Genomic DNA, 72089 nt, shown 5'->3' on the forward strand with positions numbered 1-72089 from the left:
ATTTAGAGTCGGCTCCTACCCGTTTAACATTAAGGGGTTGGTTAGGAGTCGGTGTTTGGTCACACATTCGGTTAAGAGTAATCGACCCCACACCGACTTGAAAACGTTCGTACTAAGCGTACGTACAAGAAAAGTTTCCGTAGTTTGGAGACGATTTAAAGTCGGCGCCTAATCCGTTGGCCGACTTCAATTAGGTCGACTTAGAGTTGGCTCATACCCATGTAGCATTAAGGAGTCGGTTAGAGTCGGTGTTTGGTCACACATTCGGTTAAGAGTAATCGACCCACACCGACTTTAAAACGTTCGTACTAAGCGTACGTACAAGAAACGTTTCCGTAGTTTGGAGACGATTTAAAGTCGGCGCCTAATCCGTTGGCCGACTTCGATAAGGTTGATTTAGAGTCGGCTCCTACCCGTTTAACATTAAGGGGTTGGTTAGGAGTCGGTGTTTGGTCACACATTCGGTTAAGAGTAATCGACCCCACACCGACTTGAAAACGTTCGTACTAAGCGTACGTACAAGAAAAGTTTCCGTAGTTTGGAGACGATTTAAAGTCGGCGCCTAATCCGTTGGCCGACTTCGATTAGGTCGACTTAGAGTTGGCTCATACCCATGTAGCATTAAGGAGTCGGTTAGAGTCGGTGTTTGGTCACACATTCGGTTAAGAGTAATCGACCCACACCGACTTTAAAACGTTCGTACTAAGCGTACGTACAAGAAAAGTTTCCGTAGTTTGGAGACGATTTAAAGTCGGCGCCTAATCCGTTGGCCGACTTCGATTAGGTCGACTTAGAGTTGGCTCATACCCATGTAGCATTAAGGAGTCGGTTAGAGTCGGTGTTTGGTCACACATTCGGTTAAGAGTAATCGACCCACACCGACTTTAAAACGTTCGTACTAAGCGTACGTACAAGAAACGTTTCCGTAGTTTGGAGACGATTTAAAGTCGGCGCCTAATCCGTTGGCCGACTTCGATAAGGTTGATTTAGAGTCGGCTCCTACCCGTTTAACATTAAGGGGTTGGTTAGGAGTCGGTGTTTGGTCACACATTCGGTTAAGAGTAATCGACCCCACACCGACTTGAAAACGTTCGTACTAAGCGTACGTACAAGAAAAGTTTCCGTAGTTTGGAGACGATTTAAAGTCGGCGCCTAATCCGTTGGCCGACTTCGATAAGGTTGATTTAGAGTCGGCTCCTACCCGTTTAACATTAAGGGGTTGGTTAGGAGTCGGTGTTTGGTCACACATTCGGTTAAGAGTAATCGACCCCACACCGACTTGAAAACGTTCGTACTAAGCGTACGTACAAGAAAAGTTTCCGTAGTTTGGAGACGATTTAAAGTCGGCGCCTAATCCGTTGGCCGACTTCGATTAGGTCGACTTAGAGTTGGCTCATACCCATGTAGCATTAAGGAGTCGGTTAGAGTCGGTGTTTGGTCACACATTCGGTTAAGAGTAATCGACCCACACCGACTTTAAAACGTTCGTACTAAGCGTACGTACAAGAAACGTTTCCGTAGTTTGGAGACGATTTAAAGTCGGCGCCTAATCCGTTGGCCGACTTCGATAAGGTTGATTTAGAGTCGGCTCCTACCCGTTTAACATTAAGGGGTTGGTTAGGAGTCGGTGTTTGGTCACACATTCGGTTAAGAGTAATCGACCCCACACCGACTTGAAAACGTTCGTACTAAGCGTACGTACAAGAAAAGTTTCCGTAGTTTGGAGACGATTTAAAGTCGGCGCCTAATCCGTTGGCCGACTTCAATTAGGTCGACTTAGAGTTGGCTCATACCCATGTAGCATTAAGGAGTCGGTTAGAGTCGGTGTTTGGTCACACATTCGGTTAAGAGTAATCGACCCACACCGACTTTAAAACGTTCGTACTAAGCGTACGTACAAGAAACGTTTCCGTAGTTTGGAGACGATTTAAAGTCGGCGCCTAATCCGTTGGCCGACTTCGATAAGGTTGATTTAGAGTCGGCTCCTACCCGTTTAACATTAAGGGGTTGGTTAGGAGTCGGTGTTTGGTCACACATTCGGTTAAGAGTAATCGACCCCACACCGACTTGAAAACGTTCGTACTAAGCGTACGTACAAGAAAAGTTTCCGTAGTTTGGAGACGATTTAAAGTCGGCGCCTAATCCGTTGGCCGACTTCGATTAGGTCGACTTAGAGTTGGCTCATACCCATGTAGCATTAAGGAGTCGGTTAGAGTCGGTGTTTGGTCACACATTCGGTTAAGAGTAATCGACCCACACCGACTTTAAAACGTTCGTACTAAGCGTACGTACAAGAAAAGTTTCCGTAGTTTGGAGACGATTTAAAGTCGGCGCCTAATCCGTTGGCCGACTTCGATTAGGTCGACTTAGAGTTGGCTCATACCCATGTAGCATTAAGGAGTCGGTTAGAGTCGGTGTTTGGTCACACATTCGGTTAAGAGTAATCGACCCACACCGACTTTAAAACGTTCGTACTAAGCGTACGTACAAGAAACGTTTCCGTAGTTTGGAGACGATTTAAAGTCGGCGCCTAATCCGTTGGCCGACTTCGATAAGGTTGATTTAGAGTCGGCTCCTACCCGTTTAACATTAAGGGGTTGGTTAGGAGTCGGTGTTTGGTCACACATTCGGTTAAGAGTAATCGACCCCACACCGACTTGAAAACGTTCGTACTAAGCGTACGTACAAGAAAAGTTTCCGTAGTTTGGAGACGATTTAAAGTCGGCGCCTAATCCGTTGGCCGACTTCGATAAGGTTGATTTAGAGTCGGCTCCTACCCGTTTAACATTAAGGGGTTGGTTAGGAGTCGGTGTTTGGTCACACATTCGGTTAAGAGTAATCGACCCCACACCGACTTGAAAACGTTCGTACTAAGCGTACGTACAAGAAAAGTTTCCGTAGTTTGGAGACGATTTAAAATCGGCGCCTAATCCGTTGGCCGACTTCAATTAGGTCGACTTAGAGTTGGCTCATACCCATGTAGCATTAAGGAGTCGGTTAGAGTCGGTGTTTGGTCACACATTCGGTTAAGAGTAATCGACCCACACCGACTTTAAAACGTTCGTACTAAGCGTACGTACAAGAAACGTTTCCGTAGTTTGGAGACGATTTAAAGTCGGCGCCTAATCCGTTGGCCGACTTCGATAAGGTTGATTTAGAGTCGGCTCCTACCCGTTTAACATTAAGGGGTTGGTTAGGAGTCGGTGTTTGGTCACACATTCGGTTAAGAGTAATCGACCCCACACCGACTTGAAAACGTTCGTACTAAGCGTACGTACAAGAAAAGTTTCCGTAGTTTGGAGACGATTTAAAGTCGGCGCCTAATCCGTTGGCCGACTTCGATTAGGTTGACTTAGAGTTGGCTCATACCCATGTAGCATTAAGGAGTCGGTTAGAGTCGGTGTTTGGTCACACATTCGGTTAAGAGTAATCGACCCACACCGACTTTAAAACGTTCGTACTAAGCGTACGTACAAGAAACGTTTCCGTAGTTTGGAGACGATTTAAAGTCGGCGCCTAATCCGTTGGCCGACTTCGATAAGGTTGATTTAGAGTCGGCTCCTACCCGTTTAACATTAAGGGGTTGGATAGGAGTCGGTGTTTGGTCACACATTCGGTTAAGAGTAATCGACCCCACACCGACTTGAAAACGTTCGTACTAAGCGTACGTACAAGAAAAGTTTCCGTAGTTTGGAGACGATTTAAAGTCGGCGCCTAATCCGTTGGCCGACTTCGATAAGGTTGATTTAGAGTCGGCTCCTACCCGTTTAACATTAAGGGGTTGGTTAGGAGTCGGTGTTTGGTCACACATTCGGTTAAGAGTAATCGACCCCACACCGACTTGAAAACGTTCGTACTAAGCGTACGTACAAGAAAAGTTTCCGTAGTTTGGAGACGATTTAAAGTCGGCGCCTAATCCGTTGGCCGACTTCAATTAGGTCGACTTAGAGTTGGCTCATACCCATGTAGCATTAAGGAGTCGGTTAGAGTCGGTGTTTGGTCACACATTCGGTTAAGAGTAATCGACCCACACCGACTTTAAAACGTTCGTACTAAGCGTACGTACAAGAAACGTTTCCGTAGTTTGGAGACGATTTAAAGTCGGCGCCTAATCCGTTGGCCGACTTCGATAAGGTTGATTTAGAGTCGGCTCCTACCCGTTTAACATTAAGGGGTTGGTTAGGAGTCGGTGTTTGGTCACACATTCGGTTAAGAGTAATCGACCCCACACCGACTTGAAAACGTTCGTACTAAGCGTACGTACAAGAAAAGTTTCCGTAGTTTGGAGACGATTTAAAGTCGGCGCCTAATCCGTTGGCCGACTTCGATTAGGTCGACTTAGAGTTGGCTCATACCCATGTAGCATTAAGGAGTCGGTTAGAGTCGGTGTTTGGTCACACATTCGGTTAAGAGTAATCGACCCACACCGACTTTAAAACGTTCGTACTAAGCGTACGTACAAGAAAAGTTTCCGTAGTTTGGAGACGATTTAAAGTCGGCGCCTAATCCGTTGGCCGACTTCGATTAGGTCGACTTAGAGTTGGCTCATACCCATGTAGCATTAAGGAGTCGGTTAGAGTCGGTGTTTGGTCACACATTCGGTTAAGAGTAATCGACCCACACCGACTTTAAAACGTTCGTACTAAGCGTACGTACAAGAAACGTTTCCGTAGTTTGGAGACGATTTAAAGTCGGTGCCTAATCCGTTGGCCGACTTCGATAAGGTTGATTTAGAGTCGGCTCCTACCCGTTTAACATTAAGGGGTTGGTTAGGAGTCGGTGTTTGGTCACACATTCGGTTAAGAGTAATCGACCCCACACCGACTTGAAAACGTTCGTACTAAGCGTACGTACAAGAAAAGTTTCCGTAGTTTGGAGACGATTTAAAGTCGGCGCCTAATCCGTTGGCCGACTTCGATAAGGTTGATTTAGAGTCGGCTCCTACCCGTTTAACATTAAGGGGTTGGTTAGGAGTCGGTGTTTGGTCACACATTCGGTTAAGAGTAATCGACCCCACACCGACTTGAAAACGTTCGTACTAAGCGTACGTACAAGAAAAGTTTCCGTAGTTTGGAGACGATTTAAAGTCGGCGCCTAATCCGTTGGCCGACTTCAATTAGGTCGACTTAGAGTTGGCTCATACCCATGTAGCATTAAGGAGTCGGTTAGAGTCGGTGTTTGGTCACACATTCGGTTAAGAGTAATCGACCCACACCGACTTTAAAACGTTCGTACTAAGCGTACGTACAAGAAACGTTTCCGTAGTTTGGAGACGATTTAAAGTCGGCGCCTAATCCGTTGGCCGACTTCGATAAGGTTGATTTAGAGTTGGCTCCTACCCGTTTAACATTAAGGGGTTGGTTAGGAGTCGGTGTTTGGTCACACATTCGGTTAAGAGTAATCGACCCCACACCGACTTGAAAACGTTCGTACTAAGCGTACGTACAAGAAAAGTTTCCGTAGTTTGGAGACGATTTAAAGTCGGCGCCTAATCCGTTGGCCGACTTCAATTAGGTCGACTTAGAGTTGGCTCATACCCATGTAGCATTAAGGAGTCGGTTAGAGTCGGTGTTTGGTCACACATTCGGTTAAGAGTAATCGACCCACACCGACTTTAAAACGTTCGTACTAAGCGTACGTACAAGAAACGTTTCCGTAGTTTGGAGACGATTTAAAGTCGGCGCCTAATCCGTTGGCCGACTTCGATAAGGTTGATTTAGAGTTGGCTCCTACCCGTTTAACATTAAGGGGTTGGTTAGGAGTCGGTGTTTGGTCACACATTCGGTTAAGAGTAATCGACCCCACACCGACTTGAAAACGTTCGTACTAAGCGTACGTACAAGAAAAGTTTCCGTAGTTTGGAGACGATTTAAAGTCGGCGCCTAATCCGTTGGCCGACTTCGATTAGGTCGACTTAGAGTTGGCTCATACCCATGTAGCATTAAGGAGTCGGTTAGAGTCGGTGTTTGGTCACACATTCGGTTAAGAGTAATCGACCCACACCGACTTTAAAACGTTCGTACTAAGCGTACGTACAAGAAACGTTTCCGTAGTTTGGAGACGATTTAAAGTCGGCGCCTAATCCGTTGGCCGACTTCGATAAGGTTGATTTAGAGTCGGCTCCTACCCGTTTAACATTAAGGGGTTGGTTAGGAGTCGGTGTTTGGTCACACATTCGGTTAAGAGTAATCGACCCCACACCGACTTGAAAACGTTCGTACTAAGCGTACGTACAAGAAAAGTTTCCGTAGTTTGGAGACGATTTAAAGTCGGCGCCTAATCCGTTGGCCGACTTCAATAAGGTTGACTTAGAGTCGGCTCCTACCCGTTTAACATTAAGGGGTCGGTTAAGAGTCGGTGTTTGGTCACACATTCGGTTAAGAGTAATCGACTCCACACCGACTTTAAAACGTTCGTACTAAGCGTACGTACAAGAAAAGTTTCCGTAGTTTGGAGACGATTTAAAGTCGGCGCCTAATCCGTTGGCCGACTTCGATTAGGTCGACTTAGAGTTGGCTCATACCCATGTAGCAGTAAGGAGTCGGTTAGAGTCGGTGTTTGGTTGCACATTCGGTTAAGAGTAAAAGACCCCACACCGACTTTAAAACGTTCGTACTAAGCGTACGTACAAGAAAACTTTCCGTAGTTTGGAGACGATTTAAAGTCGGCGCCTAATCCGTTGGCTGACTTCGATAAGGTCAACTTAGAGTCGGCTCCTACCCGTGTAACATTAAGGGGTCGGTTAAGAGTCGGTGTTTGGTCACACATTCGGTTAAGAGTAATCGACCCCACACCGACTTTAAAACGTTCGTACTAAGCGTACGTACAAGAAAAGTTTCCGTAGTACAAAGTCCCCTCGGAGAGGTAAAAAAGAAATTGTAACGGTTCGGGATTTGATTTTAAAAAGGACTCCATTTTACGACCGGAGAAAAATAATTTTTATTTGCACTAATTTTGGACGTTAAAGTCGTATTTTATTTTAACCTTCGAGCTGTATACGTGTTTACTTGAAGCTAAGGGCAGCAACAATCTTCATTAGCAAATTCTTTATGTCAAAAATATCATCGGTTCCATGAATTGAAGCCCAACCATCCAGCGGCTACTTTCATCACATTGTATCGCCATCATTCCCATGATCCCATCAACATAAATTCTGTGTTCCGAAACGTCAACAACGTCGCTCAGATTCTTCCACGGCTCCAACCGGACTCAGCCACTACGATAAAGTTTCCGCAGTTCAACTGAACATTTCGGGATGAACTTTGTTAAGTAATGGTTGCAACCAATATTTTACATTTCGTTAATGTCGCGAGCACTGGCCAGTTGCTTAGTTTGTTAATATTTCATTTAGTTTAACTAGTATTTAGGTAGTTTTAAGTTAGCTTAAATGTTTGGTTAGGATATTGAGGTTAAATTAAATCATTTAGTGTTTGTCAATCTAACAACTGGCTTGATACGTTTAATTACGAATTTCTCCTAGACACCAATTTAATACTGAGGACCCTCGCTAACCCCACCATATAACGTTACGCGAGTAGTCCCGGGCGTATTCATTCATTATTATCTCCTTTGGTTCTTTTTTTTTAATAGTTGTAGACGGGTAAATTAGGGGTTCGCTTAAGTCGATTGTCCCTAGGTTGAGATCTCCAACATCCGACACCCGTGCTACATGGTCGCACATTCGGTTAAGAGTAATTTACCCCACACCGACTTTAAAACGTTCCTACTATAGACCGGGAAAATAAGCCCGAAAAAAGGCCGCGCTGCCAAATAAATATACACAAGCTGGAAATAATTTTATTTGACGGTAGGCATCCCAAATAAGAGTTATATGAGTTTGCGACGGTTTCTGGCTTGTGCCAAATTTGTTAGAGCCAAAAACCACGAAATATTTGGACATTTTTCAGTTTTTCGCTTAAAACTCGAAAACGATGCCTAATACAGAAAATTTTATTCTTACTAAATCAAAAGAGCATACAATATCACGTCAAATACAGTTAAAATTGGTTGAGCCGTTTATCCACAATCGATCGTCAAAGAAAATTAGCTCACTCCTATCTAGAGGTACCAATAAAAACGTGAAAGTATTCGTAGCTCTAACTTCCTGCTAAGACTGTTTTGGGAAGTCAAATTAATTTTTAAATACAAATCATACACCTTCGTCCATTTATTTTAATTTAAGGGCAATTCAGTTAGTGTACTTACCTACCTAGGTAGTTAGATCTATGTTTAATTATTATTAATTAGCATGCTAATTCAAAATGATAATAAACGGGTTTAAAAGTGAAAAAAAAACATACCAACTGAAAGGTTTTATTAATGGGAAAAAACTTCAATTGCATTATAAAATTGAAAAGAGATAAATGTTTTACGAACATTCTTTTTGTTTGGAATTTAAATTTATTTACAATTTAATTTTTTAATGTTTTTCTGCGTTTCGGGGAAGATGGTCCCTGGGAGGAAACGTCGTTGTCCAATTCTTCATCTTCTTCTGGCATTGGATCTAAATCGATTTCTTCCTCGACGATGTCAATCTCATCGTCGATTTGCGTCGAATCAAGGAAGATGTCCTCTTCTGTTAGAGAGTTAAGGCAGGAAAGCCCCTTGCAATTGCTGCATAAAGCCGAGCACTTTATTCCCGCTTTCCTGCTTGGCATCCCTTCTTGCACGTGCAGGATATTGTATTGAGCAGTTCCTGGGGCGCTGGCTGTTGGGTGGTTGCAATGGGGATCAGACCGTTTTTTTAGTTCTTCCATCCCCATTTTAGTAGATCCAGCTGACTGTTCCTCCAGATCTGAACCTGCAAGTAGACCCTGAGGGAGTGCTGGCGAGCGGCGGCTTCGCTGGGAGACAAACATGCCAAATTGTAGTTATTATTTTTCGATAAAGCTCTCTGCAACAGTTGCAGACGAATTTCATTCAAAGATTTGGAGCTACCACCCGCGTACAAACACACAATGAACTTTACTCCTGTCTCAGTGATCTTATCAGGAGTGGCGTTGGGATCCATGAAGTCTGAGGCGACATGTTGGAGGCTCGCGTTCTTTTGAAATGTTTTTAAAAATTTGATTTTGCCCTGTCGAAAAAATATAGAGGTGGTGTCACAGCCGCTGAAGGCGTGAAGAAATAACACATGTTTTTTGGCTTCTTCGGAAAGCTTAGAACTGTTGGGGGTGTAAATGGATGTGTCTTGGTTTCCCTTTCCAGGTTTCATGAGGCAGATATTCGCGACGGGTTCTTCCTGCTCACTTCTATCAGCTATGTGGTCAGTCAGCAGGACCAACAAATCAGTGTCTTCCCCGACAATGAAGACGGTGCCTCCCTGTCTCGACTTTTCTATGGCTGTTCCAACAATCAAGGAGTCTGCGTCTTCAAGGGCCTGTTTGACCTGGTACCCTTCACCACATAATTTTTCTGTCAACATTGAGATAAGACGTTTCTTATTAAGTTCGTTTAATAAGAAACGTTCTTTTGGCATAGTTGTTGACATTGTCTCATCAAATAAAACAGAAGCGGATGACATAGCGCGGGCTCTTCGGGCACGTTCAGCAGATTTTATGCTTTTCTCAGCTCCCTCCTCAGGGTATCCATCAAATACTATGGCTGGCGCAATTGGACCCAAAGTGTTTTTTGACGTAGTTCACGTACTTTTTAAGGATGGAGGAAAACACTTCACCAGTATTCCACACAACTCGGTGTAAGAGGAACCCACCTTCAAGAACGAAGCCTGCGTTGCTTGTGATTTCAACATTGACTGGATTGAACAGCTTAAAGAGGTCTGATTTTCTTGTCTTGCGCATTAATCCGTCGTCATCAAAAAGAGTTAATGGATATGGGGCTAACTCAAAGGCGAAATATGACTCGAGCTGTTGTGGCGACTTCATATGGAAAGGAATTCGACGGAAAATTGTATCAGGACTGACAGGAACTGGTTCACCATTCACCTTGACTACACTTCACGGCTCGTAGGGGCACTACTCGGTTCTTCCTCAGGAACTGTACTTCCTTAAAATTTTTCCCTTGAATATTTTCCATGCTTTTTTCCCTTTTTCATAAGCCTCTTGGCAGTTGATGTCATCACCCCCCAACACTCCAGTACTAATGCACATTATGGAAGTTCCTTGAGGGAATGGGTCATGAGAATCAAACCACTTACTGAATCTCTCCACATCAATGTTGTCCCTCTTCATACGAGAATTTGTGGTATCAACGTGTTGATCTGATGAGGTAAACGATACACCACAGAATTCCTCAACCACTGCCATCCATTATGAATCCAATGGCACCCATGAATGACATTAATAAATGGAAGCCACCAAGCCGCACGATAACACAGCTCAGCTAACTATCTAGTCCACAGGAAGCAACAATTGTTCCTGCTTTTATGTAGAGTGGATGATCCAAGGTGACAAAACAAAACTTTTGGTGTTTCTCCTTACATTTTTTGCAGCTGTTTTGAGGGCTGTATAGATGGTGTCAACGTCCGAGGGGGGAGCTCTGAAGGCGCAATATGCGTGAGGTCTGGAAAGGCTGGTTAGATGTTATCGTCTCCATAAACCCATTCCACCCAGGTAAGTTGATAACATCCTTCCATTTCCCATACATCCACAGCAGCTCTGCTAACCTCGGCAGTACTTCTTTTTCAACTCCAATAGCTATAACCTCAACGGTCACTGTGGCTAAACCTCCTTCACTAGGTTTATCGAAGTGCTCCAGGGAAATACTGCCGTACTCTTTCAAGGAGGTTGATTTTGGAGGTGACTTAACCTTGTAAATAGGGGTTCTTGGAATCAGTGAGTTTTTTGGGAGTAAAACACTGAATACCCCCCATGGCATGAAAAGTGTCATGGCCATCAATTGTATCCATGTTTATGTCTGCGTTGTCAAAAACGAATTGTGTGAATGAGTTCTTGGTTATGATTTCAAGAGGCTGCTGAAGAGTTGAAACTTCAAATTTCCTCACTTCTCCATATGAACTGCTGAAACCCATGGCTGAAAGCACGTCCACTAGGTGCCTCGATCCATACTTCCTGTACAACAAAGTTCCAACTCCTAGTAGGATTGGGGATGTGAATGATCTTGGTCGGGTCGATGATATCAGTGAATGGGCAATGGCTTGGACTTTTTTCCAAGTTTTGTCCTTCCTCTCTCCATCTTCCTTTCTTTTTTTAGCTGGACTGTTTATAGTGTCCAACATCAACTTCAAATAATCTGGGATGTCATCATTCACACTACTTAAAAACATGTCAGGAGAGGGATACTTATCCAATGAATAAACTTTTGACCTTATGTCCTCACGTATGATCTCTGCGGCTGCTTTCACCACCCGCATACGTTCTTCGTTCATGTCAGTTTTCCTGGACTCATACCAATTATTGGTCAGGATATTGTGGCCGGTGTTTCGAAAGCATATTATTGATTGCTTGAATTTATTAGTTCCGGGTACCACAATTATATCTGTTATGGAGTCATGTAAATAATCATCTTTTGTAATATACATTCAAATATTCCCGCGTAAATATAAGTAGTTCCTATTTTGGGTTAATAGATGGAGCTAGCGTCACTAGAACAAAAAATATAACAAAAACAAGAGAGATCAGAGTTAGGAGAGAAGAATGTAGATAAGTTCATTTATTCATTATTTGTTAATAAAAAGTATTTAGTTCATTTACAACCATCAGAGCTTTATTACAACCCACGACACAACAATATCATCTTTAAATCTTTCAGACAACTTTGCAGGTATATATTCCTTTCTGGGAACAATTCCTTCATATGTTTGTAGAATATCTTCTAGTGTAAATTGACACAATTCCTCATTATCTTCCATCCATTTCGCCGTAATTTCAGCACTTTCTGGCCGGCCACGAGGTTTTGAATCTGGTGAAGAAGGTGCATGGAGAAAGAAACGCATGCGACCGGAACTGTGGTACCTTCCTTCTGCTGCTACTAAATCTGTTTCAGTTCCAAGCCTCCGTAAAACACCCTCACCCCATTCATCCTCTCTAGCGACAGCAGCTGTTCTTATACTTCCTATGGTCTCCAAGTTCATTACCTCCTGCACACTATCTCGCCTGTGTTTATTTAACTTTTTTTTTGGGCCTTAAAGGATTCAGAGGCATCCTTCTCACAATAAATACATAGTTTCTTGAAGTTGAACGTGTTCACTTTACCTCTGGTCACACGTTCTGGATGTTTTTCTTCTCTTTTAGCCTTGAGAATACTTGACTCCCTTGTGTAGACACCTTTTCGACACTTTTCATGAACGATAACAGATGTTTGACGCTCTAACCAAGTATGATAGCCATAATTTCTCCTCTTAATGGCATCAATAAATGTTTTCAGTGACTTTTCCTTTATTGTACCTTGATCTTCATCATTTTTAACAGCATCACCACATATGAAACAAGTCGTGCCCGCCATATCAAGGCAACTTGCCTACCAATCACTTATGGCACAACACATACACGTCGTTGTAGAACACCGAAAACGGCAAAAGATATTAACTTAATAACAACAACTTAGTTAACTAAATTAACAAATTAATTGCCGTAAAAACTGAAGAACCTCAAATTAGAAGCCGGCAATAAACTGGGTAAAAGATTTAGAAGGGCTCAATGTGTGAGCTAGACAGGACAAGGGAAGATGGAGAGGGAACGCCAGATGATGATGTTTTTATTGGTATCTCTACATAAAAGTAAGCTAATTTTTAAATTTAGGAGCTCTTTTTACCTAGAATTTGATGCTCTAAAACCTTCATGCGTGACATTTTTCATTTGGAGTAGCCGTTATTGAGTTACAGGCGTTGGAACATGAGCATAATTCAATTTTCCTCCAAGTTGGTAAAGATTGCCGATCTTTGATGATCGATTGTAGCTAAACGGCTGTACCCAATTTAACTGTTAAGTAGAGTATTCGACGTGCAATTGTATGCTCTGTCATTATAGTAAGAGAAACATTATCTGTAGGATGCATTGCTGTCGCATTATAAGCAAAAAACTAAAAAAAGTCCAAAAATTACGTGGTTTTTTGGCTCTAAAAAATTTGCCACAAGCCCGAAACCGTTGCAAACTCATATAACTCTTATTTGGGATGCCTAACGTCAATTAAAATTATTTCCAGCTTGTGCATATTTATTGGGCAGAAAAATTCTAATTTGCCTACACTACAAGAAATGTTTCTGTAATTTGGAGACGATTTAAAGTCGGCGCCTAATCCGTCGGCCGACTTCGATTAGGCCGACTTAGAGTTGGCTCATAGTCTTTAAGCCGATTTGAACATAGCGAGGTTTCCAACTACATTATGCTGATATATTATTTACTACTGCAGTGAAATAAACGTATCGCGAATGCGTCTGCTGTAAAATAAAATAAAAAATAGCGCCTTCTCCGACCAAAGCCATCTGTGAGTCACGATATGATTTATTAATACTAGAATATTTCAGGCTCTCTAAGGCGAATTGTAAATGTAATTGCACTCGAGAATTTTACTATTTACTGAAAAATTTAAAGTGCCAAACTCTAAAGACTGTTTCAATTAAAGAAAGACTAAGTTTCCAAGGTAAGAAATTCCATAAAAATTTCTTATTTTTGTGAAATAACTATTTCAACTACAGGCATTTGTTATAGCTGTTAAGACTTTGTGGTTTACCCCAACAACTACTAAAGGAAATATTGATTTTTAAGATCAGTTTTAGCTGTTTTTTCTCTATTAAAATTAATTAAAGTTGAAAGTTATCAACCAAATGTCTTAACAGAGGTGGGCAAAAGATGTGAGTGTTCATAAATTTATAATATCGTTAAACATTAAGATATAAAATCTTATCCTTATCCCGTTTGCTTAAAAAGTAAGCAAACAAAAATATATTTTACTTACAAGGAGACGACCCGAGGTGTTACACACCGATTTTGTTCAAACTCGGGGGATTGGTAAACCTTCAGGCTTCATGTAACTTGAAAAATACTAAAGGGAATTTATTCAATGGGCAACGGTTTTACCATGGCAATGAAAAATGTTTTTGACAACATAAAATTGAAAGCCTTACTGAAAGCACGTCCACTAGGTGCCTCGATCCATACTTCCTGTACAACAAAGTTCCAACTCCTAGTAGGATTGGGGATGTGAATGATCTTAGTCGGGTCGATGATATCAGTGAATGGGCAATGGCTTGGACAAATATAACGCGCATCATCCCTTTTGCCGATTGGAAAATCGTTAGTTCAAATTCAAGCTCTGAAGTATTCTTTGTGTTATGAGTATAATTGTGATTCTATACAATATGACCTATTTGATAGTTTCAATTCTTAATCTTATCTTGTAAAGTATCATTCACACAATATAAGTTTCGTTGGTTCTCTTCTTTAGGCTTAACTAATTTAAAACTTCGATTTGTCAGTCATTTCGGAACCTCTTTCAACGCGATCTAGGAGGATTTATTCTCGATACAAGAGCAGGCCTTAGACTTCGCCATTCCCCTTTCGCCTTATCTCCTTTAAAGACATAATCAAATAATTAAATAACCTACTCTCTATCGAAATGTAGATGCAAATTAAGTACAAAAATTATATTTACTTAATTTTATTTTCTGGGGAGGTGCACGAGTGGATGTCGTTTCGGGATATGTTTCAAACAGCCATCCATAATAACCAGGATTTGTCGGATGCGCAGAAGCTTACGTACCTGAAATCAAGCCTAACGGGGAATGCCGCCAAGTTAATAACATCGCTTCCTATTTCGGACATTAACTACGGCATAGCGTGGGACACTGTTACGAAGAGGTACGAAAATAAGAGATAACTTTATTTATATATAATGAAGCGTTTCGTTTCACTCCCGGCAATTTCAAGCGGGAATTCGACGGCGCTGCGATCCATCGTGGACATGACAATGGAGTGCACGAGAGCGCTGGATACGCTCAGCATAGCGAATAAATGGGATGCCATTCTGATCTATCATTTAATGCAGAAGTTGGATCCTACTTCCAAGGAACAGTGGGAGCTAAGCTTAAAAGATACTGAGATACCTACGTCAAAGGCGCTTTTGGACTTCATCGAACAGAGAGCGCGATCGTTAGCCGCTTCGTCTTCGGGTCCAAGCCACCAACCTCGAGAGCATCTCAAGAAATCTGTCAACCTACACGCCAGAACGGGAATGACGCCGGCAGATGGAAGTTGTTCGTTCTGTTCCGGAGCGCATCGCAACTTCAAATGCCCAAAATTCAATGGTATGAAGATTGAAGACCGCCAGTCCTTGGCACAGGAAGTGAAGGTCTGTTTCAACTGTCTTCGTTCCGGTCATCGAGTAAAAGATTGTCCACTTGAAAGGGGTTGTAAGACTTGTGGACAACGACATCATTCGCTTCTCCACGGATACAATCACAATCCGAGATCTGGTAGTCGACGGTTCGGGAGAAGTCAATTGACGGGTGACCTTCAGCCTGGTATCCAACAACTGAGCCAAGGTCAACATGGATTAATGGATTTATATACCCCCGTACCGTAAAAATACATACCAAGGTCAACAGTTGGGTAACCACCAGATCAGTCAACTCCAAAACCAAAATTTCCATGTTCAAGAAGTAGTTCATTCAAAATGTGACGCCATGCTAGCCACTGCCGTGGTCAGGGTCCAGACGGTTTCCGGTGGATGTCTTCAATTCCACGCGCTCCTGGACGGCGGATCGACCGTGTCATGCATTTCCGAAGCGTGCATTGGACAACTGGGTCTAGGACGGGAGATGGTCGATACGGAGGTCGTAGGTCTAGGCTCAGCTCAACTCGGGAAGACGAGAGGCCTAGTTCAGGTACATTTCAAGTCGCATATTGATGCCAAGAAAATAGAGAAATTCCATGTAAGTGCCTACGTTCTTCAGAAGATTACTTGTCAACTTCCGGTTAGAAGATATGACGCAAGTAATTGGAGTCATCTGAAAAATCTTCAGCTAGCGGATCCAGCATTTAACGTACCAGCTGACGTGGACATACTGCTGGGCGCCGACATATTTTTTAAACTTCTACTCGACGGCAAACGAAGGTCAACTTCCAAGTCTCCGGATGCTATAAATTCCGAGCAGGTTCCGAAGAGACCAATTCTCACTCGCGCCGAGAAAGATTGTGAGGAAGATTTCCAGATGAGCCACTACAGAAATGAATCTGGAAGATTCGTGGTCCGGATGCCGATGAAGAAACCAAAAGTTCCTCTCGGGTCGTCCCGAAAAACGGGTGAGAGGAGATTGCTACAAATCGAGAAAAAGATTGAATCGAGTCCAGAGTTGAAGATTTTATATCAAGGCTTTATGGAGCTGTACGAAGTGCTGGGGCACATTATTAGAGTGGAATCCATCCATTCGTCGATCGAACGAGTATTCATTCCCCACCATTACGTCCTGAAGGATTGTAACCAGACGAACAAATTTAGAGTCGTATTCGATGCGTCGGCGAAGACAAGTTCTGGTAATTCGTTGAATGACGCACAGCTAGTCGGTCCAGTCGTTCAAGACACGCTGTACACTATCATCATGCGATTCAGAATTCATCAAGTAGCATTCAGTGCTGATATTAAGAAGATGTATCGGCAAATACTGATCGCACCCGACCAGTGCGACCTTCAATGTATTCTTTGGCGAACGTCACCAAAATTACCTATGCAAGAATATCAGCTCAGGGCGGTTACGTACGGTACGGCATCAGCACCGTTTCTCGCCACCAGAGTCCTTCGACAATTGGGTGATATCGGATCTAAAGAATACCCGTTGGGTGGTGAGATTCTCAAACGAGATTTCTACATGGATGATGTCATGAGTGGAAAAGGATCGATTGAAGATACTAGAGAGGCTATAGCTCAACTTCGCCAGCTAACAGACAGTGCTGGGCTCCCTCTCAGCAAATTCGCTTCCAACTGTCAGGAATGTCTGGTCGATGTTCCAGTTGAGTTGCGGGAGACCAAGGAAATCCTCGCTATGGATGAAGAACCTATCGTAAAAACTCTTGGGCTTTACTGCGACACCCGAAGGATCAATTCCTGTTCAAGGTTCAAGTTCCGGAGTCGGGGGAAGACGTTATGAAAAGAACGTTACGATCTAAAATTATGATGCAAGACGTTTGGAGGGAGAGAGTTGGTTGGGACGAAAAACCGACCCCATCGATTCAGCACCAATGGCAAGAGTTTCGAGATTCGATCCTAGAGATTCAGAAAATACGCATCGACCGTGGGATTCATACCTCACCAGAAATATCTGAGTTGGAATTCCATGGATTCTCAGATGCTTCGGAAAAAGCGTACGCTGGAGTAGTTTATCTGAGAACGGTAGACAAATTCGGAGAAATCAACGTTTCACTTCTTGCGTCGAAGACAAGGGTGGCTCCAGCGACCCAAGCTATGTCCATCCCGAGATTGGAGTTGTGCGGCGCTCTGCTACTCGCTGATCTCCTGGAATCAGTTAAAGAATCACTGGGACTTGATACCATTCCAGTGAAAGCATGGACAGACTCCACAATTGTCCTATGTTGGATCACGTCGTGTCCGAAACGATGGAAGACGTTTGTTGGTAATCGAGTTTCGAGAATTCAAGAAATTATCCCAGCGTCGCAATGGGACCCAGCCGACGCAGCGTTGAGAGGAATTTATGTTGCAGAACTCGTAAAGCATCACCTCTGGTGGAAAGGACCGTCATGGTTGGTAGAGAGCACGCCCGCTCCCAATACGTTGAAATGGGTGATGGACACCTCCAAGATCAATCAAGTTTATGAGGAGGAGAAGATCGTCATCGTAGCCACGAAAGCCCACGTCGTTGAAAACTCTACATTCACGAGATTTTCATCACTTTCCCGTTTACGTCGTATCACCGCATGGAGCCGAAGATTCGCTCATAACAGTATACTTCGATACCGACTGAGAACGGATCCACTGTCAACGACTGATGAATTGGGATCAGCACTATTGGCGCTAATCAAGGTTATGCAAGCCTCAGAGTTTGCAGAAGAACTTGAGTTCTTGAAGGAAGGAAACCCGTTGCCAATGAAGAGTAAATTACTCTGTTTACGTCCTGAGTTGGATTCGGACGGCATCCTTCGGATTGGAGGTCGATTGAAACATGGTGATTTTGCCGATAGCGTGAAACGACCCATTCTGCTACCACGCCACCACAAATTAACGGAACTGGTGATTCAAGAGGCACACGTCCAGCACTTGCACGCTGGAGCACAGTTGGTCCACAGCATTTTATCCCTAAAGTACTGGATTCTCCGTGGGAGAGATGCGATTCGACACCAAATTCGGAGATGCATCGTCTGCACAAGATACCGGGCAGAAACGGCAAAGCAAATTATGGGTGACTTACCTAAGTCCAGACTGCGATATTGTCGAGCCTTCACAACCACCGGCGTTGATCGATGACGCCTAGAAGTAAAACGACGTACAAGGCTTATATATCGCTTTTTGTATGCTTCGTCACTCGGGCGATACATTTGGAGGTCGTTTCATCTCTATCTACAGAAGCGTTTATCGCAGCGTTACGAAGATTAACCTCAAGGAGGGGACGGCCCCGCGACATTCATAGCGATTGTGGCACGAACTTCGTGGGCGCAGCAAAAGAATTGACGGAGTTCATGAAATTGATAAAGTCGAACAGTCATAACGAGGCAGTTGCAGATCACCTTTCGTCGCAAGGAATATCGTGGCATTTCAACCCTGCCGGCGCCCCCCACTTTGGTGGTCTATGGGAGGCAGGGGTAAAATCTGTGAAATACCACATGCGAAAAGTCATTGGCCAAACTCGACTGACATTCGAAGAATTTGCAACGGTCATCACGCAAATCGAGGGATGCCTCAATTCGCGACCCTTGACTCCGATGTCGTCTGACCCGATGGATCTGCAAGTACTAACGCCAGGTCACTTCCTCATTGGAGAGTCGTTGCAAGAGGTTCCCGACCCAGATCTCTCGCACCTTCCGATGACGAGACTCAACCGCTGGCAACTCCTCCAAAAGCTGAAACAGGACATCCACAAGCGTTGGCTTCGGGAGTATATAACAAGACTTCAGCAACGTCCGAAATGGATGACTCCTTAACGGAATATCGCAGTCCGGGACATGGTCCTCGTCAAATCAGACTCTTTATCCGCCGCCAGCTGGCCTCTTGCTCGAGCTGTCCAGATACATCCAGGTCAAGATGAACAGACGAGGGTGGTCACTTTGCGTACCAGCAGTGGAGAGCTTACGAGACCGATCGTTAAGCTCTGTCTACTTCCATTCGATCAAGAAGACACCACGTCTCATTCTTGAAGCTATCGCATCAAGGCCGGGAGTATGTTCCGACGATAAACTTACGTTATGAGGAAGAATGCTTTTTTCCCTTCCCTGTTCGATTGTTTACCTTTTATCTAATCTTCGAATGTTTTAATTATGGTTTTAAATTGATTCATTTTTTGTCGGCGATATGCTTTTATGTTGTAATCGAATGCTTTTGACCTACTCAAAAGTTAACTTCATGTTGGATAAATAAATAATTAATCAGAGTTCATCCAGATCTGTTGTCGATTACTTTGTTGCGACGTCGGCAGCCGTCGAGCTTAAGTCGCGCTAGTTCGAGGGAAGAGAGGTCTGAATTCTGCGGCTAGACATGAACATAGTAAAAACGATAGTACTGGAGAGTGTTGTTAAATTAAATTTTAAAGAAACCAATTTAACACTGTTAAACTTGATATCATAGGTCGGGGGGCTCTGGGCTTCAAAGATCGCCAATGCCCTAGGTTAGGCTAGGACTCGCGAGCGCAGTCGCTCTCTGTTGTATATTAGAATGCCAATCTCTGCTTGATATATAACGGTTTAATTGAGAGCCGTGCAATGCAATAATATTATCGCCTTCTTGGCGAACTTGTTTCATTTAGCGCTTGCCGCACCGAGAGTGGTCTATTCCGATCATTTCGACGTGGCGTTCACAAGCTACCTCTTTCGAACGGCGAGCGTATTTCGCGAACAGAGGGAAATGTTGTTCTCTCCTATTGTTCTCTCCTGTTGTTCATCTCTCCTATTGTTCTCAGAGCCGTATTATGTCGCTACGGATTAAATCGGCGTCAGATTCGCGTGCAGCTGCCGACGTCAAGGCGAACAAATTCACTTCTCACGGCTACATAGTGTAGACGAGATAAACGTTTAAACAATAGAGTAAAGCGTAACCAACTATTATAACTAACCAATTAGTGGTTAGCTTTGAATCTGCTATCCTCGCTATTTTATTTCGGTGTCCTGAAATATATATCAAACGGAAAATAGGTCATTCCTCAATCTTGTCATCTTCATACCTTAAATTACCTATTTAGTGCTCGAATTACGTTAGGAAAGATTGTGGGAGTTCTTTAATAGAATTTCAAGCTTTATTTTTTAACGGTTTCATATTGGCAGACCACAATTAATCTACTAACTACTGGTCAGCTCACTTCGGGAAACGTAACTCGTAATACCATAAGTCTATAATATTGTTCCATAAATTTGTCACTTTGGGGAATATTTTACTGAGAGTTAGTAACCGAGTGACGTCATCACAAGAAGCAAATCTTCCCCTGTCGAGGCGCTGTCAAAGGCTACGTGTGACGCGTTAGTAAGCGGACGCAAAACGGCGACGAAGCCCGTAATGCAGTCTGTCTTGCGAATAGCTCTCAGTAAAACGTTTGCTGGTGAAGAATAGGAAGTGTCACACTTATGTAACAAAGATATTATACACTTATGGTAATACCTATATCCATTTTTAGCCTCACCACTCTTGTTGAGGAGGAATTGTTAGCCTCACCCATCTTGTTATTGAGGGATTGTTAGCCTCACTTGTTATAGAGGAATTGAAGCTGTTATTTTCACTCTTATTCTTTCATCTTTTTCGCTTGTTTTTCTTTCTGCATACCACTTTTTCGTTATAATTTTATCTACAGTTCCTTTGAAACAAACGATATTGGATTGTCCAGGGATACTCGTTATTACAATACTTTCTTCGAAATAATTCTGTACTTTGTTCCTTAAATGTTTTTATAACAAGCCTTCTTTTTCCTCACCTAGGTAGGATTAAAATTGGGTATAAAGTTACTCTAATGACAGCTGACATTAATCTAAAGAGTTTGTCATAAATGAGCACAGTTTCTGAAAGGCATTTTTCTGACAGATGTTTTCGCCTTTTATCAAAAATGCATGTTTTTCCAGAAAACAGGCAATCAAAATTATGCGCTGAATCTCTAGTCGAGGTTCCTCACATCTTGTAGACTTGGCATTCAAATACTGCGCTATATACTTTGTGTTCGTATATTTCGCTCGACAGTCGCTATGGACATTTAATTTATTTCGATCTCGAATTTCTTTTCATTCTGAATTGCCACGAGTTTTACTAGCTTCAATAATACTTTTAATAAGAATTCGGACTACGTATTAATAGGGTGTAAAATACGGTACCGAATTTAGTTCGCCCGGGAGAATATTGTTCGACGACCAAAGTCCGAAAATCCCCCGTTTATGGACCTTGACATACGTGGATAAGTTATAGTTTAGGCGTTTTGTCTGTACGTGTACAGTCTGAATACTAAGCAGAGGGGAAACTAATACCAATACATACAATAAAGCGGGTTTTCTTTCGAAAAAAGTGCCAGAATTCAAACTTAAAATACCAAAAATTAAAACTTATGTTGAGACCTCAGATCCATCTACACACACCAGGTAGCGCTGGCGATATATAAACATGGAATACGCCAAATGATGGTAAATCCGAGGGGTAAGACACTCTGCGAACTCGGAGTACACTGCCGTACCTTTGACAGTGCTAAATGGAACTCGCGAACTCTTGAAAATATGTACCTTTAACAGTGCTAAATGCACGAACTCGGTGTACAGATTATATGAGACTGTCTAACCCCTCGGGGAAATCTTCTACCGAACAACTCATCCTAGCTTAAAGGCTGGTTCACACGAGCACTGTTTTCCTGATTTTCCTATTTTCTCGTTTTACCACCTTTCCCGTTGTTCTGGCGCACGGGAAAACGACTGTACACACGGACAAAATTTAACGGGTTTTTCCGCCGTCAGCGCTGCCGGTAAACGAGAAAACGGAGAAAAAAATGTTTAAATATCTCTACTTTATTTTCCCGGTTTTTGAAGCTCTTTGAGTTCGACTAATCAGCGAGCGTTTCGCTGTCACGTGATATAAGGAGCAATTTTGAAAGTCTTTAAAAGTAGGCTTAAGAATTTTTGCGTCTATCACGTGACGGCATAAGGCTCGCTGACTGGTCGAGGCCTACGCCCCTCAAAAAAAGGTTATCCGTTTCCTCGTTCCCCGGCAGCTCTCGCTGTGATAAAATCCGGCAAATTTTGTCCGTGTGTACAGTCGTGTTCCTTCGCGCCCGAAACACGGGAAAAGGCGGTAAAACTAGAAAATATAGAAAACCAGGAAAACACTGCCCGTGTGAACCAGGCTTTAGTCCTATCTCATACCGTTTACCCAAAAAATTGAAAATATACCAAATATATATAGCGGTATATATGAAAACAATACACCAAATCATAGAAAATCGTCTAACAAACAACTATCATATTGGACCGTTTACCCGTTACCGCGAAAAAAAACTAAAATAGACAAAAGGGCGGTCATTTTTAGACATGTTTCCCTACGCAGAAAGTGGTAAACTTTTTTAGCCCTATAAGTACCCCATCTAGATCCCAAAACCGTTGAGAGCTGCTTTTCGTAAATTATTTCCGAGTCAAATGCTAATTTGACTGTGCTATAAAATACGCATTATTTTACAGTTTTAATTGAGACTAAAATACACGCTATTTTTTCAGTTTAAATTGAGACTAAAATACACGTTATTTTTCAGTTTAAATTGAGATTAAAATACACTTCATTTTTTCAGTTTAAATTGAGACTAACATACGCATCATTTTTGCAGTGTAAATTAAAATATGCATTATTTTTGCAGTTTAAATTAAATATGCATAATTTTTGCAGTTCAAATTGAGACCACGATATGCATTATTTTTGCAGTTTAAATTGAGACCACGATATGCATTATTTTGCAGTTTAAATTGAGACCACGATATGCATTATTTTTGCAGTTTAAATTGAGACTAACATACGCATTATTTTTGCAGTTTAAATTGAGACTAACATACGCATTATTTTTGTAGTTTAAATTGAGACTAACATACGCATTATTTTTGCAGTTTAAATTGAGACTAACATACGCATTATTTTTGCAGTTTAAATTGAGACTAACATACGCATTATTTTTGCAGTTTAAATTAAAATATGCATTATTTTTGCAGTTTAAATTGAGACCACGATATGCATTATTTTGCAGTTTAAATTGAGACCATGATATGCATTATTTTTGCAGTTTAAATTGAGACTAACATACGCATTATTTTTGCAGTTTAAATTGAGACTAACATACGCATTATTTTTGCAGTTTAAATTAAAATATGCATTATTTTTGCAGTTTAAATTGAGACCACGATATGCATTATTTTGCAGTTTAAATTGAGACTAACATACGCATTATTTTTGCAGTTTAAATTGAGACTAACATACGCATTATTTTTGCAGTTTAAATTGAGACTAACATACGCATTATTTTTGCAGTTTAAATTGAGACTAACATACGCATTATTTTTGCAGTTTAAATTAAAATATGCATTATTTTTGCAGTTTAAATTGAGACCACAATATGCATTATTTTTGCATTTTAAATTGAGACCACGATATGCATTATTTTTGCAGTTTAAATTGAGACTAACATACGCATTATTTTTGCAGTTTAAATTAAAATATGCATTATTTTTACAGGTTAAATTGAGACCATGATATACATTATAAAATGAGAATTATATTTGCAGTTAATAATAAGTTTAATATACCCTTACCAAAATGTGAGTCTTACTTTAGTCGCTAATTAGTCTCAAAGAAGGATCAAGGATTTTTAAGTATTATGTAAGCATAACTGAGACCCGAATTTTGGGGCCTAAATAAAATCTATTTTAGTCTCACTAAAAGAGTTTTATTAATATATATTTAGATGAAACTCATTATAGTCTCATTTTGGAAGACCCAATTCTGGAGACTTGAGAGAAGCTTAATTGAGAGTTGCTTAGAGGTTACAATATTAGATTAGAATAAGGGTTATTTAAGACTTCGTTTAGTCTCATATTGGGAGACTAAATTTTGGGGACTTGAAAAAGGCTTAAATGAGAGTAGATAATGGGTTACAATATTAGATTAGAATAAGGGTTATTTAAGATTACACTTTAGTCTCATATGGGGAGATTCATTTCTGTGGACTTGAAAGAGACTTAATTGAGAGTTGCTTAGAGGTTACAATATTAGATTAGAATAAGGGTTATTTAAGACTTCACTTTAGTCTCAAAAATCGCATTAAAAAAGTCTTAGTAGAGTCTCCTACAAATAGTAAAACGCAGGTATAAATAGAGTCTCCTACAAATATTAAAACGCAGGTATAAATAGTCTCCTACAAATAGTAAAACGCAGGTATAAATAGAGTCTCCTACAAATAGTAAAATACAGATCTTAATTGAGGCTCCTACAGAAAGCGAAATTTAATGCAGTGTCTTTCAAATCGCAAAAATTATGTCTAAATTGAGTTTCCTAAAAATTAAAAAATATGGGTTTAAACCGAATCTCCTAGAAATCACGGAAATAGTGTTTAAATCAAGTCTCAAACAAATCGCAAAAACAAGTTTAAATTAAGTCTCCCACAAATAGTAAAACGCGGGACTAAATTGGGTCCCTACAAATAAAAAATCTGGCTTTAAATCAAATCTCCCAGAAATCACGGAAAAAGGGGTTTAAATCAAGTCTCAAACAAATCGCAAAAAACAAATCTAAATTAGGTCTCATAGCAAGATCTTAAATAGAGCTAAAAACGAGTCTTCTTTAAGGCTAGCTTAAAGAAACGTAAATATCTAGATTTAAGTATATTTTTAGTCTGAGTTTTGGACTGTGGGAGACTTATTCATGATTTATTATGGGCTTTGAATAAGTCTTTTTTAAGGTTTTATTTTCGAAACATAATTTTGGTAAGGGTAACCCTATCAATATACGCTTAAATTTAATCTGAAACAAGCCTTCTTTTTCGTCTTAAACAAGGCTAAATTTAGAGGAGGAATATCAGACTTAAATTAAACTTAAATTAACCGTTAAGTTAAATAAGGCTCTAGCAGAGCTGAAATAAATCTAAAATAAGGATGTATTTGAGACAGTGGCAGTTTCATAAAAGTCTTAGACAAGTTTTATTTTTGCTGACTTATTTGACACGTAAACAAACCAAAATATAACAACCTTAAATAAGTATCCATTTTCACTCCAAATAAGGATTAATTAAGTCTGAAACAAGGATGTATTTGGGATTGTGGCAGCTTAAAAAGGGTCTGTTTTTATATTAAAAAATACAGCTTCGATTTTGGTAAGGGGGAGTTTAACGTACAGGAGATTCACAATATCAAGACTTTAATACGGCACACATTTAATATTAAGGTGTGTAATACAGCACACTTGGATAATCAAGCTGTTTAATGTAGAAAGCGTAAATTTACTTTATTTTCTTTTACATTTCCACAAAAGTTGGGTGTAAACCACGATCTTCAACGCCATTGTAAGAATCACGAGCATGTACAAGTTAAAGTAAACGTTTCCCTGTAAGAACCGTGTAAAAATAACGAACACCAATTAGTGTTTTACGAGTACGGATTTGCGAAACGTGGGCTTTTACCTCAGAGTAGCCGTATTTTTCGAGAATTTCATGGCCATTAGCGTAACAGATGGCTGGATTGTTAACATCGCAAACTGAAAGCGCATTAATTAAAGTTAATTAAATAAATGTTTGAGTTTACAATTTCCACCATACTCGCGAGAGTTTTTCCAAATTGCATAAGTAATTGCGTATCAACACCAACCGATGCCTGGGCCTATTTTTCATTAGATTTAGTGGTTATTTGGCCGGAAACGTGATGAGAAAATGAGTTAGGACAATACCATAATTAAAAATGAATTTTTACTATGAAGTCATTTTCTGCAATAGTGTAGGGAGTTGTTAATTCGCGTGGCATGGAGGGCTAGCCACTATCCTCCTACACGGTTTAACCGGCCATCTGATTTAAAAGCATTAAAAATCGCTAGATAACGTGGTCTTATGGTTGTGCCTTGTGAAATAGTCTAGCTGATTATCTTGATCAAACATTCAACATAGCCCCCAAACTGTCTGTACAAGTGCCGAATTTTTAGGTTTTTATGTGTATGCAAATGATAAAAATTACTTTTGCTTATATTACTTAGGGTGTACGAAAAATCTAGTGCCCCGGACCTTATGCCGCTATCTGTATCGTTACGTTTCCGCATGCAATTATTATATAAACTCGAAATAGATTATCTTTCAGTACATTACCAAACTTTGGTTATTGGCGTTTTATTCTTACCAATTTGGCCAGCGTCTTTCCATTGGTTTCCAATTATCGATTCTGCTCCGTAATACGCGAATAGCAGGTATTTCGTCCAAGATAAGTATCCTGGAATAGAACTATTGGCGAATATGATGTTAACTTATTGGAATCTTATCAACATTGTATCAAAACATACTTAATATTGTTGAATAATCCCGTTAAAACTCTGCAATAGTTGAAAAAGAAACTGACGAAGGCTATAAAATATTTTACATTCCCTAAAATCAGTCTAAGAAACTCTCCTAAAAAGAAACTTTTGTTGGATCGTCGTCAAAAGTCGTTACCATCAGAAATAATTACCCGTGGCGCTAGCCGCCATGTTCGTTAGAAATGCCGCAGTGATGAAAACTCCGTATTTTTCAGGAGACAGTTGCATTCCTCAAGAAACCACCCACGATTAGAACGTTTCGTTTGTTTTTCTAGTTTCTAAACTTAAATTACCAGTAGACCAATACATCAGCGAACAGAAAATGAAAGTATCAATAAAGCAGTACATCGTCTCGAATATTGTCCGAACAATCATAAAAGAGTGGACCGAGTAAAGCCTCGCCTTAAAATCCAGGATCGCCTGACCTTCATTTAGGGCCTGAAATAAGTCGTTAACTGTTTCAGTTTTCAGTCATTACATATTGGGCGTATTGCCGTGACCAAGAACCGTTGCGACGTACGAAACCAGCGCTGTATAGAAACTGAATTCCAATAAATCTTTCAGCCTCGATCCATATAGCAGTCAAGTTTTCGACCCCGATTCCAGTCAACGGTTGCTTCCAAAAAGCGCACATCATCACGACTGCCAGCATCTGCGTTAAATCGATATTGTTTTAGGAGCCCAATTACTACATTAAGAATTATGTTAGGTTTTTCTGACCAAAGACCTGCTCGATTTCTTAAGGTATTGTTCTGGAAATCGGGAAATACCCAATGTTTCCTTCCAGATCAAAAGTCGTATTTGGTTCATCGTAGTTGTTAATGGTTTTCCCAGCGCAGTGTCCGCCTTTTTGCTCAAATATCTATATTCCGCTGGAATTTCCTGCGTGAATAATCGTGTATTTAGTATTTTCGATAATGAAATTGTTCGTTTACTTAGTACGTACATCGTCATTGTCCGCGGTTCCAATGATTTCCGTTCGTAGCTGTCGTATGAAAAAGTCGTAAGGATTGTAGTTCGGGGGACACTCCGAGTTCAGCCTGAAAGGTACTTGGAAAGCATTATAAATCTGGTGATTCCAGGAGTCGACGGAGCTCGGGTGTATGAACGCACCGTTCTTTGAAGAACGTCAAAGCGGAGTCAATGTCCCCTTGATAGGCCACTCTTCCGAAGGACGTCATCAGGATGACTCGGTCAAATTGTCGGAAAAGTGAAGACGAAGGCTGGTGTATCGTGCATACGCAGCAAATGTTCTGTTTTCGAACCTGCGCCTTGAGAATCGTCACGCATTCTTTGGCGGCGAAACTGTCCAAACCCGTTGTTGGCTCGTCCAGGAAGAGGAATTTAGGGCTACCAATGATCTGTGTGGACGCTCATATTACGAATAATTGAAGCCTTGATTTATCACAAACTGACGCCGATAGCTTACTTCGCAGACAAACGCCAATCGACGAATCTCTCCGCCGGAAAGTGTCTTGGCCTTCGAGGACTCTCCTATTAGCGTGTTTTGAACGTTTAATAGCCCAGCCTATAGTCACGATGAAATTCTTTGATTATCACTAATAATAATAATTATTATAGTCAAAATTGAATTAAAAACCTCTCCTAGATGCTTTTGCACAATGGAATCGATATCTTTTGAGTTTTCGCCCGTCTTGGGAACTCTAAGTGAAACCTATAACGGTATGGAAATGAAATGTCCACGTTTCAAAATCTCTAGAATTAGCTTTCGAATCTCGTACCTGATACCACAAATACTCCTTAACCGTCATCTGAGGAAGTAAGTCCTGAAATTGCCTGAGCAATACCGAATGTTTCCTCGTACACGTATCTTTCCCATTGATACTGATTTGTCCGGTGACGCTGTAAGATTTCTTGATGGTTCCGGACAGGACATCCAGAAGAGTAGACTTGCCCGATCCGCTGGCGCCGATTACGCCTACCAATTCTGCGGACTGAGCTTGACCATTTACTGATAAAGCCAATGATGAAAATAAAATATTTGCTAATAGCCCCCAAAATGAGCGAGAAATATTTTACTTTCGTGCAATACGGTTTTCCATTCAACATTTCGGCTCCAAACGCAGCTTTTTGTCGTAGGTACTGACACTTTGATATTTTTCCAGCTTAACGTCGTACGCGAATTACTTTCCATAGCTGAAAGTTTTGTCCGAATGCTGCCAGTTTTAAATTCTATGTAATCCTTTGTGAAACTAATTATATAGTTGTTTCGTAAACACGCATTAGCAGCTGTATCTGTAGGGGCTTAATGGGAAAAATCTTGTAGAAGTATAAACGATAGACAATTAAGTTACGTGCGCACGCCTATACTTTTCCCCTACTCCTTTCTTAGCGTGGTATTAAACCCTCTATTGTGTTAATGATGTTGCTGCTCTCTGAATCTACCATCACGCTATTGTCTAGTAGAATAAAGTTCGTCTGTGTTGGTTAGTATTTAAAATACTAAATTTTTAATTACTTTTAAGATATTGATGTAAATTTCATTTTAAGCCATTTTTCCAAGAATATTTTATACATATTTTAAAATATTTACTTTTGACTAAATAATGAGATTTTTTATTTCACATAATTTTATTTAAATATTGACGAGTTACACACGTTACATGACGTCATATTAGAAAATGTTACATCATGTAACATCTTTGATTCGGAGCGGCTGGCTAATTATCTCCACGGAGGGTTTGGAAAAGCGTTCTTAGTGTTTCAGGTGACGTCGCTTAGTGTTTCAGGTGACGTCGGTTAGTGTTTCAGGTGGCGTCGCTTAGTGTTTCAGGTGACGTCGCTTAGTGTTTCAGGTGACGTCGCTTAGTGTTTCAGGTGACGTCGCTTAGTGTTTCAGGTGACGTCGCTTAGTGTTTCAGGTGACGTCGCTTAGTGTTTCAGGTGACGTCGCTTAGTGTTTCAGGTGACGTCGCTTAGTGTTTCAGGTGAAGTCGCTTAGTGTTTCAGGTGAAGCCGCTTAGTGTTTCAGGTGAAGCCGCTTAGTGTTTCAGGTGACGTCGCTTAGTGTTTCAGGTAACGTCGCTTAGTGTTTCAGGTGAAGTCGCTTAGTGTTTCAGGTGAAGTCGCTTAGTGTTTCAGGTGAAGTCGCTTAGTGTTTCAGGTGACGTCGCTTAGTGTTTCAGGTGACGTCGCTTAGTGTTTCAGGTAACGTCGCTTAGTGTTTCAGGTGAAGTCGCTTAGTGTTTCAGGTGAAGTCGCTTAGTGTTTCAGGTGAAGTCGCTTAGTGTTTCAGGTGAAGTCGCTTAGTGTTTCAGGTGAAGTCGCTTAGTGTTTCAGGTGAAGTCGCTTAGTGTTTCAGGTGAAGTCGCTTAGTGTTTCAGGTGAAGTCGCTTAGTGTTTCAGGTGAAGTCGCTTAGTGTTTCAGGTGACGTCGCTTAGTGTTTCAGGTGACGTCGCTTAGTGTTTCAGGTGACGTCGCTTAGTGTTTCAGGTGAAGTCTCTTAGTATTTCAGGTGACGTCGCTTAGTGTTTCAGGTGACGTCGCTTAGTGTTTCAGGTGAAGTCGATTAGTGTTTCAGGTGAAGTCGCTTAGTGTTTCAGGTGAAGTCGCTTAGTGTTTCAGGTGAAGTCGCTGAAATGTTACGTCACATATCATAATTATATAACGAAACCTAAAATATAAATTACATAAAAGAGGTAAAATAATAATTAAATACGCTTAACTTATTTTAAATAAATTTAATAAAGTTCATGTTAATATTACTCGACTCGAATAAGAGAAATTTTCCCCTTAATTAAGTACTCGACTACTCGACTCGACTTCAATACTACTCGACTCGAATACTCGATAAAAACCAATTTGATAATCGATAACTGACTCGATTGCCTAAAACCACTAATCGCACAGCCTTAAATTCGGATATTTCTATAGAAAGTCAAGTAATTCGAATATTTCTATTGAAAGTCAAGTAATTCGAATATTTATCTAGAAAGTCAAGTAATTCGAATATTTTAAATACTTTCCTCAAAAAATACTTACCATTTTATTTTAAATACCTTTCTAAAAAAATACTTACCATTTTATTTTAAATACCTTTCTCAAAAAATACTTACTATTTTATTTTAAATACCTTTCTCAAAAAATATTTACTGTTTTATTTTAAATACCTTTCTCAAAAAATATTTAGTATTTTATTTTAAAATAATTTCTCAAAAAATATTTAGTATTTTATTATAAATACTTTTCTTAAACAATATTTAGGTTTTCATTATAAATACTTTTCTTAAACAATATTTAGGTATTTAATTTAAATACTTTTTTCCAAAAATATTTAGGTTTTTATTTCCAATACCGATAACGTAGTGTATACCGAACCAAGGATCCTATATGACCGAATACTGAAATTCGGGGAATTTCCCTCTTCAATTTTAAATTTAACAAGGCACTGTGCGCCATCTATACGCATTCTATAATTTCACGATATATTAAACTATTTAAAAAAACCACAATTTTAGTAGTTTAAAAGTGTGGAATTTATCAGAGACGTAATTTCGAGTAAGATATATTGAAAGCTTAATGAAGTAATTTCGCAATACTCTCCAAATGAGATGGCGCTATTGTCGAAGATAAATTCGAACTTGGAATCTAGTTCCAACTTTTCCTTATCATGCCTATTATTTATAAAAGATTAACAAAGAAAAACAATTTGGCGAAATTATAATTTTTTATTTAGACTAATTGTAATGACAAAAACGTACGTGACAGTACGTAAAATTAAAACACGCTGTTTTTAAAATCTGAGAACGATTGGCGCGAGAAATGGATTATATTGCAAAACGGACGGATCGCGCGTAAATCGGCTTTTAGCTCTTTCGAATAGAAGGCGCGACTGTCGTTACTGCCGCGATGAAAACAATACGGCAATCAAAGCGCGGAATGGAAGTTAAACAGCCCGCTCGAATCTTTTAATTTTAACGAATGTTATTATCCTACGAAGGGACCGCTCGCGTCGCCACTACGCACTAATGACGTCATGGTATCACAGATAATAGAAAAAGTAACTAGCCTTGAGATTAAGAGGGGGAGCAGCGAAATCGGAATGAGAGGAGTGGAGTAGAGGCGTCTTTCAGCGGATTACCTGGCCCGTGATGATGGACGTTCGGAAAAGGACGGCGCCATCCTTGACGTAACTCTGCAGTCTTTCCAGAGACACGAACACGGCAAATCCACACGCGTTCTCGTTTTGAATGTCCCGCGGTTTGTCGAAAGCGTGCGGGGGACACCTAGAATTCCGGGGGTCGATCGTCTTGACGAGATCTGAGCCAGTGTACGTTTGGTCGACAAGCGTCATGAGAATGGTGTGCGGGAAGGGCCACCTCAAAATTTGGTCAAACTTGCCTTTGAATATGGTGACGTACAGGCCGACGACGAATTCTTCCTTGTGATTGGCTAAACTGTGTAACGGAGGAGCAATCGTATTGAGAGCTAAACTAACCCGGATGGCGTAGCCTTGGTTGCTGGTGTAGAAGAGGGGGCTTTCGATCTTCATCAGTTCTTTGGCTTTGAGCAATTCAATCCGATCGAAAAGGTCGTGCACCAGCCACGCGTACTCCGCCGTTATCGCGTTTTGATGGAAATTTATAGAGGCCACTTGCGGGGACAATTCTTGCAGGAAGACGGTGATCTTGACCCGAACTCCACCGTCTTTTTTGTAGCCTCGAGTATTGAGAGTCTCGTGGCTGATCATCCTTCCTTCTCCGCAGCTCCATTCGGCCAGTTCTTGTTCCGGTTTAGTGAATGCCACTTCCGGGCAGCCGCTAGACGCCGTGGACGGATAGGTGATCCTCGAGATATCCAAGCGCGGTTTCTTTTCACTCTGGTCTACCACCGTTAATTGGTACTTGTATTTGAATGGCCATTGCAATGATTTGTCGTAAGCGCCTTTCGTAAGAACGGCGTAAAGTCCTACGTATCCGTAGCTCTTTTCCGGGTACAACCTCAACATCATACGATAGCCGTTGTTAGTGACGTAAAATTTCTCGCTGTCTATGAATTGAATTTCGCCCTTTCTAGCTCGGCCGATATGTTCGTCAACGTCGCCTAAAGTCCATTCGTAGGTGGAGACCACGTGGTCGTCCTCGGCGGTCAGGGTCCCGAAGCGGGGAGGGTTGATTTCCTCCAAGTATACGGTCACTTTAACCAACAAAGCGCCGTATCGAATATATTTTCTCGTGTAAAGAGTCTCGTAATTAATCGTCGAAGCCGAACCGCAGGCGTCGTTCCGGCCAACGGGTCTCCAAAACGAGCCCACGCAAGCGTCGTTCGTAATGTACGGGTTCCTGGGGTCGACCGAGACCGCGATGTCCTTACCGTCCCCGCCCGATTGTTGATCTATGAAGGTCAGGTCGAACTTTTTCACGAATGGCCACTCGAGTAAGGAATCGTATTCTCCTTCTAAAAGCGTGAGGTATAGGCCCAGGTTCCCGGTACTCGTGTTCTGGAACTTGAGCTGCAATTGCATTAAATATCCCTGATGATTGCTGTAAAAGCGCTCGCTGAGTAAGTTGTTTACTTTCCCGGATTTCCCCAATTGGATTTTCCTTTCGATGTTGGGTACTCTCCAGGTGTATTCTCCGACCAAGTGACCGTCTTTGGCGGCCACGGCGGCGAAATTTGGCATCTGGTCCAGAATGGCCGCGAATCTGACTAGAAGGTTGCCGTTCTTCTTGAAATTTCTCGTTTCCAGCTGATGGAAACTCAGCAAGCGTCTGAAACCGCAAGGAACGTTGGGCTGGTACTGAGGTTTGGTGAAGGAATTTAGCGAGCATATTCCGGAATTAGGATCGACCAAGCCTTTCCGGTCGAAGGTGATGTAACCCGGCGACTGGTCCGCGATGGAGAGTTCGAAGCTGTACGCGAATGGCCATTCTAGGGTATCGTCGAAATCCCCCGGCACCAGAGTGGCGAAAAGCCCCAAGTGTTCGTCTTCCGGATGAATCGCGAGTTGCAAAACCATCAAATAACTCTCGCTGTTGACGTAGAAGAGATCGCTGGTGATAGTGGAGAGAAACCCTTCTTTGGCTCGTTTTATTTTCGTGTCGATGTCTTCGATCTCCCACAAGAATTCGGAAACGAGTTGATGGCCTCTCATGTAGGCTTTGGCTCTCTTGGGAATGGCTCCTCTGTCCTCTAAGAAGACAGTCACCCGGATCAGGGCGCTTCCGTTAAGAATAAACTTCCCTTCGTTTAAGAGACGGTTGTGAGGGACGAAGAAAGCTTTCCCGCAACCGTCACCTTCTCGTTTACGCGTTTTTGGCCGCAAAAACTGCTTCAGCAACCTGCAGATGGCGGTCATAGGGTTCATAGAAAGATGAATATTGTCCGATTCCGGGGTGTTCGACTGATCCACCAGGGTGATGTTGAACTTGTATTGGAAAGGCCATTCGACGACGTCGTCGAATTTGCCCCTGACCAAAGTGAACCAAACGCCCATGTACTGCAATCCGTCGTTGGGGTTAATTCGGCCGACCGTCACTCCCATTCGCACTTTGTACCCTGGCTGACCCGTGTAGAACTCGGGTCCGGGGATGGTCTCTCCCGCCGGCGAATGGGCCGTCTCGAGGATGTGATGGATGTTGGGAATTACCCATTGGAATTCGGAGACTAGCGTTCCGTTGCTGACTTCCTTCAAGAGGGCGTAGTGATCGGTGTCTTCTGCGAAAACCAAAACAAAACCGGCCACGGTTTAAAACAGAGTGTAAAATAAATATACGCGAAACCCTTTTCTAGGTCTAGCCTACTTATTTCGGACTGGTCTACCATCGAGGAAAACCCGTTTTCTTCAAACCCGGAAATGTATTAACGACGAATTACGTATTCATTTGGCAAAATGCGAATTAACTCGGAATTTAAACGTTATTCCGCGGAAGAACGAGGGATTACTTTTAACTTTAGCTAAAACATTTAGGGATTAACTAAGACGATGTAACGATTAAATAACCGTTAATTGGGTTAATGTTCTTGGCCTACCGGTCGTTGAAAACCGAATTAAATTCCTATCAAACCGATACAATAGAAAAAATTCGTCCCCAATAAAGACATTCTGACGGTTGCGTGATTAATTTGCTCTGGCCTAATCGAAAACGGGGACTCGATTAAATACGCGGAAACTGAATTCGGCAAACTAGTCAATCTGGTCTTCTCGGCGCGAGCTTTTTCACTCTCCGTAGCCTTTCAAAACAAGCTTATTGTTGGTATACAAGAAGGAAAATCACTTTCACGAAACAATTTGTTTCTTTTTTATTCGGAGCTATAGCTACGTTGGTTACGACTGCCCCCTGCCTATGTGTTCTATGAATTCTCGCCTATTTATTTCTCCCGCACGCACTCTTTTATAGAAGGAGGCTGGACCAATTTAATTGGGACCTATTTGGCTGGGAACTGGTTTGGCAACGGAGACAGTGGTTCTGATAATAGTCTTTTACAATTAGACGTATTTCTTTTTTTGAGTGACTCTCTTATTCAGAAGTGATATATCCCCATATACCCTGACCTAGATTAGCCACATCCTCGTGATTAGATTTCAGCTGTCTGTATTCGACTGGCAGTTGGGTTACAGGCGCCCAGAGGGTAAAATCGCCGTCGTAATACCATTAATTTAGACGATGATTCGAGTTAATCAAATATTTGGCACTTTTTTCGGCTTAGTAGAGATTCCCGGACCGGTTTTGGCCGTGAGTTTAGGCAGATATTTTATCCGGAGATGGACGGAAGAAAGTTAACGTGACATGTTTTTTATAAACGCGTGGCTGTTGTTTCGAAGGCCACTATATTTTAGACTTGGAATATTTTGGAATTCTCTTATTCGTTGCCTGCCTCCCAGATTTCTTTGCCAAAAAAACTGCAACTTCGAAGGACGTGGTTTTTTACCTACGACCATCGTGGAAAGCTTGTTAAATTTTTCTAAAATCACGTTGTTTAAGTTTAAGAGCGCGCCGATTGCAACGGTTTTGGGGTGTGGTTCGTTAACAAATGTGACGGTTGCGTTCTTTGTTTTGGGGGCTCTGGTATAATTAGATGGTCGATTTTCGTTTAATTGTGTACGGGACAATAGGAAGAGATTTTTGTTTTCGATTCTATATTATTTTACTTTTTATATTCAAGTTACTATTATCATTTGTGGATGGAGGTGTTTGAATTCTGTTCTGTATAAATTTATGATAAGGTTCTACTGTTTTTACTTGGTTAATTCATTTCGTATCTTCCTTTTGACGTAAACAATACTCTAGACTAGTCTAAACTGTAAGTAATTAAAATAAAAACTATACAAAGATTACCGGTACATAGAGGTCGGCGGAACGAATAAATTAACCGGAAAAAATTCGATTAACCATAAAAAGTTTGGTTAACTGTTTTTTATGAACATTTTATACGAATAAACAACGATTTAACATGCAAAAATAATCGGTTTTTTCGTATATTTTTTGGATAATTTGCGGTTATGAATAAAAATAAATAATTGGATAATTTCTTATTCAAACGCCGATCTTTACCGGTACCGAATCTTCCTTATGTTTAGCGCTCACTGCTCTTCGTAACGTCTCCGTCCTACCTTTCTCAAAGCCTTTGATTCGTAACGGAGACAATGCCTTGTGGAAGGCAGGACGGATACGAAACGGAGAGCCAATGGGCGTCTAGCCTTATTTGAAGAATAATATTTGATATTTACCTTGCGAAACTATTCCTGTTTGGACGTAAAAGATTGGTAACTGAATGATCCAAAAGAGGGCGTGTATCCAGAGAGTTCTGGCCATGGCATCTCCCGTTGTCTGGACTGTCGGCTCTCGTTATGGTCATCTTTAGCAATGGCGAAGAGAGAAGAAGCTGGTCAAGCGGTCTTCCGATCTGCTGTGGCTTCTCTTTGAAACGCAGCTTCCCGTTAAAATCTTCAAAGAGAATCGTATAAGCGCAAATCATTAATATTTGTCGCGTTTAAATTATTCAATTCCAATTCAATTTTAATGACTTTTCAAAATGATTATTCTTAAAAATCATTAATCTTTCTTTCCAACAAAGTCGATTCGATCATAAGGCCGAATTTCATTTTGAAGTATATAATAATAATTATTATTACTATTATTATTATTATTATTATTTTTATATTTTTATTTCGGTAAAAAGTAAATTAGCCCCCAGCTAAGGACTCTGTAATTAAAGGGAATATAACCTCAGGTATTTGGTGTGGAACACCAACGCTTGCAGCTCTGGCCGCTCTTGCCTTTGGCTTTAAAAATGTTTGGCGCCACTGTACAGGGACATTTGAAAAATTGAAGGGGTCTTCCGTAAAGATTGCTTTGCAGGTTATATTCCCTTTAAAATCCTAATAGAAAAAAACCCGTTAATAATAATAATATTCAGCTAATAAAAATAATAAACTTACAAAATTCATTATTATATTATAATAATAAAATAATTATATATATTCAGCTAGGCTAATACCCGAGGCACCAACTTAGGCCCAAGTCATCTAGCGACTTTTAATGCCTTAAACAGGTGGCCGGGTTAACATTATCGATAAACGGATTAAGTTAACTTTGACGTGTAGGGATAACTTGTAGCAATGAAGATTGTACGGAATAAAGCTACGTCTACACGTTTACCTACACGTTTGGGGATGGTGGATTAACCCGTCTAATATCGGTTTGCCATTTTTTGACCATCTATGATAGTGCGAATTGAACCCCCTTTTTAAAGTAAAATTTTGAAATATTGAAGGTAATTTTAAGGTTAAACAAAATCAGGCGTTCTTATAAATTAACTTATTTCTCCATATTGACTCGAACGTCTTCTTACGAAAGCACCTCGATAACTCTCCTCGTGGAAAGAAAACCGGATAGGAAATATATCGAAAGATTGACCCGTCGTTCAAGGGACTCGTATTGTTGAATATTGCATGGATGTACCGTTATAGAGGACGTACGCCTAGATTTTTATCTCTCGCGCTAAAGAAAGAAAAAGCTATTTTCAATTTGACCCAAAACTCCTCGAGAAAGATCAAATAACACTTCACGATTCGCGAGAGAAAAACAGGTTGATCTGGTCCATCTCCGCTAAAGCGCTCCAAACAATTCGTTCAATCTTGAGTCGTTTTTAACCCCCTATAAAGAATCAATCTAACACCTTTAAACTATATACCGAAACAAGGTGCGGCAGGATACTTTAAATAGCGTTGTTTTACTTCTCACAAGGAGAGTTCCCGAGGTGTTTATTGCCGATTTTGTTCAAAGTCGGGCGTAATGTAGACCTATATGAGGTATTCAATTTCCCAAAAAGAGACGTTGCACTACCAATTCGATTTTCCATGGCAACCAAAAATGTTTATCATCACTTAAAACAAAAAATTATCCAGGGTACTTACCTACGAAAATTTAAAAAAAATTGAAAATCCCGAAATAGGTCATTTCGGCCACATTTAGGTAAATTTCATCAAGTTTGGTTAAAAAAAATAGAAAAATCACGAAATGGGTAATTTGGGTCACATTTAGGTAAATTTCATCAAGTTTGGTTAAAAAAAATAGAAAAATCACGAAATGGGTAATTTGGGTCACATTTAGGTAAATTTCATCAAGTTTGGTTAAAAAAAATGGAAAAATCACGAAATGGGTAATTTGGGTCACATTTAGGTAAATTTCATCAAGTTTGGTTAAAAAAAAAGAAAAATCACGAAATGGGTAATTTGGGTCACATTTAGGTAAATTTCATCAAGTTTGGTTAAAAAAAAAGAAAAATCACGAAATGGGTAATTTGGGTCACATTTAGGTAAATTTCATCAAGTTTGGTTAAAGAAAATAGAAAAATCACGAAATGGGTAATTTGGGTCACATTTAGGTAAATTTCATCAAGTTTGGTTAAAAAAAAAGAAAAATCACGAAATGGGTAATTTGGGTCACATTTAGGTAAATTTCATCAAGTTTGGTTAAAGAAAATAGAAAAATCACGAAATGGGTAATTTGGGTCACATTTAGGTAAATTTCATCAAGTTTGGTTAAAAAAAAAGAAAAATCACGAAATGGGTAATTTGGGTCACATTTAGGTAAATTTCATCAAGTTTGGTTAAAAAAAATAGAAAAATCACGAAATGGGTAATTTGGGTCACATTTAGGTAAATTTCATCAAGTTTGGTTAAAAAAAATAGAAAAATCACGAAATGGGTAATTTGGGTCACATTTAGGTAAATTTCATCAAGTTTGGTTAAAAAAAATAGAAAAATCACGAAATGGGTAATTTGGGTCACATTTAGGTAAATTTCATCAAGTTTGGTTAAAAAAAAAGAAAAATCACGAAATGGGTAATTTGGGTCACATTTAGGTAAATTTCATCAAGTTTGGTTAAAAAAAAAGAAAAATCACGAAATGGGTAATTTGGGTCACATTTAGGTAAATTTCATCAAGTTTGGTTAAAAAAAAAGAAAAATCACGAAATGGGTAATTTGGGTCACATTTAGGTAAATTTCATCAAGTTTGGTTAAAAAAATAGAAAAATCACGAAATGGGTAATTTGGGTCACATTTAGGTAAATTTCATCAAGTTTGGTTAAAAAAAAAGAAAAATCACGAAATGGGTAATTTGGGTCACATTTAGGTAAATTTCATCAAGTTTGGTTAAAAAAAATAGAAAAATCACGAAATAGGTAATTTGGGCCACATTTAGGTAAATTTCATCAAGTTTGGGTAAATTGTAACATTTTTGGGGTAAAATTGTAACAAATTTTGGGTAATATAAGGAAAAAATCTTATTTTTGTTTCAAGGGGTCAAAACATTTTCGGTTGCCATGGCAAATCCAATTAGTAGTGCAACGTCTCCTTTTGGGAAATTCCCTATATCATATATAGGTCTACATTTTGCCCGACTTTGAATAAAATCGCAAATAAACACCTCGGGTACTCTCCTTGTCAGTTTGCGAAATACGTTGACCAAAAACGTAGGCGTAATATTTAAAAACAGAACTAGGTGATCTAAATTTATCGAATTTCTCCGATTGGCGCTGACATTTATACAAGGCCCCCTTGGCTCTTTGAAAGTATCAATTTCGTCTAAAGCGACCGATTTTCAGCGAGGTTTTTTTTAACTTTTTACCATCCAACCGCGGAACGTTTATCTCTTTGGCCGGCGAAAAAAAACTCCGTAATAAAATGAAGAATAATAAGAGCTTTAAAGGAAGAGCGGGGTTGCGCCGAAAATAAAGCGAACGCGGCGAAGAAAGCTTCGACGTCGCCAACATTTCAACGTTTTTCCACTAGCGACGCCTACGAGTCCAGGAAATTGAAAAAGCGAGGGTAGGAGTAGAGAAAAATAAAGCAAAAAAATGGTTTAGGCAAATGAGAAGCGTTTCCCTTTTAGTCTTACTGACAAAAAACGGAGAACACGTTCGGCCATTGAAATTAAGGATAAAAGCCTTTAGATCAAAGTGCAACCGAATCTTCCCTTTATTTTCATTATTCCCCATTTGTGAGACCCGAAAACCAACCTCAAAGGCGTTATTATTAGTTACCATATTTTTTGGTCATACCTTCCTTTTTAAAACGAAATTGAGTTAGATTTTCGGAATTAGTTTAAGTAAACAGCTTTTTGATAGCCTTAGAGATATTTTTTATGTTTCTTTCCATTTTGTCGTAGTACTTAGTTTACGAAATTTGACAAAGTTCATTGAAATAGATACCATCGGGTATCCCCTGACCCCGTCCCATCTATAATCATTTTTCGGCATTTTTAAAACGCTGGAATACCAAACTTCGATATTATCTTCAGTAAAAAAATGTAAAATTCAGTATAAATTAGGCTTAAGAAAAGTCTAAAATGCTAATCACGTTACATCGCTTTCCCTTTTTTCTGGGACGGGTTTTTTTGGGAAGGATGTTCCCTCTGCTTTGAGGACGAACTTAAAGTATGAAGCATTAAATGCCCCCGGGGAATTCAATATCTTGTTGGCATTTTCTCTCTAATCTGGGAGCTTCTTTAATAGGAAGCCCATTACCGAATCTCCTCTCTCGCGTTGATTATAATCCTCTCGGGGGGTGTTTTCGATCTCCGCTGGCGCGTCTTCGCTTCGAGAGAAAAGCCTTGAAAAGGGTTATTTTTTCTTTCGGCTCTCTGTTCGAAGTTTTGGCTGAGGAATCCGACTTTTAGCGCCTTTGGCATTCGAGAGATAAACCCATTAAATGAGAGATGAGACCACGCGCCTTTTACACCGTCATAACTCTTTCGCGCGCCAATTTTGCGTAGGATTTTAATGAACGCTTGGGATCTACACTCTAGCGCCATTCCACAATCGGAATGACGGCCGAAAATATGGTTGCTCATTTTTATTTAAGCGGTACGAAAGATTAAATATCACCTTCTCCGTATAACAGCGACGTTCCGTACAAGTACCTCGTAATTTATGAGCCCATCCGTACTATTCTACTAAAGCTAATATTATCTCGCAATCTATAAACTAGAAATTTTTGCTATGAAATATTCCAATTTAGGTTGTTGGAATTTTAATTACCAACGTATAGTTTTCGGTTCATTTTGAAATATGTACGTTTGAAGGGAAATCTTAAAACTTTTGCAAAGTGCGCGTAGGCTATTGCGAAACGTAATTCGAGAGTTTCGTACTTAGGCTGTAATGGGTGTTGTTCTCTGGAGGATTGGACGATGCGAAATATAGTTGTAGACGAGCATTCCTCCTTCAAACTCGAGTCGATAAGGCAATTAACGCGGGGAAAACCGGACAATTAGGCTTACGTACGAAGTGGCTTTTATTGTTTTGAAGAAGGGAACGTTTGTAAAGATTAAACGTCCCGCTTCTGAGCGTGTTAATTAGATTTAATTTCCTCAGCTGTTGGGAGACCGGTCCTCTACTTAAGATATAACCTTGTACGGGAAAGATCTTAACAAGAGAGTGGCGCGAGTAGAAGCTGTTGGAATCAAGGTTTTTGTTTCAACGCGTTATTATTATCGAGAGTAAGAACTGGTATCTGGTCTTTTATCACGTATCCACTATTGGAATATTACCTATCGACTTTACCATATTCGTATCCTTAACTAAACTCTCAGATAGTATTAAATTAATCAAAACAATGATTTCTAATTCGCGGAAACGCTTTTGCTTTCTCCGCCTATGTGCATAATCGCCCTTCGTTGGATTCCCAGTTCGTTAGCTTGTAATTTTTAATTATCTCTTCGAGTGCGATATGATATTTAAGTTAACTTACCGTTTCCCCATTGTAAAAAAGGGAACAATTGCAGGAAACCCGGGCAGTTGTCCTCCATAACCGACGACACTTTGTGTTTTTTTTTTGCTCCCTCCAAATTAGTAATTGTTCGTTTCTTATTTGGGGATGTGGGGGACCTCGGGGGAATCAAACTTTCGGATGGTTTTCCCCCGTGGTCGGTAGCCTCAGCATTGGTCTCGACTTTTAATTCGAACAAAAACGACATGACGCCAATGGAATAAATTCAGGGCAAACTAGATTTTTTTATCAAAACTTCGTCCCACGTGACTTTGAACGCACGCGGTTTTTTTTTATTTGTCCCACCCCCTCTCGTTTAAAAAATGATTAGTTGACATTTCTCCGGATTTGGACGAAAAATGTATTTATATTTTATTTACAATGTCTGTAATATCAAAAACTGATATAAACGAAATCTTGGCGTAGCATGTGAATCAGGCCACACGTTTGTGTTTTTACCTTGAGCGAAATATTTCAACCCGGAGCGATTTTAAACGGCGGATGCCAATCTTTATACTCTGACATAATTTAATATCAGACTCGCTTTGAAAAAAACAGAGTATTTTGAATATTCTCGAAGCCACGGGCCACGCGAGTAATGTATTTTAAGACCCAACCCAAAATCTAAAAGATTGGACATGATTACCCCAATTACTGCCAATATACGGGCGTCATTACCCTGCCTTATTTTTGTTTTTGTTTCGCTCGATGCTCCTATTTTTAGGACATCTTTTCTGCAAACGAAAACGAGATGCTAATCTAAATCACGTTTATATTTCGGACCATAACATTTTTTTTTAACTGAAACGTATCGGTAAACTTTTCCTGGTCGTGCGTTGGTCATCAAGATAATATGATAATATATTATAGGTTCTATCGTAGGCGGGTAAAAGGGTAAAATATGTGTCCACTAAAACCTAGCTGGTAAGAAATTTCGCGTGAAAAAAATAAACTTAATCCTTTTGGGATCAACTTGAAAAGAGGTATTCTTTTTCTAAGCCATTGATTCCGGATGATAAATGGGGAGATCTTTATCGTAATCTTAATAACGTCGAGAGAGAGGGCTTTCGCTTTCGAAGCCGTAGAATACAGTGTAGCTTAAAGGTTCTTTCGTTGCGGCGGTTACGTGTTTATCGGTTTTTATTGGGTCACCAAATGTCTGACCTATTAACGGCGCGTTGAAAAGGGGTTAGGCCAATATTGCGCATTCTGGCGCGCGTGAACCGACGGGAAATACCTCCCTTTCTCCGGACCAAAACTTTCTTCCCAGAGCGTCAAACATCTTATTTCAGGTTCGGTAACTTTGTTTCCAGCCTTTCATTCGTTCTAATATAGAAGGAAGATCTTTTTTTTGGAAATTTCCTACTTATATATTTTCGGGGTAGGTACATTTGTTCGAATTTCAATCGTCCGAACGGTGGAACAAATGTTCGAATTTCATTCGTCCGTACCGCCGAAATAACAAATGTTTCAATTGTTCGAATTGAACAACTCGAGGGACAACTTGTTTGTTTCATTTATCCGAATCGGTAGCATCACTTGTCCGAATTCTGTCGCTAAATTAGTATTTCTTATTGCTGTTTTTTTTGGTCAGGATTTTTTTTTGTGCAAGAATTAAAAATAAAAAACTACATTGTAAATATCGTTGTTTGTTAGTAAGTGGGAATTGCGTTGAATGTTGTGGATATTTTAGGTTAGGTTAGGTTCACGTTAATGTTACTATTTTCTTATATTAACAATATTTAAAAAAAAACAACCAATTCCTAATGTTCGAAAAAACGGACAAACGATTATTCAAACAAATGAAATTCGCCAGTAAAGTTAACATAAATTGAACGACTAAATCACCAACAAAAGTTGTGATACATTTTTCGGGCAAATGAAATACGTTTTCGGACATACGATTCTGTTTTCCGGCATTCGGACAAATGATCATTCGGACATTTGTACCACCGTTCGGACGAATGAAATTCGAACCAATGTAGCCAAATAATATTTTCTTAGCGTGATATAATCGGGGTTATTAATCCAGTTTGACGTTTACGAGGGGAGGCGTACCTTCCTGGTGAATTAATTGCCTTTTTAAAATATACGCCTAAATTAAAAGCGTGTAAAACGTGAACATTATCCCCGCAGGAAGTAGCGCGTTTAATTCGATTGAAATGGAATTTACGTAAACAAATCTTTGATATACGCCTACTTCACGGTATCCTTAATGGAGCGTTTGTCGTTCTTAAGAGTTTCAAATATTAAATATTTTATATTAAATGATTTAACGAGCTAGTTAAATTGTTCGTTAATTTATTAATAATTAAGAGGGACTTTCGTGTCATTAATTTAGCCCCGCGAAATTGATAAACAATAATTTCGATTAGTCGCGGTATCATCAAACGTTATAATTCTAAAGTATGTACTTGAAATTAATGATAGTCAGCCCCTTGTTTTAAGAACGATATCAAAGACTCGAGAGCAACCTACCTCAACCACTTTCATCTTTCGCAACTTTTGAATAAACGAAGAGGCAGAACGAGAAAGCTGGCGTCGAAACAACGGCGGTTTCTTTGATAATAATTATAATCCTATTGTCTCGACGTTGTTCGAAGTCTCGAAGCCTGTCCGCTTGGGTCCGAGAGGAAACTTAATAGACGCGGCTTTCGTCGGCGTGCCTCCGCGCGTATGTATATTATTCTCGTTTTAAAAAGCGTCGGTAGCGTGAGCAACTCTTCCGTCGATGACCCAAATAGGTTCCCCCATTCCGGAGAGACGATGCCTCTTAATTCGGGTTTTCTTTGGCTTCTGGCGAATGGTCTTCTCGGGTTTAACAACAACCGAAAGCGAAGAGATCTCACTCACTCCCGGAGACGAGGGTCAATCGGGGCTTTCGATTTTGTTTTCGAGACGACCTCGGAATGTACTTAAGAAGTAGGACGTCGTAGCGCCTTAATGCTCGAGTACCGAATTCCTCCGACACGTCTCGGAACGCGACGCGCCCGTTTGACTCTTCACCTTTTTGCTCCGTGAATTACGACCACCGTTAGCCTATATCCCCGACATGATGAAACCAGCCCGAGATCTCCGTAGCCGTCCACGCTTATCCAAACCGGTATCCGCGCTGGGGGAAGTCGTCGAAGATAAATTAATCGAGGTTGGGCTATCTCCCGGGACAATTTTTCAAAGAGCCGTTAGAAACGCTCGCGACGAAATTCGTTTGTTTGGATTGTACGTCGTCGGTTCGTAGGTAATCCGACCCTAGCCTAGAGATCCCCGAACGGCCCACCGCGACGAAGAAAACGCTACCAAGTACCGAGCCAATTTTTGCACGCCGTGAGCCGAGACTAAAATGTAGGAGCTGGTTTTCTTTACGGAATTAAGACCTATCCCGTATCTCCGTTAAATTCCCGCCTGAAGGTCGCCATTTTAAAATTGAAAGTGCCTGGGACACGTTTGATTAAGCCTAACTGTCAGCCGTTTCCCGTACGAGACGGAGGCCGCCATGAAGTTGCGGAATCAATCGGTTGAGTGGGCTATATCTCGGATATGATCGTGCCTGGGATACGAAAATATATTTGTTAGCCGCAAATTTGACGCTTGATTTGGTAAGATTGTTTGGAGGGTGGCCTTTCAAGGGGGGATTGTCAGTTCCAATCGCAGGGGGGGGGGTGACGATGGCGATGGTGACTTTCACTACTTCCAAAAAACGTGGAAGAAAATAACCCTAAAATTATAGTATCTTTTTCACGTTCTAAAAATCGGAAAATATTCTAAATTTTTTTCAATAAATTTCCAAGACTGGTTTCTCAGTAAGAGTCAATGCTGGAGGAAAAGTCTGAAATGTAAAATTTGGCCCAGAGCTGCAGGGTACAGCTATTCGCGCAAACCTGTTTCGAATAAGGGAGGGGACTCGCTCCCCGGAGATTATATATTTTTTCTCTCTCCGACTCCCGGGGGTCACCATCGCGAAATGACCTCCGAATGTTTTTGAATTAGAATCGACGACGCCCGCTCTTCTCCAACCACTTCGTGCTTGTCCTTTTTTTAAAACAAAACTTCTCGTTTCTTTCCAGCTTCACCCGTACTTAAAGCTTTTCTTTATGCACTAGCGGAACGGGATTCACTCTTTTCATTTCTATCAAAAAATACTTTCTTTCGGAATGAGTTCCGCTTGTCTCAATCAGCCGGGCTCTCGCGCTTTCGAAACGAGCAATTCATAATGCAAATGTGAAAGGGTGGCGTGTCCTCCGTTGTTCGAAGAGGTTTTTAAGCAATAATATATGACGCCAATCGCGTTTATTTGATTTGGGTTAAAGTTATAGCGAGCGGCGGACAAGGCCACTTTTTTCCTCCGCCGTATGTCCGAATGATCCCCCTCCTCCCGGTGACCTCCTTTTCAACCGAACGTTGTAATAAATTGGATTGCGTATATACACGCTATTATTCCGGATATATTCGTGTCATTTAAAATATTTGACAAGTTCTTTTAAAATTTTGAAATTTAAGTAATTCAATATCTAGAGTTAAATTGGGGATTAAAAACAACCTGGTTTTTCAAACAAGGTAATCTTCAAGTCTTTTATTTCATTTTTATTTACAGGGTCAATGCGATGGTTTTGGCCTAAATTAATCGATGGTCAAGCAAATTCACCTAGGCAACTGGGTAGAACTAAATTTGGTAGTGTAAAAAAATTATTTATGCTAAGCTTAAGTATGAAGGTGAATGCAATGTTGTAATTTAAATTTATCAATGGTCAAACTAAATACGCTCGGACAACTGGTCAAAAATAAATATTGTAGTATGAAAAAGGGTTTATGCTTAGCTTGATTATGAAGGTGCATGCAATGGTGTTAATTTAAATTTATCGATGATCAAACTAAATACGCTTGGACAACTGCTCAAAAATAAACATGGAAGTAGGAAAAAGGGTTTATGCTTAGCTTGATTATGAAACTGAATGCAATGGTGTTAATTTAAATTTATCTATGGTCAAACTAAATACGCTTGGACAACTGGGAAAAAATAAATATGGTAATATGAAAAAGTGCTTATGATTAGCTGGATTATGAAGGTGAATGCAATTTTGTTGATTTTTTATCGATGGTCAAGCTAAGTACACTATACAGGTGGAAATAAATATGGTAGTTTGAAAAAGGTTTACGTTAAGTTACCTCCTTATATAATAGTAGGTGTTTGTGGTTCTACATCCGGTACAAAAATTCTTATCTCTCTCCTTTCAAAGTGGTTTCAGAAAACAAACAAATTGATGCTGGTAAGATGAAAATAATATGATTATGGCGTGGACTATTTATTTTCGTTGTGGCGTATAAGACCAAACAGGTCCGCCTTTCTCACCTACCAAGAAATAATAGGGCCTTTTATTTTTTCTTTATCATTCTTCATTCCACATAACAGCGGATGGCCATTAAAATTTTAGGTTAGCCCATTAATGGTAAGCTATTGGACCTTGGCATTTTTTTAAACAGATTCAAAAAGATCGCCTTATATCAGCTATTATACAATCTGGAAAAATACGTAATCCCCACCCTGTCCCCTCAAGCCGGCTTAAATATAAAGCGAAGTGAATTTATAATGAAGAGCTTGTAGAATTTATATACTTATATCTCTACGATCCATTGTTTTTATTTACACACGTGAAAAACCGGTTTTCGGCGCGTCTATATAATTTAGGTTTAAAAATGGCTGCGGGTACAGTTATAAGTAATAATGTGAGGGTTTGGGGGGGGATAAACCAAATGATTATTTCTTTCTAATGTTTCGGTTTCACGATCGATTGGTTTCATTATTTTCGTAGAACTTAAATCATTAACCCCTAATTTCATTTCGTAAATTGTTTCGAAAGCGTGCCGTAATTAAAACATAAAAGGGTTCACTATATGCTCTGAACCAATTAATATTAATTGATCTAATTAATGTTGCTAAATCTGGATAGCCGTGGTCAGTTTCGCTGAAGACGTCAAACTCGTTTAGTTTCACTTTCTAGTTTCTTCCGGCGAGTTCAGAAGCCGTTCTCGATTATTTAAAAAAAGGAGCGATTAGTCATTTACGATAAATCGAAAAGGCGTGTTCCCCGATGTTGCGTTATATCAATACTCTTATCGCACGTACTCGAATCTATGTCATCCATTGGCTAATATTAATTAAAACCAGTGAAATTTGAATGGTAGAAAAAACTAAACACACCCTGACGTTCGTTGATTTCTTAAGAATTTATGTCCTCTATCTTTTTGCTTCTAATCTTTAATATTCTTGATAAGGCCGTGTTTAGTAGCGTGATTTCCGTATTACGAAAAGTGGTAAAAGCAATAATGAGCTTACGCGGGACGGGTACTTTTAGTCTTTAACTCAATTTGAAAACACCACTTACCAATATTCGATAAAACCAGAAGTAAATGAACCGAAGTTATCGAAATAGCGCTCAGAATCGGAGGGCGTTTTCCTTATGAAAATTATGAGAAAATCGAGTCTAATAAAAGTTAATTTCCATCCCCGTCTTTTGATGCGATAAATTGCACTTGGGAATTGTGGGTATATCTATTTCTATGAGTAAAAAATGGTTTCTTTAAAACAAAAACTTTTTTTTTGGCCTAGGAGCCTGCCAAATTTTAAATTCGAGGTCAAAATGTAACTTCATAAAGAAAACGCCTCCAACATGGGGAGTATAGCAGTTTGATAACTTCAGTTCATTTACTTTTGATAAAACCTAATTAAAATTTTTAAATATGAAAACTAGACGTTTTAATATTTAAATAAAATATACGCATTCATACGTCAGACGTACCCGCTGAAATTCAGTTAAGATTAATTTGTGTCACGGTTTTTAAACCGAATCGAATCGGAATTTTTTACAATCGATAAATCTTTTTCATTTCGATTTTATAGCGGGGGGAAGGTGTTTCAATTGGGAAAATCACGTACGAGCCGGACCATACTTATAGTTGGGTAAATAATGAGCGAACAGCGCTATCAAAGGCGGAAGAAGAAGTACATTATTCATTCTGTCATAACGTCGTTTAATAAATCGAACCTGGTCGATTCGGGCGACGGTGATTTTTGTCACCGAAGTTCTTGGGGGGCCCTTGGCAATTCGTAAATCAAATTCGCGAGAGAACGAGAGAGAGAGAGACAGAGAGAGAGAGAGAGAAGGCCTTTTCAAATTGAACAAAGTATTATAATAAATCTTATTGAGGTTCTCCTTAACGAAATATTCGTCCAACTTAGTTTCTTGTTTGTCTCCGGCCATCCGTTTCTTTTTTGTTGTCGTATATTTTCGGTCCGTATGAATAATATTTGATGTAGTCGCCGAAGTCAGGGGCTATCGAAGCCCGCCGAAATTTGGAAACTAATACGTTTAAAGGATTGGCCCGCAGTCGGAAAAGATGAAGAATAGCCTCGAAAGCGGAGACTAATAACTCTCGGCTTGTTTTAGCGAATTTTTATATCGAGAAAGGTTTCGTCGGTAAATTTTTCCTTATTTTATTCTCATAGATGCATTAGTGCGGGACGCGTCAGACGAGAAAAAATGCCATTTTTCTTTGGCTTTCGTTTGATTTACGGACGATGGCTTTTGAGTGACTCTTAGCCAACGGTGGAAGTAAACCTTTGGAAACGAGTACAGTCCGCGTCTCTATCTATTGAATTTGGGTGTTAGACGAGTATGAACGCTTTTGTATCGTCCGGTACGGGGCTCGCTCTGCGCAACCCTTGTCGGAAATTGAAAGTAGACAGAAATAGATTTCAATAGGAAACCAGATGATATCCGCCTTCGGAGGAGGGGGGGGGGTGCCTTTCCCCTCTCTTGGATGTACCTCATCCCCACCGTCATCCTCTACGTAATTGGTACATGGGAGCTCTCATTTTCCCCGGGCTCTGGTATGTGAGGAATGTATAACGCGTGTGGGGGCTGAGGGGGGACGTGGTCTGCTGCGAGTGTGAAAGTGGCTCCGGGTCCTCGGGCTGGCAACGACATCTCGTAGCCATTCATTTTAGCCCTGTCTGCCATCGTTGTTACTACTTCTTATTTATGTTTTCCCTCCGCGCCACGACACGCGATACAATGACGATCCGGACGTCTCCAGTATAAACATATATTACACTTTTATTTACTTTATTTCGCGAAAGTATAAAGTGAAAAATTGCGTCCGGAAATGTGTGACTGTTCTCCGTCGTTTACATCATCCTGGGCGTCGGACTGACCCGCGATACGTAGAAGAATTCGGTTGGAACACTTCTACAGGCGTTGGCCTATTTTTCACCTATTGTATTGTGTTGTTAATTGCTTACTACGATATTATCTCGCCCAAGTAATTCTTAATCACTCATCTAACAAAAATATAACCATTTCCCATCAATTTTGTTTAATTATCCGTACGTATATCATTAATTAAAGGCATTCGGAGATTTTGTTCTGACCAATTTTTGGCGAGAACGTCTTTAGGTTACTAAGAACCATACACTATATAAGCTATCGCTACATAGACTGGCCTCTTTATGTCGTAGAAAGGTTGACAATTTAACACCTAGCGCCACGTAGTATTCGCGGCAGGAACCAGGGTTGGCAAGAACCAGCGAGACTGGCTTAACCCGCCCTAGATTAAACCGGTTTTAACCACTATTAAATACTATTTATTTCAAATAAAAAATTGAGAAAATAATATTCTGAATTTTTATTAGTGGTTTTAACCGGTTTAACACACCAGTTACAACTTACTGGATTTTTTTATTTAAAAAAAGCCGTTTTTCCCCCAACCCTGGCGGGAACTAAACGAGTGGCACTTTTCTGCCATCTATCTTTGGTTTATAGAAATTGAAATGGGCGATTATAGCTATAGCTGAGGCCATCCTACCGGCGCCGGGAGCGAATTTAACGAAAGTTCCTTCCGCACACATTTCTTAGTCTAGGGTGCTATGTATGCCAGACTGAAAATCACATTTCCAATTGATTTAATAACGCCATCTATAGTGGAATTTTGTAAATATTTTTAAGCCCTTCATGTCACGCGAGTCAACAGCTCCCTACACTTTAAACCTCAGCCAGGGTCGTTGGAACGTTCTAGAAGTTGGAGGGGGCAAAGAGAAACGAAAAGGGGTCTGGAGAATGGTTTTGAATTTTTAATGTGTGTAGCTTCTCCGAATGCATGTGTACTTTTTACTACTATGTAAATTGGATGGAAAAGACTGTACCTTAAACACAGTTGAGGTTCTATAAGCTTTACATGCTTTCAAAATGAGAATTTGAGCCTTTTGAAGATTTCAACTGACCAAAAAATTCTAGGGTGGGGCATTGCCCCTATACCCCCCCCCCCCGTATCCGACACCCCTGACCTCAGCAAGTTTTTTGCTATTTAACTATTTTGATATATATAATTATTTGAATAAATTAAATCGCTAAATTAAGCTTTTATTAAAACTTCACCAACTAAATTACTTTAAAAGTTAATTCGAACTTTTCTGAGCCTCCAAATGACGACACGAACGAATTAATTTATGTACATGTACAAAATAGGATAAGGGTGTTTCAAAAGGTTGTGCAAAAATGTTAAGGAGTTGTAAGGGGTGAGTTGAGAAGTATGTTTGATTTTTCCCATTTTTCCTACGATGAGTTAAAAGAGTGCCAGAGAGCCTAAAAGTGTGGCCGACTAGCCCCTCAAAGTAGGCTACAACAAGCGCAAAACCAAGCAGCAGGGACTTTAAATACTGTTTAAGTTTACTTAATTTCTACGCTGGTTACCTCGATTTATTTACAAAGTATTTTTTTACCTATCACACGAACCCAAACCTTAATGTTCGCGTTTCCCCGCTGCTTGGTTTTGCGCTTGTTGCAGCCTACTTCCAGGACCTAGTAGGCCACACTTTGAAGCTCACTGGCACTCTATTAACTCATCGTAGGAAAATGGGGAAACAACAGGCATACTTCTCAACTCACCCCCTACAACTCACCCCATACAAATCCTTCAAATATTTGCATAACATTTTGCAACACCCTGTATATTTGTATTAATCATACTAAGTTTACTATTTAATGAAATTTAATTGTCTATTAAACTATCTATATTACTGTAATTACAGAAATTATTTATTATTTTATTATAATTATTATTCTTTATTTTGACAGGAATACTTCTCAACTCACCCCCTGCAACTATTTAATTTTTTTTGCATAACCTTTTGAAACACCCTGTATTATACGGATTGGGACTTCTGTTCATAAAAGCTCATTTCTGCAATTTACTCGTCGTGTGTCTGCGGGGAACCGAAGTCCATTTCTGCAATCTTGTAACAACGGTGAGAAGAGAACGAACCTAAATTCTTCCGCTTTATTTTATTTTCTTCTTTATTTTAAAAAAACGGGAATTTTTAGTCTCCATCTCAAGAATGAATAAAAAGGGTGGAAACAACGGCCAAAGAGAAACTTTTTAAATTACGCGCATCAATCACGAAATGCTGTCATCCTTCCGCGCTTTTAAGGGAAAAGTAAGGCTTCTTTCCGAGATAAGGTCCCCGTTGCGTGTTGCGAAGACAGAGGCTAGATCCAAAGGGTATACCTACAATGAGTGTTTACTCTCTTTAAAACTGTACGTAAATTTTTTTCCGGCCCGATGAAATTTGCTTTGTATCAAGTTACGACGAAATTTTCAAATTGTTTCCCGGAGCGGTTTACAATTTAATATTCGTCCCATTTTTGTTTTCTAGGCGAAATGACGCGATATGCTCTAAAAATAAATTTTCACTTTTTAACCCTTTTTTACTCAAGGAGGTTCACTTTTTTTAAAAATAAATATGGTCTATATATAAAACTAAGCCATAAATTTCATTTTCCGGCGCTTGTAAGGATAATCTTATACAATTTCTGGCGGAGTCATCATCGTTTATTCCACGAGGTTTTGCCGATCGAAGCGCCGTTTTTCTCCCCTATCGGAGAATTCCCGTGTCAGTGATTTAAGAGTCGTTATTTCTGACGCTAATAGACCAATACGTTAGCCTTTTACGAATCGTTACTAGGCTCTCGTGGGATTATCGAAACGGTAATCTTCGACATTAATATTTTTCTTTTCATATTCGATCCTTACGTATTATAAATGGCTATTTTCGTCCCAACGGGAGTCCCTTATAAATGACGGCTTTAGTCGATGAAACATATAGGAAATAGTTTTTAACCTATCGGCATTCAATTTCGTTACCGGTCTCGCGGAAACTTCACTCGTAGTTACCGGACACTTCACTATCGCTAAAGTGGACCGTAGAATTTGTATCGTTTCCAAGGACGGCAGTTGTATAGAGAAATATCATCCAGGTATCTAATAAGTGGGCCATCGTTTGTCGCTCTCAAGCTTCCCGGGGACGACATCGCGTGCTACTGAGCCAAGCCAAGAAAATGCCTTTTTAATCCGTTTATCGGCGCGAAAGCACCTTGACCCCCCGAAACACGCTCTTAAAAATCGCGAGAACTGTCATAAACGAAAAATATATATTCTGGAAATAGCTTTGGAGCGCGGCCCTTTCACAGCGCGCTCGTCGAAGCTGCCTTTTCTTTTGGCAGCGGGCTCGTTTTACGCGGCCATTGAGGCGCAACGTCCTAGTCGCTCAATATCGCCCCCCTCCCTCACACTGGATAGACGCGGGGGGGCCTTTTCATTTTTAAAATGGACTACTACTACTGTATTGTATGTATAAAGCGGATTATTTCGACCGTTCGACTGAACTTAATAGCTTTTGGACTGAAATCCAATATTGGAAATTTCATTTTTTTCTTTCGTCTTCATGCTCTCTCTCTCTCCCTCTCTCTCTCTCTCTCTCTCTCTCGTTCTCACGCTCTCTCTCTCTGGCTCTTTTTCTGGAAAGCCAGAATCCTCTTATGCAGTAATATGGAATGGTTTTAACTTCAATTGTATATAGTATAAGTAAGGAGAAAATATATTAAAAATTTAATATTTCGCCCTATGTGAACCGGAATTAAGCGGCATTTCTTATACTCTGTGTCTGTGTATATTTTCTCCAAATCTCACTCCGTTGTATTTTATTTTCAAGAGAACAGATTTTGGTTTTCAACCCGATAAACGCTATTTCCTAACTCGGAAGTCCTTACCTCAGGTTCTAACTTACTTACGGGGTATTATATTCTGGTATATATGACTTTGGAATGTAAGTAGTAGTTGAGGTTAACGGTAATAGTTAGTGTAGTGAGCTGTTGGCTCGCGTGACTTTCAGGGCTTGCCACCACCAAGGACAGTAGATACAGGGACGAGAAAGCAGGAAAAAAAAATTCGATTTGAAACGTCTTCATATTCACGGGGAGTTAATGTAAACAAACCGCGGCCATTGTTAAGACGTGGTTCACCATGGACAGTATTATTGTAATTAATTTTTACCATTTTGATGTTAAATTAAAAATAAAACTACGAGCGTAAATAAAAAATGCCCATTTGTTTTGAACCGCTAAAATTAGGTGACCGCCATTTTTTGGGTTTACAACTAACTCTCCTCGCGTTTAGGTCGTTTTAGGTGATATATTCCAACAGAGGCCGCCAATACACTTTCTCGTCCCTGTATCTACGGTCCTTGCCACCACCCTCCTACGCATTGTAACCCGGCCACCTGAATTAAAGGCTTTAAAAGTCGCTCGATGACTTAGGCCTAGGGTGGTGCTTTAAGTATGATCCTTTTTATGGTACGTGACCCCTGATAAATTTGAATCTGAAACCTCGAGCTGGCGTAGATTAAAATCTAATTTTGCAGAATATCGCTATAAGCGTTTTTCATCGTTGTCGTAAGTGTTCGGGGTTTGATACCTGAAGCTGTCGCTCGTGACGCGAAATAGGCATCTCGAATGATTTATGCCGGACGAAAAGTGTCGTAATCGAAATGGACATCTCGAGTGCTTCCCGTGACGTCAGGGAGCGATGGATAAAAAGTTGGAAGAAAGTTTCTGTAAACGCGCGAGCAAAATGTTTTTCCTCCCGAGCGCGAAGGTGGGCCAGTTGGGGAGGATTTCGGATTATATACGCTTATTTTGCGCGCTTCTTTCTTCGACGCGAAAGCTTTTCCCTGTATCATCTCTGTCACGAGAAGTCAAGCCTCTCTCCGCTCCTCCTCATACGTTATTTAGCAGCTTCTGGGCCGAAAGTAGGCCTGTCACTGTCTCGAGAAGATCTCCGAATTAGAATAAATCGCCTTTTTGCCGTCGACGCCAGCGCCTCTGGTGGCGGCGAATGCTCCGAATATATTTATTCTCCGAGTTAAACCTAGCTTCGCGTACTTCGGCGCCTTTTTCCGGGTCGCCATTCATTATGGAGAGTTTCTGCCTTATGACGAGCCCCGCTGTTTCATTCGCCCTCTGGTATTGACACGTCATTAAAATTATTCCGACTTCGTCTACCCTCTTTTGCATTTTCAATTGAAAGGACTTTAGTCGCGGTCGTCATCCGAGCATTAGACTTCCAGGTGTCATCAAAGTCTTGGTGACTAGAGAATCACGGAAAGAGCTATGTCTTTCCGACCCTAAACATAATACAATACACGTTGATGTTCCAAATATGTATCAGTGGTAGTACGCGAAGTGTCTGATTTGGTTTTTACTATTTATAAGAGGACAGTCCGTACGCAAATGGTGGTTCAAATTTGATTCCAAAATTATATGAAGAATTGCGCAGATAGAAACTCGAGTTTGATCGTAAATTACAATATGAAATATGTTATTTGATCCAATGAAATTCAACTTCATTCCAATTGCATAAACATTATTTGGCCCCATGAAATTCAACTTTTTTTCTAATTCAACAAAATTATTTGGTTCAAAGAAATTCAACTCAATTCCAATTTTATCCAAATTATATGGTTCAAAGAAATTAAAATTTATTCCAATTTCATGAAAATTATAAGAGCCATATAAAATAGTATTCAACTGGATGTCTTGATTCCAGTTGGATACAAATTTTGACATTAAATCAAATCATGGACTTTTATCAGAGGTAGTTTTGGAAGTATCTGAATTGGCTTAAGCCAGTTACAAGAAAAATTAAATCTAATATGAATTTTCAACAGAGACAGTATACAAAGTATTTGAATTGGCGTTAACCATTTACAGGACAAGTTAAATCTAATATGAATTTTCAACAGAGGAACTATACAAAGTATTTGAATTAGCTTATACCATTCACAGGATTATAAAATTGGCGAATAAGTAGATAAGTCCATTATGAAAAGGGATAACAAAGCTAAACCCTAAACAAATTTGAAGAAATTTAAGATCTTACTAATAGCTCGTACCGATAGGTCTTCCAGCAAACCAAAAACTCGAAACTCGGACCAAATAGATCTTCGAGTGAAAAAGCCAGAAATTCCAACGAATAGAGAAACTAAGCCTAAATTTTAAAAATTTCAAAACGAGTTGCATAGCAACGGAAAGGGTTTAGCTTTATTATCCCTTTTCATAATGGACTTATCTACTTATTCGCCAATTTTATCATCCTTTACAATGCAGTCCATAGGTGGTTCCTTTTAACATGCCATTCACAGGACAAGTTAAATTTAATATTAATTTTCAACAGACGCAGTATACAAAATATTTGAATTTGCTTAAGACATTTACATGACAAGTTAAATCTAATATTAAATTTTATAAAAGGCAATATACGAAGTATTATGTATAATTTTAAAGTTTGAACCAATTACAAAATGATGTTAAGAATAGCGGTGATTTTGCTCTTTATAAAAAGCGATAATCGTTAATAATAAAGTCTGTAAGTTTAGCTAATTGCTCTAGATTCGACGCGAAACCAGAGTATACCGGCAGATAATGGATTTTGTGATTAAGCTCTTATCTCGAGTAAACTTCGGTAAATCGACAGTAAAAATATTGTTTGGCCTACTTGAAGCACTATTGTAATTGGTTTTCTAAGTAATTAAGGAAATGTATGGCTTGGGTCTGTTAGTTGAAGTTTCTTAACCGCGATAAGCTGAGGCAGAACGCGGAATTCAGTCTAAATTCGGTTCATTTAAGAGAGAGAGAGAGAGCGAAAGTAAACTCTTTTGCCGGTTTATAGAACTCTCGAAAAAGAGAAGTCGTGTTTGTAAATTAAATTGTATCCCGAGAGGTTTACCATTCCTCGTAAATCTTCGCAATTTGTCCGCTAAAGCAAGACACTCCGAAATACCTTCCCAAGTTTTCCTGAGTGGGTAATCAATGTCTCCGTCGCGTTTTCCACTGCGAAGGACATTTTTAATTCAAGTCTTTCTTTGCTCTTTTTCTTTACCTTTTCAACCTAAAAATAGTTGATTTCTCCAACGAATGTAGCCTTTACCATAAGTCTTTCGTTTAAGGAACTATCGGGTTGGCATTCGGTATTTTCTTTAGCGTAGAATGTGTTTCTAAATTCCCCAAGGATTATTAGTCGAATAAAATAAGAATTTTTCTTAACGCGTATATAGACACAGCTAGCGAGGCGTATAGCGCCACTGACTTGTGAGTGGAGAAGTTACTTTTTTGCAGAGTTATTTTTTTTTAGAGGCTCAATTCCTTTTTTTGATGTATTCTATCGAGTTTGGATACATCAAAAAGTAAGGACCTGGCTGTTACGAGCCTAGTTTGATGTGATATAACGGGCAATGTATTTTGAAGAGGGGGTCGGGTGCGAAAGGGATTTCGTACATTCTAGCGGGGAAGTATCGAAAGACACCCCGAGCAGCCTGTATGAAGTATAGTGGCAACTTTGCAGAAGCTCCCCGCTTATACCAGAGAGAGAAAAAAGTAAATAGTAGGGTTCCTTTCGGATGCCTTCAAAAAGTATAATAAAAGAAGTCCCTCTATAAAAAGCGACTCGCCGACTTACATTCTTTAGAATTTTGCGGGCCAGGTCTATTCAATACATTTTGATGAAATATAAAAGTTTCGCGGTTTCGCGAAATAACCGAAATCTTATTGCTCGAGTTTCCGCAAAATTGTGTGTTTTTTTTTAATTATCAAATGTGACGTGAAATATAACTTGTCACTTGTATTAAATGAAATTTATATAATATTTCTCGATTTATTTATATTTTTTGTTCAATGCCAGCGTCCTTTTTAAAGGCGAAAGTCACGTCTTCGTTGCTACACACTTTGGCTATTGGAATAGAGAGAACACGGCCGAAGGCTTCTGTCTCGTTGGGTAGGGTTACAAATCCCGCGGGAGATCTCCTTTTTTCCACTTCGGCTATTTCTCGGAGCTCTTCCCTCGGAAACACGTGTTTTTTTCTCGCTCGGCTAGCCCTTGTCAGGTTCGCCGGTTAAGGCAAAATTGTTGAGACAGATAAGGCCGCCAGGAATAGAAAGGTCCGAAATGCACGCGCATCTTTTGTTATTACCCCCGGAAAACGAAGGTGTGGTATGAGGGAGAGAGATTGCGCGGGTGAGATGGAGAGAAAGAAGCCCAAGAGCAAAAAAAAAATGCTGGGGATCGGAGGAGAGAAAAAATTGCATTCTTGACATTCTTCTCTTTCCATTGGCGCTCTTACCTCTTTGTGTGCTATTGGGTTGCGGGGTGAATTTTGGAATGCCCATCGTGGCGGCGTCTCCCCGGATACCTTCAATCCCGCCACCTACCCTTACAGCGAAATATATCGCCTAGAAATGACTATGGATATTTTCCGTTACATACTGCGACAAAATGATGTTGACGGGTTAATGTACGTAGATATATTTTAAAAATGTCGTGTATTATATTGGCTATATTGACAATAAAGGAGATGGGACGTGCAGGTCACGAAGGTAATATTCGTTGGGCGAGGTGAATTATTTCCGTGAAAGTGGCAATTCCGATGTTTGACGTCATCTGGGCCCTATATCAATCTTGGGGTCGGTCGACTGCGCTCGAGATCAGTTCATACAGACGCGATAGGGCATGTTGTCCGGCCTTGGTCAGTACCGAGAGAAGAGCCTGGACAATGATAACTATAGTGACAAGTTATTTCAACGGCACAATACTTTGATAAGAAAAAGGTCTTTTCGCGAGGAATAACAAATAATTTTTCCCAATCTCGGTATAGAGTGTTATCGTCTGAAACCCTGCGACGTCACCATTGTAATTTGCCTATTGATAAAAAACGGTAACTGTCATGGCGGCCACTATTAACACTACAGCTGTGACTTTACAAGTTTTCAAAATCGTATCAGACGACAGCACTCTATAACCCGACGTTTCTTTTCCCCCGTGCATAAATGTTTCATTGGACTATTTTTCGATTTATTATTCCATTTCCATAGATCTATGTGAGATTTAAAATTCATAAGCAAAGGACGAAACCTAACACTTTCTTGGAATTTGGATTATAGACTTAAATATTGTATATTTATTTACTTTTTGTATGCCACAAATACATTTGGTATCAGGCAAGAATCTTCTTTTAACGGGTCCAATATAACACCGAACCAAAACATTATAACTGGAACCCCTAGACTTTTTCAACTGTATCAAGATCAGATGATGCGACGTTTTTAAAACGTCTGCAAATAACAGTTTTCTGATTCACAGTAATCTGAATAGAAATATAAAAATTCATTCGTTTTCTCTAACTGAATTTCAATCTGTTTTTGTATCCGAGAAATCAAAGTGTATTTACTTTACCGGAGGTAAAAATCACTTAAGATCTAGATTAAAAAAAGCCTTTCTCTAAGTGTTTTAAATATTAAATTTTACTTATAGGTCAACCTAATATTGCTCTAAAATCTGTGGCAGATAACAGTTTCACAACTGAATTTTTATATTAAAAAAAAATATTAGTTACAACGTTAGAACAAAGAATATAAAGCCCCAGGAATGGAAGGATTGATATTATTGGCCGCGTGTTTTGGTTGCGTTAGAAACTTCCAGCAAAGCAAATAAGAGTTACCGGAAACGGTTAACGCAGCCCGGTCTCTCTTTAAAAACGAGAGGCGCAAAAGTTCCACTAGACGGAGCTACACCTTCCATTCCTGGGGCTTTATATTCTTTGGTTAGAAGTTCGTATTTCATGGATTTTCGTCTACTAAACAAAAATCTTCATAATAGTATAAGGTTCTTTTAGTAGAAAACAATGGGAATTTGTAGTACACAGAAATGTTGTCGTCTACACTCCTACAAGTTCCTTCTACATGTTTTCGGTCGCTGATTTAGCCTCTATAATCTGTGTACGCAGAATATTTCAAAGCGACCTATCTGTTTCTGTAGTTTCACGTTTGTCGAACTTAGGAACGTTCTTTTTATCGAACCTTTGGGATGACATGGTTGAAATAAAATATGTGGCACCAAATATCGTCCAATCCTTGATATTCAGATAATGACAACAGATTTTATCTCATCATATAATTGAATGTGTATTATCTGCTGTGTTATCGATATAAAACACATTCCTTAACCATTGTTAGAAATCCTTGTGCATTGCGCAGTTAATACATAATTCCCTCCCCTCATTTTTCTAACCACGTGTTATAAGTAGTGTGAAATACACTAAAAGTATCCCCGCTTTGGTAGTGCTTTAATTTTTCATACCTACTAGAACGCCTTTCGTGAATTTAAAACCACGTACCTCATTATTAAGAAATTATATTTTAATAAATATCCGAACTATAATGACAATAATTAATTTATAGCTAGGATTGTTGATTATTTCTTAAGTAAGGGTGCATTTAAAAAATTTACACGAAATATGAAACAATAAAGGTTTCAAATGAGAAACCCTTTTCAGGGCGGGCACGCTTCCTCTAATGGAAGAATCGTTCTAGACTAGCGCCATGAGCGAGAAAAGAGAGAAGCTATGGCGCACCCTACCAAACAAGAAGGGTTCTACTCCCTTTAATTTACGGGGTTCGGTCTAATGAGAGGTTTCTCCGAAGCACCTGTAAAAATGTTCCTCATCCTTGATATGGGCTTGTTATCTATCCGACGATGGCTCTATCTAAAGCCCCAAGAATAAACTGGTACTTTACCACTCCGATAAGACGACACGAAAAGCAAAACGCTTTGTTTTGAAAATTCCAGATAAGGGAATACTAGCTTCGTGGCGATGATTCTTCGGACGCAGAGAGCTATTTTCTTTCATTTCATTGATACGGTTTAAGTTCCGTTTTATAAATGCGGCTTTACATTGGCTATTTGCCCCTAACTCAATTATCGTCCCACGTTTCCTAGAGCGTGCTTTGTAACGCGACCCGGGACGACGGAAGACAAAGCTAATGGTCTTTGCCGCGTGCGGAGAGGAAAGTTAATGGTACAGGCTGCTGGGTTTCTCTCCCTCCTCTTGTCATCGAGGCGGCCATCAGCCTAAGAGATAAAGTGGTATGTCCGTCTTCGGCACTATCCGCGCTCTTCGATGGCGTCGTCCGTGGTTGGTGGCGCGAGACCCCTCTTGGGCTTCGGTGACTTCGTCAGCCAGAAGAAGGAAATGGAAGAGAGCTTTTCTTCGGGATTCATCTCGATAAGAAAGAGACTTTGGGCGTCGCGCCGGAGTGATAGCGGGACTCTTCGAATCTCACTCTTTCAACTCGATAGCCGAGTAACGTTACCTCGCAGTTCAGTTGGGCGCCGAGGCGAAGCTGGATGACCGCGAGTGGCGCGTAAAATGACCATTCCTAAAAACTCGCCAGAACCCTGAAGAGAGTCGTAAATGGCCCTGAATTGAAGGGGAAATTGAAAAGGGGCATAATGGACCCCGCGGACGATGCTTTTTAGGGAAAAAGCCAGTGATTGGATATCTCAATTAACCGGACTCTCCGGAACTTTCCTTCTCAACTCGCTCGACCATTCCTTTTGTTCTAATTCACCTCGATGACCGCGGGATTTTTTTATCACAGTCTTATCTCTTTGGTACGATTTTATGAACTGCGCTGCCGTGCAAAGCGCAAAAGCATTAACGACCAAAACCAAAATATGGAGAAAACCCGCGAAATTCAAACTTTCTTTGCCTTAAGATACCCCAACTTACTTCTTTCAAGTTTATATAGTAGACTTGGATTTTTCAACTCAAATTATATTCTGGTACTAAACAAATTACAGGCCAAACGATATTTCAGAAATATCATTAAAAAATGCTTTTTACCACGTATATGTTGGACTATTTATGTCTTAAAACGCGAAAAAATGCGTCTTGATTTGACTTTTAAAGAAAATAAACACAATAATGCGTTTTTGGTTTGAAAATAATGCAAAAACCTAAAATAATGCGTTTTGCAACAAGTCATTTCTCTAAGAAAAAAAATTTTAAATTCTAAAATTAGTTCAAAATTGAAGTTAACGTATAAAATAAGGTGAAATAAAACCAAAATCTGTAAATCGAAAATTTGGTCGTTAATGCTTTTGTGCTTTGCACGGCAGCGCGGCCGTTAAGGGAAAGCGTTGTTTAGAATTAGACGAAGCGCTATAACCGCGTCCTTTAAGAGAGGGGCCGCCATCTAACTTGTAATTCTCGCTTCACTCTCGTTGCCTCGTTATTTTAATCTCGCTTCGGGATAAGTGATGGAAATGAACAACATATTGGGCTTTTCTGTCTGGCTCCGGAGTAAAGCCAAAACACGATTCGTCAAACGTTATTAGGAAATTTTTATTTTAATGTTAGCTAATTTATAACGATGGGAGAGGGAGATTTTTCGAGCCACAATTGACGCTCATTTATCGCGTAACAGCGCCGAAAGCTATAATAATCGATCAGAGTTGGGTGCTGAGGGAAACAACGCTTTGTGTATATAGGTTGATATTTTTTTGGGTTCTCTATGGCACTCTCTCGGCCGTTCCTTTCAGCGCTAAGAAATGAAAAAGACAGAGAGAGCCGGGAAGTTTTTTCTCTACTTAATGAACCGTGTCTCGGTGAAACCTAAAGGTTTATTTATTTCTTCTTGCCTCGTACTCGCCGCTCCGTTCACTGACGAAAGAGAGATGGAAGGAACAAGATGCTTAAGAACGGGTAGTGGCTAGGTTTACGGCCTGCGAATACTTACGCAAAAGAACCCAATAAACTTCGTGTTTGAGTTAAATAAAAAATAAGTTAACCGAACTTATCAGATCATGTTGGAGGCGTTTTCCTTATGAATTTACATTTTGACCTCGAATTTGAAATTTTGAGCGCTCCTAGGCCGGAAAAAAGGTTTTGTTTTTATGAAACCATATTTTATACATAAAAATAGCTATACCCACAATTCCCAAGTGCAACTTATCGCGTCAAAAGACGGGGATGGAAATTAGCTTTTATTTGACTCGATTTTCTCATCATTTTCTTAAGGAAAACACCCTCCGATTCTGAGCGCTTTTTCGATAACTTCGGTTCATTTACTTCTGGTTAAATTAAGAGCCAAACATATTTTTCTAAACATAGTAAGTGTGTCTTTGGTTATATCATAAGTTTATAATATACTAGCTCCCTATAAGTTAGAATCCGCCGTAGATCTAACGTTAACAGCGATTTATCCCATAAAATATCAGAACCTGTATACGTGACTCCCCGCCACGAATTTTTACCCTATTTTTTTTTGCTTTTTTAACTTCCGTCGATAGCGGAAACGGCTATCTCCATGGATACGAGACGAGCAGAAGCGCGCGAAGTTAGCTAGCCTTAACGACGCTTGTTTTAAAGGAAAAGTCCAGGTTCGGTAAAACTTGGGTCTATTTGAAAGATCATGTTTAAATATACTCAAAAATATCAGTCGTAAAATTGTATCTTTTTTTTATTGACGAGAAATTAATTTTTAAACGAGCGAAATTTACCCGCCAAGCGAGCTGCCATTTTCTTTCGCTTTCCCTCCGCAGACCGCACGCGGAGCAAGCACGCGCGGGGAACAGAGCGCTGTTATAGCGCGAACAGCGCGTGATTAAAGTCCTAAAACGTCACCGCGAAACAAAATGGCAGATCGCTTGGCGGGTAAATTTGGCTCGTTTAAAAATTAATTTCTCGTCATTAAAAAAAGATACAATTTTACTCTGATATTTTTGAGTATATTTAAACATGATCTTTCAAATAGACCCAAGTTTTACCCAACCTGGACTTTTCCTTTAAATTTTACACGGTCGGCGATGGGTTTGTTGGCTGGCAAAATCTTTGATTTGGGTGGAATTTAAACCAAAAAACCTTTTGGAAGCATATTTCATTCATTTCCATATAAACAGGTATTGTCGTAAAATATTCGTAGTTTAAACCTTATCTCGCGTTAGGCTTAACGAGCTTCGATCCCGTCGTTGAAACCGAGGGACAGGTCACTTCCTTGATTAACGACGCACCCCTCAAAAGATTAAATCCGATTTAATCGTGATTATTTTGATTAAATTCAATTTAATCACGATTAAGTTGATTAAATCACGTTTAATCATGATTAGAATGTTTAAATCTGTTTAAAATGATTAAATCCTGATTAAAAAAATTATATCGTGATTAGTATGAATAAATCGTACTTTAGTTTTGATTTTAATGATAAATTCTCGATTCGACCAATTATATTGATAAAATCGTGATTAAAATGATTAAATCGTGATTAAAATGATAAAATTGTGGTTAAAATGATTAAATCTAATTAAAATGATTAAATCTAATTAAAATGATTAAATCTAATTAAAATGATTAAATCTAATTAAAATGATTACATCTAATTAAAATGATTAAATCTAATTAAAATGATTAAATCTAATTAGAATGATTAAATCTTATTAAAAAGATTAGATCAGGATTACAATGAGTAAATCTCGTTTAAATCGTGATTAGATTTTCTAATCTTGATTAGATTTTTAATCTTGATTAGATTTCTAATCTTGATTACCCTGATTTAATCATTTTACTATGATTAAGACGCACCCAAAATGGAAGTGACCTGCTCCTCGGTTGAAACAAAACTGGATTTCACAGGCAAGCTCTTAGTTCGATTTTTCGCCATCAGATGGTGACACGCCGTGACTTCGACGTCTTGGGACAAATCGCTGTTAATGCACAGCCTATGTACGATTCTAACTTATAGGGAGCTAGTATATTATAAACTTATGGTTATGTTAAAATCGCGACGTTTTTCAGCAGTGGGTTAAAAACGAAGAATTTTGTTACGGCTGCCACGATTGCAATAGATTCGAACTTCATCGTAGGAGTGAATCTAAAAAAAGAGTCAAAGCATTAAATGAGAGCCGCAAAACTTGTCTCACTGTAAACAGATAATACGCCAACCGAGACATTTAAGTGGATTATTCGCTCGAGCGCGGCCCAGCTACGAAATCGTTTTGTATTACAACTTCGTTTTATACAGAGCCCGAGTCCAGGACCGAAATGGACTTCCCACAAACCGGACCCCGTTCTTCATTCGAACTCACTTGGAAGCGGCGTTGAAGGATAGCCTACGCTGACTTAACCTTTCTAGCACGCTACCCGGTGATTGTTGGTAGATCGCTAACCTAAAGGGATCTCTTTGCGGGGTAGTAACCCCGCTTGTTTGCGGTTTATTTTCGCGCGTGAAAGGGTTGTAATAATACGGCCTGAAAATGAAAACGCGATCCTGGTTCCTTTTAATTGGTCTATTCTCTTCCGGGCGCAATTGGCGAAGCAGTTTAGGGATTGGTTTTATAGTCCATTTACACTCGAGTAATTTTGTCGCGGAGAGCTCGCAACAGCCGCGCCGATTGTATAAGCGTCAGACGGTCTCACTTAAAAAGGATGTTGCGCTGCCGGCGCGTCGACTTTACCTCTTATATAAACTTTGGCCAAACAATCCGTTAACCGTGATGTATATTTTTTACTATCGAAGAATCGTAACCCACTTTACGTAGCGAAGGGAGGATTGGACAGAAATAGCGATCGAGACTGAAGAATAGAATCGCGGTTTTGCCAATATAAAGTTAGCCGAGGGCTTTTCGTTTTTCGTGTGGAAATAAAATAAGTCTTCCCAGCGCGCCCCACTAAATATACTAGCGAGAGCTCCAATACGTGTTATTTATAGGAGCTCTTACAAGAGCGAGGGCCGGGCTGACCAAAAGGTATTTCTGTTTTCCACGAAAGTGTGTAAACGGGGAAAAAGACTGGAAAAAATCTTCTGGCTATCTCGCGTTGAAAGGAAAGGCAGATATCGCCAGAAAAAGATTGAAAAATGTTTTGCAGATGGAAATTCTTGAAAAACAGTTTTTTTACGTTTCTCTCGAACGTCTCTCTGTCGAATCTATCTCTTCTTCCCTTTCCCAGAGCGAGAGAGAGAGAGAGAGAGAGCCAGTTTGCATCAATCGATAGGACAATTTCAACCCTCGATATCGGAGTCACAATTTTCTTCCGCCGGAAACGAACTGTAACGGGTGAATTTCGACGGGTTCTGGAAGATGCCGAGAAAAGGAATATGGGTTGGTGAGCGTAACAGCGAACTGTAAATGGGTTGGATCGAGCGTGAACGACTCGTCCTCGCGGATACCGACTAAGGGTCCGCGTTAATTTTCTTCCGCAACTTCCGCTCCGCGACCTAATCGTAATGGCCGCCATCGTGCTTGAAGCTAATACGAGTTGGCAATCGAAACGTCGAAGAGATCCCTATAAAACTTTGCCGATTTTGGTTGAAAGAATATTTTTATGTCCTAGGCAATCGTCCGCGGGATTGCACGTAGCACCAGGCTAAAATATACGTTTTCCAGTAAGGGTCAAGTGGTCATGTTTTATGCATAGCCTTTTTTCTCGCGAAGGGTTCTCTAGATTCGTTTCGTAGTCAAATTCTTTTAGGTTGGGTTTTTTTTTTTATTTCCCAAGACGCGCTTTATACCGTGGTCTTGAATTTAACGTTCGCTTTGTAGTAGGCCAAACTTGATCGAGTTAGCTGAATTCTTATAAAACTATAGATGAATTATTTGTACTATTTTTAAATAAACACCAGTTCCAATTATATGATGGTTTTTTCTACCATTTTGCATTTTTTAGTATTCTTTGAATTCTAGTCCATTGGTGGTTTATCACAATTTATCTTGGATTTCCCGTTATTTCCCATGATTACCTACTATTTGTACACCTGATAGTTACTATAGTGATTACCACCTCGGGGGATACGTTTTGGATTTTTCGGGAATTTGGGAGGTAGGGTAAGAAGAGTCGGCTTATGGTGGCGAATAGCTCGAGTTAAGGTAAAAATGTTTTCTCAAAATGGCTGCCTTTGTCCATTTTGATAAGTATTCAGTTAACTGTCTTATCTCCCGCTTTCGTGGAGAAGTTAAAAGTGTAGCCCCAATACTCTGACCTTGACGAATAGTTCACGGTGTAGAGATATTATCTCCACCAGAGCAACCGACTAGCTTAATTTAGCGTAAAAGATGTACACTTTTTGTTTCAGAACAAGCGAAAAGAATTCACCTACGGTCCCCGTGTTCATTTATTCGTTGCCACTCAACGAGTTTTGGAATTTTTAATGGTTAGACTAATTAGCTTATCTTTCGGTTTGTTAGTCGCGTGCCATATTCTTTGCTGATGAGCACCAAATAGGGTGAAACCAGTCTACTAGCTGCTGCAAATTTTGAATAATTTCTACAGGCTGTGTCAAATTTCTCAGTTCCTTTTTCTCTAAGCCTATTTAATCTAAAATTCTGAAAATTTCACTGTTTTATTATAAATAAAGTTCGTTTGGGTGGTGCTAACTTGATGTTTTTTTTCATAACCTCTAAAATTAATGAAAAATAAACCATTTCCGATCGAAACAACTCTATTTATACATTTTCCAGCATGCTCTACAATTTTCTATTTGAAACGTTTTGTATGACGCTTACCAGTGAAACAATATTTTTTCCTAAACTGCGCAAATTTGTAAAATTTTACTTACCAATAATAAAACCCTATAAATATCGGAATTTTAGATGATATACTGTAGTTTTTTAGAAGAATGGCACACCACAATCGAGCTATTTGAAACACCCTGTATAATTTTAAATTCGTTTTCGACTCGGTCGGAGTATCTCGGTATGTTTGATAAAATTTTAAAATTGTTCTAGAGTTTAGCTTTTTTGAAATCTTTTATGATGGACTTTACTAGCTTCCAATTTGAGAAATGTGCACCGTATAAACTGTTTGGTCATTATTTTTATAAATTTCCACTTCGTATTTCGAATTGAAAAGTTAAATATTTGATGTATCAAAATAAGAAACATTTTAATGAAACGCATTGTGAAATGAAAATTGAATAGAAGTTTTCTTTCATTGCGGTAATAAAAGAATTCTATTCTCGTTTATTCATTACATTTGGTATGATAATTTTCTCTTTCGGAATATTCATTTCCTTTTACGGGCTCGGCAAATAATAAATGTAACTAATACGAAGGAAACCATTGAATGATAAGTTTCTTTCTCTTTGGTCTCTTTCGAAATATTCATTTCCGTTTGGGCAAATAATACGTCTAAAAGTACGTAATTGAACCTGCGAATTGAAACTTTTGAAGCAAACAAATAATGCATTTATTTATACTTAGGGAGATTGACAATGACTGAGACGTCAGCTTTAGGGAACCAATGAGATACCGAGTAGATTGTATTTTATTTAGAGGGGAAGGAGCTTACTCTTCGACCATGAGGAGCAACCCGAAAAATTGTTTCCCTAGGTATATAAATACACTGTAGAAAACTTATGCGATGGGAACTCTAGACCGAGGGACTTACCACTTCCTCAAATTCTGTACACCGATTACAGCGAGTACAGCCTTTGGTAGTGCTAAATCTGTAAGCGATTACGTAATCACTTTAGTACCGTCAAAGCTACAGGACTGTAGACCGATTACGGATAGTGTTCAGCCCCTCGCTCTAGACTCACCATCAGGGTTGTTCAAAATACCTTTTTTTTTTCAAAATGCAAAATGCAAAGTACTTTCTTCATGACTCAAAATGCCAAATAATTTCTTCGTGACTCAAAATGCAAAATACAAAATGAATTTTGTAAATTGGTTTTTCTAAATGCAAAATGTAAAATGGTTTTTACAGCTCAAAATAAAAATACAAAATGCAATTTAAAATTGGTTTTTCAAAATGCTATTAAATGTTTTTACAAATGCACTCTGTTTACTTTTAATTATTTATATTTTAATTATTGATAATTAATTACTAATTAATTATTATTATTATTATTAATTAGTAATTAAACCATCCTCCCAGCCAGCATGAGAAATAAAGCTTTGGCACTGTACGAATGTTCGTCTGCTTCTGAGTAAGTGAGTAACTGAGTATCGCCATCTATGATAACTTGGTAATAAATAGCAGACGAACTTTCTCTACAAGAGCTGCGATGATGGTACCCGAGAAAGTTCATTTTGAAAAGTCTTTAAAACATATCAAATCCACAAAATGCAAAATGTAAAATGTAAAATAGTTTCCTAGAAACTCAAAATGGAAAATGGAAAATGCAAAATAGCTTCCTAGAAACTCAAAATGCAAAATGTAAAATGCAAAATAGTTTCCTAGAAACTCAAAATGCAAAATGTAAAATGCAAAATAGTTTCCTAGAAACTCAAAATGCAAAATGTAAAATGCAAAATAGCTTCCTAGAAACTCAAAATGCAAAATATAAAATGCAAAATAGTTTCCTAGAAACTCAAAATGCAAAATGTAAAATGCAAAATAGCTTCCTAGAAACTCAAAATGCAAAATGTAAAATGCAAAATAGTTTCCTAGAAACTCAAAATGCAAAATGTAAAATGCAAAATAGCTTCCTAGAAACTCAAAATGCAAAATGTAAAATGCAAAATAGTTTCCTAGAAACTCAAAATGCAAAAAGTAAAATGCAAAATAGTTTCTTAGAAACTCAAAATGCAAAATGTAAAATGCAAAATAGTTTCCTAGAAACTCAAAATGCAAAATGTAAAATGCAAAATAGTTTCCTAGAAACTTAAAATGCAAAATGTAAAATGCAAAATAGTTTCTTAGTGTTGTGTATGCATACAACTCAAATATAGATGGCGCTTTAAACCCTCAGGTAACCTTAGAAGAGAAAAGCATAGTCTGCCTCTCTGCCTCTCTCTTCTAGTAGACATCCTAAGAGGCGCACGCTTTATACTTTTGTAATACTTAAATGTAGATTAAACTTATGTTACTCTTTTACCACGTGTATTTATGAGCTTACATTAGACACTACACTTAGAAACTCAAAATGCAAAATGTAAAATGCAAAATAGTTTCCTAGAAACTCAAAATGCAAAATGCAAAATAGTTTCCTAGAAACTCAAAATGCAAAATGCAAAATAGTTTCCTAGAAACTCGAAACTCAAAATGCAAAATGCAAAATATTTTTGCTGTATAGTTTCCTAGAAACTCAAAATGCAAAATGCAAAATAGTTTCCTAGAAACTCGAAACTCAAAATGCAAAATGCAAAATATTTTTGCTGTATAGTTTCCTAGAAACTCAAAATGCAAAATGCAAAATAGTTTCCTAGAAACTCGAAACTCAAAATGCAAAATGCAAAATATTTTTGCTGTATAGTTTCCTAGAAACTCAAAATGCAAAATGCAAAATAGTTTCCTAGAAACTCGAAACTCAAAATGCAAAATGCAAAATATTTTTGCTGTATAGTTTCCTAGAAACTCAAAATGCAAAATGCAAAATAGTTTCCTAGAAACTCGAAACTCAAAATGCAAAATGCAAAATATTTTTGCTGTATAGTTTCCTAGAAACTCAAAATGCAAAATGCAAAATAGTTTCCTAGAAACTCGAAACTCAAAATGCAAAATGCAAAATATTTTTGCTAACGCATTTTCAAAATGGATTTTTTACAACCCTGCGACGTAAGTTGTACCCAAAGTGATTTTATTCGGCGTTTGAAACATTCTTTCAAAAGGTGGCGCTAGTAATCGAGGGTGGCATTGAGAAGACGGGATAGCTCTCCTGATGAATCTTTTATTTGTCTACGCTATAAACTATTTGAATATCAGATGGTTCAAGACTGGTCTTTGATGCAAACATTGTGGATACGGGGAGGACCAAGTTTGAGTTTAGAGAGTTTACCAATCTATAAGCACTCGACTAATTAGGGTCCCTTTGTGAGCGCGGCATCTGCGAACTGCGATGGGACTTAATTTGGGAGTGCGTTCAGAAAGCACGATTTGTGGGGTTTGATTTTTTCTTTCGTTTCTGATCGGAACTGCGCGTGCGAGGTGGGGGAGGACGGGGGGAGGGTAACAAACTCCAATTAAGCCGCTCGCGGTACCTTCTGCTACGACCAACTTTCATTTCGAAAGAAAAACATTGATATTGGTGCGGAGGGATATATTAGCGGACGGTATAATAATTGGAACTCCTTCTTTCGCCAGTCCTACTCGGAATTCACTAGCTTTGCTTCTTTAATTTAATATAAATGTAAATAGTTTGAGCTAATGACCGAGATGCCGCATTCCTTTCTCGGGGCTCTCGAATTTTTCTTCACGAAAAAAACCCCAATTTTTGTTATACGCAATAATGATATACACACTAACTAAACTAAAACACTAAACTGGAATTATAAATCGGTAATTTACACGGGTAAGTAACGCGGTAATTTACCGGGTTAATTGTAATTTACAATTTTCTCTGGTGAATTACGAAAATGGTAAATACCCTGGTAATAGGGGTATTGGGTTATTTTTGGTCAATTCGCATCGGGTCAAAGATAATATGACTTAAAAAACGCTGGCGTGCATTTTTATAATTGGAACCATTCACTTACCCCTAATGGTTCTCGATATAAATTTTAATAACCTTGAACTAATGTCTCAAGGTCATCTTAATTTGCAAATTTCGAATTTCCTCACTAAAACTAGTTTGTCATGAAAATGTTGATGCCGCAGAACTAGTAGTGTTCGATTTATTAGCCCTTAAAGCCAGGTTCACACTTACTCTTTAAATTGCTTAGTTTTAGATAACTATTTTTCAAAACCAGCGTGAGAAATAGCTTCGTGTTGGTTCGGGAACCAACTCGTCCAAGTTGGTTCGCTTTCAAAACGACCAGTCAGCAGTGGCGGACTGGCCATAGAGTGAACCTGCCCGATGGCAGGTGGGCCCCACGGACCGTTCATGAAGTGGGCCCCTCAAACATGATAGCGTTATAGTTGTTAAAGCTAGGGCCCTTTGTCTTCTGGCAGCCCAAAATATTAGATTCAGTCCGCCACTGCCAGTCGGGGAAGTAAAATTGCTCGTATTTTCATAAATAATGGGAATAACATTCTAAGTAATGTCAAATAATATTACTGTATGTATAGTAAACATGATTAACTAATTGTTTTGGGATATATTTTAGTATTTTCAAAATTCTGGTCGTAATTTGAAA

General features: G+C 39.5%; 4 protein-coding genes across 4 annotated transcripts; 2 read left to right on the forward strand and 2 right to left on the reverse strand.

Moving 5' to 3' along the window:
• The first annotated feature begins 14880 nt into the window (after positions 1-14880).
• LOC149932798 (uncharacterized) lies at positions 14881-18393 on the forward strand. Its single transcript, XM_090157182.1, has 3 exons — positions 14881-15460; positions 15516-16975; positions 17029-18393. Exons 1-3 carry the CDS (start codon positions 14881-14883, stop codon positions 18391-18393), a joined length of 3405 nt encoding a protein of 1134 aa, XP_090013308.1.
• Positions 18390-19067, forward strand: LOC149932799 (uncharacterized). The gene has a single exon (XM_090157183.1). The coding sequence runs from the start codon at positions 18390-18392 to the stop codon at positions 19065-19067; it is 678 nt and encodes a 225-aa protein (XP_090013309.1).
• Positions 19068-26594: 7527 nt separating this feature from the next.
• LOC149932800 (protein white-like) lies at positions 26595-28783 on the reverse strand. The gene is made up of 11 exons (XM_090157184.1): positions 28669-28783; positions 28371-28600; positions 28229-28303; positions 28058-28156; positions 27742-27989; positions 27575-27668; positions 27349-27510; positions 27149-27280; positions 26922-27066; positions 26781-26858; positions 26595-26722 (listed from the first exon to the last, which is right to left on the reverse strand). The coding sequence occupies exons 1-11, from the start codon at positions 28781-28783 to the stop codon at positions 26595-26597; spliced, it is 1506 nt and encodes a 501-aa protein (XP_090013310.1).
• Positions 28784-31381: 2598 nt separating this feature from the next.
• On the reverse strand, positions 31382-44419 carry LOC149932801 (uncharacterized). Its single transcript, XM_090155448.1, has 3 exons — positions 44343-44419; positions 36321-36537; positions 31382-34306 (listed from the first exon to the last, which is right to left on the reverse strand). The coding sequence occupies exons 2-3, from the start codon at positions 36403-36405 to the stop codon at positions 31719-31721; spliced, it is 2673 nt and encodes an 890-aa protein (XP_090011574.1). The 5' UTR covers positions 36406-36537; positions 44343-44419; the 3' UTR covers positions 31382-31718.
• Between the last annotated feature and the right edge of the window lie 27670 nt (positions 44420-72089).

This window comes from Leiobunum rupestre, chromosome 8, assembly GCF_980474605.1.
Source record: "Leiobunum rupestre chromosome 8, qqLeiRupe1.1.hap1, whole genome shotgun sequence".
Taxonomy (NCBI): Eukaryota; Metazoa; Arthropoda; class Arachnida; order Opiliones; family Sclerosomatidae; genus Leiobunum; species Leiobunum rupestre.

Bases quoted from the DNA above. Each gene is read 5' to 3' on its own strand.
- LOC149932800 (XM_090157184.1), bottom strand. From the start codon at position 28,783: ATGGAAAGTAATTCGCGTACGACGTTAAGCTGGAAAAATATCAAAGTG. The intron at 27,511-27,574 runs GTACGTACTAAG...TTATTCACGCAG, and splicing joins GAACCGCGGACAATGACGAT to GAAATTCCAGCGGAATATAG. The intron at 27,067-27,148 runs GTACGTCGCAAC...GACTTATTTCAG, and splicing joins TTCTATACAGCGCTGGTTTC to GCCCTAAATGAAGGTCAGGC.
- LOC149932799 (XM_090157183.1), top strand. From the start codon at position 18,390: ATGACGCCTAGAAGTAAAACGACGTACAAGGCTTATATATCGCTTTTT.
- LOC149932798 (XM_090157182.1), top strand. From the start codon at position 14,881: ATGACAATGGAGTGCACGAGAGCGCTGGATACGCTCAGCATAGCGAAT. The intron at 15,461-15,515 runs GTCAACATGGAT...ATACATACCAAG, and splicing joins TATCCAACAACTGAGCCAAG to GTCAACAGTTGGGTAACCAC. The intron at 16,976-17,028 runs GTAAAAACTCTT...TTCCTGTTCAAG, and splicing joins CTATGGATGAAGAACCTATC to GTTCAAGTTCCGGAGTCGGG.
- LOC149932801 (XM_090155448.1), bottom strand. From the start codon at position 36,405: ATGGCCAGAACTCTCTGGATACACGCCCTCTTTTGGATCATTCAGTTA. The intron at 34,307-36,320 runs GTAAATATCAAA...TGGTTTTCGCAG, and splicing joins AACAGGAATAGTTTCGCAAG to AAGACACCGATCACTACGCC.